General features: G+C 38.6%; 2 protein-coding genes across 5 annotated transcripts in view; both read right to left on the reverse strand.

The window, feature by feature from the left end:
- Positions 1-7554: 7554 nt before the first annotated feature.
- Positions 7555-55159, reverse strand: st3gal3a (ST3 beta-galactoside alpha-2,3-sialyltransferase 3a). 3 transcript variants are annotated; one of them, XM_059560980.1, is made up of 12 exons: positions 54953-55159; positions 53592-53740; positions 50404-50451; positions 44833-44875; positions 43437-43529; positions 35009-35103; positions 26993-27056; positions 26720-26815; positions 26315-26501; positions 19229-19375; positions 10813-10959; positions 7555-8228 (listed from the first exon to the last, which is right to left on the reverse strand). In XM_059560980.1, the coding sequence occupies exons 2-12, from the start codon at positions 53707-53709 to the stop codon at positions 8139-8141; spliced, it is 1128 nt and encodes a 375-aa protein (XP_059416963.1). In that variant the 5' UTR covers positions 53710-53740; positions 54953-55159; the 3' UTR covers positions 7555-8138. The 3 variants fall into 3 exon arrangements, with proteins under 3 accessions (XP_059416963.1, XP_059416964.1, XP_059416965.1); XM_059560982.1 differs by lacking the exon at positions 7555-8228 and adding an exon at positions 10090-10251; XM_059560981.1 differs by lacking the exon at positions 50404-50451.
- Positions 55160-58372: 3213 nt separating this feature from the next.
- LOC132152196 (lysine-specific demethylase 4A-like) overlaps positions 58373-72089 on the reverse strand; it is an 18192-nt gene continuing 4475 nt past the window's right edge. The window contains exons 9-22 of one of the 2 annotated variants that reach the window (XM_059560984.1): positions 71939-72089; positions 71474-71649; positions 70024-71393; positions 68594-68684; positions 67463-67644; positions 67161-67356; positions 66385-66461; positions 66005-66060; positions 64728-64836; positions 64239-64427; positions 61115-61285; positions 60565-60684; positions 60398-60490; positions 58373-59802 (exon numbers count right to left, since the gene is read on the reverse strand). The exon at positions 71939-72089 is cut by the window's right edge and continues 259 nt beyond it. In XM_059560984.1, coding sequence (XP_059416967.1) covers positions 59665-59802; positions 60398-60490; positions 60565-60684; positions 61115-61285; positions 64239-64427; positions 64728-64836; positions 66005-66060; positions 66385-66461; positions 67161-67356; positions 67463-67644; positions 68594-68684; positions 70024-71393; positions 71474-71649; positions 71939-72089 — 3119 coding nt within the window. In that variant the 3' untranslated portion in view covers positions 58373-59664. Of the gene's footprint in view, positions 59803-60397; positions 60491-60564; positions 60685-61114; positions 61286-64238; positions 64428-64727; positions 64837-66004; positions 66061-66384; positions 66462-67160; positions 67357-67462; positions 67645-68593; positions 68685-70023; positions 71394-71473; positions 71653-71938 lie in introns of both variants that reach the window. The other variant, XM_059560983.1, reaches the window with a different exon arrangement.

Raw genomic sequence — 72089 nt, forward strand, 5'->3', positions numbered from 1 at the left:
TATATATATATATATATATTTACATATATATTTTGTCATCCATGCATTTTTATTTGATTCAGTTAAAAAAAATAAAAAATTTCAGGTTTAATTTTAATTAAAGATTTTGTAATTTTTTTATGTACTTTTTTCTTTTCATTTTAAGTTATTTATATAATTTTTATTTCAGTTTTACTTCAGTATATCAAGTTAAACTAAATTAATATGAGAAATTATAATTTTTTAATATTTTACTTTATTTCAGTTGACGTTATTTTAAAGTATTTTTTTTTTATTATTATCTTTTTGATTATAATAACCTTGTACCATGAAACATTGGATTAAAAAAAGCAAGGAAAATACATTACAATATATAAAAATATATATTTTTATTAATAATAATAATAATAATAATATATATATATTATATATATATATATATATATATAATTTTATTTAGATTCATTATTTACAACATATATTCCAAATATATTTTGACTTGAATTGCATATATTTATTTTTTGGCCGTATGTTTGGAACTCGAATGTGTGATGCTCCTGGTGTCATTCACGTCCAGTTATTTCATCTGCTTGATATTGCAAACTGATACTTGTGATTATATTATTTTAATGTATTGCCGTAATCATAAACACTGGTTTGTAGTGCAAATAATTTGACCATTTACTGCACTTTGTTATTCTTCTGGTTATTCATATAATGAGTCAGAAGTCTCACGCATTCACAGAAAATAGCCAACTTTTGTCAAAAGTGATCAGAATTATTAAATCAGCACAGGACTGAGGGTGCATTCAGGACAGTGACCCCAGAACCTGACCTCTGCCCCGAGTCGCTCTGTCCTTCATGTGTGTCCAGGTGTCACTCTGCTGTCTGTGATGAGGAACGAGAAAACAATGGGTCAGAACGGCCTCCTGAGCACTGAGGTCATGGGTGGTCCCTGCAGGCCCACGGCTTCAGGATCAGACTCCTGTGGATCAGGTCAAGCTGTAAATCACTGCTCTAAGACTCTAGCAGAGTGAGCCGCGTTCTGCTTAGTGAAGTAACAGCACAGCTAGACTTGAGGAGTCATTCATGTCCAGGATGAGTTACATTCTCGAAGTTATACTTTATGGTTATTTTTTGTTTTATTTGGTTATTGTTATGGAGTTATGGGTTTATTCCAGTGTCATTTTAGTATCATTGCGATACTATTATAGTCTTATTAAATTTGAAATTATTTATTTTTACACATGCCTATTTATTTTATTTTATTTTATTTTAGTAAATTACATGAAACTACTTGAAAATACGAACGAACCAACCAGCTATCTATTTATTTATTTATTTTTAATGTTTTTAATTTTATTAGCCATAACAACTCATAATTTGGTCAACGTACACTCCCATTCAAAAGTCTGGGGTTAGAAAGACATATATAGTTATAATAACAATACATTTTCGTTGAGCAGCAAATCAGAATATTACACTGATTTCTGAAGATCATGTGACACTGAAGACTGGAGGAATGATGCTGAAAATTCAGCTGTGCATCACAGAAATAAATTACATTTTACATTATACGCATACAGAAAACACTTGTTTTAAATTGCAATAATATTTCTCAAAATGTACTGTTTTTTACTCTATTTTTTGATGCAGCCTTGGTGAGCAGAAGACACGTCTTTAAACACATAAAAAAAAGTTTTGAACAGTAGTGTCAAAAAAATCTGAGTATCAGTCTTAGCAAATGCCACCGATGAGACGAGATAAACCAGCAGTAGAAAGTGAACTAGTGAAGGAATGGCCGTTCAGGCTGGAAACCAGCACACGCTGACCTCTTTACGACAAACTATAAACTAAGAGGTTATAGTAAACAGCACTGGAGTTTATATTTAGTGCCTCCAGCCAGAGAATGCAGCAGCACATAGAGAGGATGCTTAACTCTGAGGTACACACACACACACACACACACACACACACACACACACACACGCTTCCCAGAAGGGTCTCAAACTCAAAACCTTCATCTTCCACATCAGACCCGTCCTTCCCCCGAGGTACAGGTACATGGTGTAGCTTTACAGATGACATTCAGACAGAATTAAACACCATTAAGATGCACCAATCACAAGGAGTCTGCTTCAGGATGAGAGTGACATGAGAATCGAGACGATGACCTTTACAAAACAGAGACAGATGAATACTCCAGGACGTGAGGATTTCAAGCTTTTTGATGCTCTTTACACCGAATAAGAATTTGGTGTAGGATTTCCTTTGAAACAATTTTCACTCAGAAATTTCTACTAAATGTCATAAATACAAAGAAAGAGCTAGATGAAAGACTGAAACAAAAATGTGACAGGAGAACTGAAAGAATATTTAAATAAGACTAAGGGGAAAAACTACAAATAAATAAAAATAATAATGTAGCAAAACTGGGACAGAAGATTTATGTAGAGAATAAATTTATTTTATATAATAGTATATATATAAATCTATAATATTTAATAAAAAGAAAAATACATTTAAACATTTTTTGTTTTTTTATAGTCTGTTATTAATAGTGATTATAGGAAAAAGTACATACAGCTTAATAAACCAAATATTTTCCAGATAATGTTCTAATGATTTTCTTTATTAGATTATAAAAGGCAATAATTAAATTCAAGGGGGGAGAGGGGAAATAGTATTATTCTCACATGTTTTTAAATACACTGTAAAAATTCTGATGCATTTATTACTCAAAACAACTTAAATATATTTGAAATAACTTAAATATCCCAAATGAACTAAACTTACAGTTTTAAGTCTACTTTTTAAAGTTGAAACCATGCATTTTTACTTATTCTAATGTTGTGATAACTAATCGCAGCAGTCATGTTTTTTTTACAGTGATCATACGTGGGGAAAAAAGTGCATGAACTAACATTGTCATATTTTAGTACACTGATAAAATAATTTTGGATGTAAATGAAGTTGTAAATAAAACAGAAAGGTTTACAAGAAAATACTACCAACAGCTCCAAAAAAACCCCCAAACAAAACAAAAAAAAAACCTTTTGTTTTTGCACTCACTTGACGAGTAAAGCTCATTCTTAATCTGATTATTAAATAAATATTATTTTCTGTTTCAACTAGGGTTTTCATTTGCACTTACATGCTGCAGGATCCTTTCTCTTCACTAACTTCACGTGTCTTCATTTGTTGCATTCATCTTTTAATCATCTGGGTTTTGTGTGTGTGTGTGTGTGTGATTTCTATCGGATGTATGAAGTGAGTTCTCCATAAGTTCACACATGTGTACAGAATCACATTAAATATGGATGTTTTTACAACCGCAAAGTGTCTCAAGAATCTAAATCTGCATAGAATATTCCCTAGTCTCTAGAAAGTAAACTGAAACAGTAATATCAAATTACTTAAATGAGTAAAAACAAAAAATGCATTCAATGTGTACAAATCTTTCTTTTGAAAACCCCTGCTCTAGGAAGCACAATCCACATTTAAACTCTTTTTACGGCTTGAACTCTTTCTGAGCGTGAGGGCATTAAACTGCTCCATTTGATGGTGTGGAAACTGCCGTAGGTGTGTTTTCTGTTGGACTTTAAAAGAAAGGGTGTGAGTGGATGACCTGTCAGGAAGAATAAAGCCAAAGCGGAGTGATTCTTCACAGGTGGAGCTCGAAAACACGGCACACACTGGCCTTCAGTCCGACTGTAACCAAACCCTGCTCCACCGAGGGTGAAGCTGTCAGGATGTGACCTCTCCATCACAGTCGTGTCACAGAGGCCCACCTACATGGACAGACGCACCTGTCAGAGCCTGTTCCAGCCCTCCATTCACTTCTCCAGCTCACAACCCTCGTCCCGCAGCGTATCACCAGGTCAAGGATTGTCTTTAAATAGGAGACACCTGCCTGTTGTGTCCATAGCTCAACTGTCTGTGATCTCACACTACTTTCTAAATCTGTGTACTGCACTCCAAGCACATAAACCGTTGGCCGCGTGGTTGAAGGAAAGGCATCCCAGACACACAATTCATCTATAAATGCCTGTTCGCAAGATTTACATTCCAGATTTCACTGTTAACACGGCGATTAAAAGACATCTGCTAACACTTTATAACGTTTGTTAATAACATAAACAAACATTAAAAAAAGAGCAGTGGATTTGTGACAGTTCTTTACTGTTTTCTCAGTGTACATTCAGCCACGAGCATCCAGTCATCTGTCACTGTATCAATGAAAACGTTACAAGCTCGAAAGAATCTCAAGGTTCAGTGTTTGTGGAAAACACTTGGAAGGAGGATATAAAAGAAGGAGTTGAGTTCCTCCGGTTCCTCTATTCCTCTCACAGTTAATAACCTCAAAACTAAAAGGCATGATTCACTATAACCCAACTGAAGATGTTATTAAAAGTCTTCACACACAAGATTTCTTTAACTCAGTAACTTTCACTAACTTTTTCACACAGTTTATACCTATCCAGCAGGAAAATGCCATCGAAAGTGACAGTGATGTACTTTAATTTTAAAAATGGAAATGGCTCTAAAACGAAATGCTGTATTTTTTTTAAATCCCATATACACTTCCATCAGATATTTTTCTAATAAATAAATACAAATAAAATCTGTAAACACATTTATAACATTATAAAACATTTCTTTTTCAAATAAATTCTGTACTTTTTTTAAACTTTGTATTCATCAAAAAAATACAGAAAGAACTGTATGACCGTTTCTACAAAATTGTTTTCAACATTGATAATAATCAGAAATGTTTCCAAATCAGCATATTTTCATGATTTCTGAAGATCACGTGACACTGAAGACTGGAGGAATGATGCTGAAAATACAGCTGCACATCACAGGAATAAATTAAATTAATAAATTGTAATATTTCACAATTTTACTCTATTTTTGATCAAATACATGCAGCCTTGGTGAGCAGAAGAGACTTCTCTGAATAACATTTAAAAACCTTTCCAAAACCAAACTTTTGAATAGTAGTGTAAAAGAATTCATAAATTCATCAACATCCGAAAGTTGATTCAATTTTATGGATAAGAGGTCAAAATATTCAGGTTGAGAACTTGTGCAAAGTAACCGACCAAAAATATTTCACAAAAAACGATGACACAATACATTTGTTACAAAAATAAACACACCCTCTTAAAATTAAAACATAAAAACACACAGAAAACCAAATCCAGAATGCTAATATTGCTTCGAAACATAACAGCTGATTTCTTCAAGTTATCTAGAGTAATCCTCTGTAACTAGTCTGGTAACTAGTAGGTTGCTGGTTCAATCTTTTACCATTATGTCCTTGATCCAGACCTCTCGTGTTTGTGCTGAAAGAGTCTTTGGATTCAGAGCCTCAGTTAAACCAGCAGTTGAACACAGTTCAACACACAGAAGACAAGCCATTACCCACTAGACGCACACATGAAAAACTATAATCATATTCTGATATGTTGCTACATGAATCTGAACAGCCTGGAGCAGAACGTCATGCCACAAAAAAAAAAAAAAAAGAAAAAAAAAAATGGAAAAGAGGTGGATTATGAATCCAGACTGTCTGGATTCCAAACAGAAGGATTTCCAGGAACAGAGCTTGAAGGGACGGACTCTTCAAAAATTCCTAATACTTCTATTTACCTTTTGGCACAAGTCCCTGAAAACCCCAGCGCCGTCGTGAGTCATGAGACAAGCAGCCGGACCGCACACATAAACATCCAACCGTTTGTTTGAGTGAAAAAAAAAAGGCAGGTTGATCAGGTGGAGGTTTAAATACTAAACATGAGCTTTCCATAAAAAGGTGCTGATGTTTTTCAATCATGTAACAGTAAGATAATGAGTAATAGACTGTTACATACAGCAGTTAGATCCAGTTCTTGAATCTGATTGGTCGAAAAGCATAACGAGCGCAGAAAGAGTGGCAAAGCTTGCCATTTCAAAATACTAATCAAGTGCATTAATGCCTCTCCAATTTGTTGGCAGCCTTGGTGCTGGAAGTATTTTTTAGGGTTTTTTTTCCAATAGGGAATTTTTAGAAAAAAGCTTTGTTATGAGCCATGAACCAAACCAACCCAGCATGAGTTGAAACAAGCTTTGATTTGAAGTAAAAAAGCATTTGAAAAACGATATAGCATTGCAAACGGTATATTATATATTCAAACTGATTTTGACTATTTTAAACTAAATTGAGCAAGATAATGACACTAAGTTTGCAACGGACCCAGGTATTGAACTTTATCAGCACTGAACTGACCTGAGCTGAATAACACTATTGTTTTCTGTAGAGCTGCCTTGTAGATAAAATGAGATTTCTAACCAGTTTTACAACATCAACACTCTTATTTTCCTATATTAATGTGAAGCAGCATGTGTATAATAGCATAATAGTTTTATAAATATAAAAATTTTAACATTTTTAGAATTTATTGCAAAATATGCCAGTAATAAAATAAACCAGTAACCATGCTTCCAAACATCCATATGCTGCTTTCAACAGGTATACATTAAATTTGTTTGATTTCTTCACAGAATCATGGGTAATGTATCAATTAACAACCTTGTTGCTCACAACAGGTCCATTAAAATCAATGACCCTATAGAGAAAAGCTGTTGTACCTCAACTAGAAAATTTACTACTTCAAAAATGTGAAATAAAATTTACTTTATTGACATGTCATTATTTTAACTTACTTATTAAAATACTTAATTTATAGGTGGTACAACAATGGCATAGAGAATCTTCTATTTTCACTTGTATTGGTACCAACAAATGTCATTTGCTACTAACACAGTACTTACTGAAGGTCTACTATAACAATTCATATGCATTATTAGGAGCCGTTCACACTGAATGCATTTTTGCATCTAAAACATGAGACACAGTGCTCAGGAATGGTTTAAAAAAAAGCACAGTGCAGAATGCCTCATCAGCTAATTTCCAGTTTCCAAGCCAACTTGCTACTGTAAACAAAAGCTTGCAACGCTTGCCCCGCCTCCAGAGTCTTCTGATTGGTCCACTGTTTTGGAACTGACACTGATGAAAGTGAAAGTGACATGACATTCAGCCAAGTATGGTGACCCATACTCAGAATTTGTGCTCTGCATTTAACCCATCCGAAATGCACACACACAGAGCAGTGAACACACACACACACTGAGAACACACACCCAGAGCAGTGGGCAGCCATTTATGCTGCGGCGCCCAGGGAGCAGTTGGGGGTTCGATGCCTTGCTCAAGGGCACCTAAGTCGTGGTATTGAAGGTGGAGAGAGAACTGTACATGCACTCCCCCCACCCACAATTCCTGCCGGCCCGGGACTCGAACTCACAACCTTTCAATTGGGAGTCCGACTCTCTAACCATTAGGCCACGACTTCCCGCATGAGCAGCACTGCATGTAAAAGTTTAAATTCTTTTAACTTGACAGCATTTTAAAAACTTGGGGCTCATGTACATGTCCATCTAGCATGTTTACATCGAAAAACAATGGAAAAGTAGCGCATTTAAATGCCCCTTACACATCAACTGACAGTTCAAATGAAAAGCCCATTTCAGACTGAATGTAGAAGTCTTGATAATACTTTAATCCGGCTGGTCTCATGATCAGGTTATACACAGAGAGGGATACACATGTGCAAGGTGCAAGAAACAAGTGGATGCTGATTGGTTTAATGGCACACGTCAGAAGAGCAGCAGAAAATCAACAGTGACAATCATGTCTTGTGTGCTGTTGTGCATAGCCTGAGATTGAAGAGAACAGTGATAAAGCATTCAAGCTGACTATGCTTAAAAAGTAAAGCATTTCAACAACGATGATTAAAATACTGTCTAATAAATACTGAATACAATGGAGTAAAAAAGCAGGAGAAAGCAGCACGTTTCCAGTCTCTGTCGGGCGCCGTGGCACACAGGGACGGACTCTTTCTCATCTACGTTGCATCTTAAAAAAAGCATTACAATGTTTGAGGTGAGACTGCCATAGACACCGTCCAGCATATGAGGTGAGGTCACTTCCTCCAGCTGCATCATGCGATTGGCTCAAACAACTGGACCGTCCCTTTGGACGTTTGACGGCTCACGTTAGTGTAAGTCCTTCGGCTGGGAGGTCAGTCACCAGTGATATGCTGCATGACGGGGACGTGACGTCAGATCCCATTGGTAAGGTCCTGAATAACGCCCCCCTTCACCAGCTTTCGGAGAAACTCTTTCTCTTTGGATATGTTGTGTGTCCACGACTGGGTGTGTGTGAGAGAAAAAGAGAAACAGAAAGAGCACAATAGGGTGAACGCTCATCAAAAGTTTGTCATGTGCTAGTTTTAAAAGAGCCATGACGTCTGCATATGTGACTTCGCTTTTGATTTCACAAGTCACAAAAGCAGTTCGGACGGCCCACCTAAAGTAAACATGCACAACAACAGAGATGCTCTTCTGGGTAAAGAGAGAAAATAACAATCACTATGAAATACAGTGCCATCTACTGATTTGCAATTTAAGTTGAATCGCCTTTTGATAAAACATGCATCTTCTAAACAAAAAATGAATAAGTATCTTATTTGATTCTTTCATGCCAGTGCTGTGATGCCACTGAAAATGTAATCTTGTACATGCATTGTTATGCTTTGCAAATATAACCCTCATATTGCTTTCTGTATACTAATGTTTGGACCTAAAGTATCATTATTTTATAAAACCATCATTTAATATTATTTAAGTACAACCATTTTTCCCCAATACTGGTGAGAAATTTTATTTGAATATATCCTTGAATTAAATTTATAAGAACATATAATCAGCTAAATAAAATAAATTCAACTTTCAATTTCTAAATTTCAAACAATTTTCATGCTGTAATGGTTTGTCAATAGGAGTATATATTTTCATGTTTATCAAAAAAAATATCGCTCTAAATCTGTGCGAGATGTGGGAAAAAAGCTACATATATTTTTGTGACACTAATATAACTTATAGATGATTTTACAAAAGTATTTGTGACATCTAATTGTATCCATACATACACGGGTCCAAAATAACCCAAATATATTTTTTAAGGTTATATCTCTTTAAAAATAATTGTACAAAACAACAACAACAAAAACACTATGCATTTTTTGTAGGGTCCCAAAGCATTTGCAAGTTTCATTCCCTTATTATTTAATTCCCTTAATGCCCCGATATACTTTGAGTATAAGTTCATTTTCGTTCTTCGTTTGGGGGCAAAATGAAGTTTGAACAGGCTGAGCGACGGTATACTGTTTCGCGATGTCGCGATGCTCGCACGTATACCCTAAACAAAACACAGATGAAATGATGAAGTGTAGACAATCTAGGTGTGAGACGGGCACCAATTTTCAGAATATTATAGACAAAAGAATAATGTTTAGCAGCAGTTTAGTCAAGTCTAATGTTTGCAATACAAAAGAACCATAATCAGTCCTTTATGGGAAGTGTGAATGTCTCATAGTCTTAAAACTTTAGCATGATGTTTCGAAAAAATATTGGAGTCAGTTTTTACTTTATTTTATTGGTGTTCATTTATTTTATTAAACTGGATAAATTGTTACATCTTTTTATATTTTATGTGGAGTCATGATTTACTTATGATAAAAACGAAGGTTTATTGTTGTATATTTGTTTGTACCTTTAAATTTGCTTATTGAAAGAACAGCAGCAGCAGTATGGTGTACCATTGATTTGAAACATGTATTTGGTGCTTGCTACCTTATATCTTTACTCTTTTCTTTCATTCTTTTCTTGGCTTTGGAAAACTTTTTTGTAACCGCCACGGACCAATGGAAGCTCAAGTGTTTAGGAGCCAAATCGAACTTCCCCAGAAAGTTTGCTTTGGTCAGCAGATTCGAACTACCGAAAGAAACTCAAAATGAACTTACGAATGACACACACACACACACACACACACACACACACACACACAAGGAACTACTGGCCTGACTAGACCATCAGAGATAAATCCTTATTACTGAACCCTTTCGTGGGTTCGAAGGTCATGGATTCAATTCCCAGGGAACACACATACTGGTAAAAAAATAATAATAATAATTTATAGCCTTAATGCACTGCAAGTCGCTTTGGATAAAAGCATCTTGCTAAATGCATAAATGTAAATGACTGCTTCACTTTATTAGTAGTTTGGTAAAGCAGCTGGACAGTAGTTTCCTCAACACTGAAAGAAGAACACACACACAGCTTGGACTCCCAATGCTGCCTCATTACTCTGACCTCTCAGGTTTCTGCATGTTCCTGGAACAGAGAACAGTGTGAGGTCATGTGACCTGTTTATGGACGTGACTCAACGGATGGGATATTCCCAAAGATCATCAACCAGCGAATGGACATCACTGACACATTTACATTCACATTCTACTCTTTTTAAATGCTAATCGAAGACATTTCTTCTGACGGTGATAATATACAGGTCAGAAATTAATCAGGTTTCAGGGCAAAAAAAACAAACAACTAAAAATATGAGGGACAAATCCACTTCAGTGAATTCCTGTTTTTATCTGTTATCAAACACGTCACACTTTAAAAAAATATTTTGTTGGTATCGATGGTTCCATGGAAAACCTTAAACACCCATGGAACATTTCTATTGCACAAGGTTATTTTGACTAGAAAAAAGGTTTTTCAGATTATTAAAATGTTCTTCAACCTATACAAAAAAACATATTTTAAGAACTGTTCACTGAAAGGTGAACCAATAATGGTTCTTCAATGGTATCTCTGTTGAAACCTGCTTTTAATTCTAAGATTTGGAGTTAGAGAGAGATCCTTCAGAGCGTGTCCGTGTGGTGCGGTTACCTCTTTGATTGCAGACATCTTCAGCTTCTCGTAGTAGTGCAGAGGTGCATGAGGTGTGTTCATGTCATATCCGAATCCGGCCACCGCCACTTCATCACAGTTATGAAGAGCCATCGTGATCGCAACAGTCCCCAATGTAGGAATATTCTGGAAAAACAAAACCCTTTTAGTACTGCACGCCAGTTTAGAGACAGCCTATTAAACACCCAACAGTCATTCTTGAGTATGTACTGTAGGTAAAGATACCTTCATGAACCCTCAATTTTAAGAAAACGTTAAATTAATTAAGAAAAATATTGTTTCTGGTCATTACTGAAAATTGACTTTTAAGAAAATGTTTTATGGAAAACATAAAAAAAAAGTGAAAAGTGTGAAATTGAAAAATTAACATTTATTTGTGAAAAATTATATAAATTTATTATTTAAAAAATAAACAAAAATGTGCTTTACATAAAATGTATACTTTTACTATATACACAAACATTAACATTTACATAAACACATAAACTGCATTGAAAATTGATAAACTATTTTGAATTCATCAAAATGAATCTGAATCAAAATTTCGACGTCTAAGTCATTTAAAAGAACATTTACAGTAATAACCAGAAATTATATACTTATAACAGTGACACAAAAAAAATACAAATCTGTAAATGATCTGTGATTCACTTACAAATCTAGTTCAGACATATTCGTAAATAAACCATTCAGACCAATTTTATACACCCAATTTTCAACGATTCACTAAAAAGAGTCGTCTCAAAAGAATCATACATTCATTTACAAATCTGTCAAATTATGCAGTTAGTATTTACAACTTTATTGTTTGAGCAAAAGTAATTTAACAAAGTATTCAAGTGCTACAAATGTTGTAACATGAAAAACAACAAACATCTGTAGTACTCATATTCTGTTATTAGTAATAAACTCGGTTACTAAACGTAACCTCGGTTCTCTCTAGAAGAGCGAACGAGTACTGCGTCTTAGCTAAGACGCTACGGGACAACTCTCTTTTCACGAAATACTGAAGCAAAAAATTATCCTTAATTTTGTATTTTTGTAAAGCGCATTTGCAGCAGTACACAGCCATAGGCGAGACGGCTCGTTCGCTCATTGGCTTGTTCTGCGGCAACTGCACAGCCTATCGAGCGCAGGCTGATGCAACATCAGACCAATAAGGGCACTTTGCGCCGAAACGGGTGTGGCCCAACCTATAAAAGGAGCTCGAAAAGGCTGACTCACCTGATTTATTTCATCGCCGAAGCGAACCAGAGTGAATCGTACGCACGGCAGAGAACGCAGTACTCGTTCGCCCTTCTAGAGAGAACCGAGGTTACGTTTAGTAACCGAGTACGTTCTCTTACGAGAGCTCTCTCGTACTGCGTCTTAGCTAAGACGCTACGGGAACCCAATGTAAAACGCCGTGCGCGCAGGGATCACACACCAATAAACCTGAAGCAACGCCCAGGATTTACAGTGCACAGTCATCTGAGGGACTCACAGAGAGTCCAGGACAGGAAGGGGGGAAGCCCTCCGTCCCATATCTAGCAGCATCCGTAGATGCGGCAATATGACATCACACAGCCGAGGCAAGGCCTGACCAATGTGGCAATGCGGGTCTTACGCAATACTGCCCATATAACAGTCGGCAGCGCATAACGCTCACGAACTCAGAGTTCCCCTCAGGGCCCTGATTCGCCTATACCGACAGCAGCCTTGCTTGCAAGGCGGGAACCTCCAGGTTATAGAACCTGATAAATGTAGACTGGCTCACGAGAGCGCGTGCAGATTACCCACATGCTTTACTGAAGCGAGAGCCAACAAGAATACTGTCTTGAACGACAGATGCTGAAGGCTAACTGATTGGATAGGCTCAAAAGGGGGACCCTTCATGGCCTCCAAAACCGCCGCGAGGTCCCACATAGGGACTGACGGAGGTCTGGGAGAATTCAGCCTCCTAGCTCCTCTAAGGAACCGGATGACCAAATCATTCCTTCCTATTGACTGACCGAGCGCTGTTTCAGAAAACGCTGCGATGGCCGCCACATAAACTTTGAGCATGGATGGGGCTCTGCCCTTATCCAACAACTCCTGTAGGAAGGAGAGAACCTCCGTCACCTCACAACTAAGGGGTGAACATCCTCGAGCTGTGCACCAGCTGGAGAACACTGACCACTTCGAGGCATACAGACGTCATGTCAACGGAGCTCTAGCCTGAGTGATGGTATTTAGCACTCCCACTGCGAGATCAGCGGGTAACCGTTGAGCGCCAACACATGGAGGGACCACAACTCCGGTTGAGGGTGCCAAATCGAACCCCTGGCCTGCGAGAGGAGGTCCCTCCTCAAAGCTACTGGCCACGGGGCGACATCTGCTATCTGCATCAAATCTGGGAACCATGGTTGGTTCTTCCAAAGAGGTGCTACAAGCAGTATTGAACATCTCGTTTCTCTCACCCGTTCTATCACCTGCGGAAGGAGGGAGACGGGAGGGAAAGCATAAAGCGGGCAGCACGGCCATTTCTGTGACAGCGCGCTTCCGTTCTTGGAAAAGAACGCGGGGCAGTGAGCGTTTTCGTGGGATGCGAAGAGGTCCACCTCCGCCCTGCCAAATCTCTCCCACAACAGCCGGACTGTTTGCGGGTGTAGAGACCATTCGCCCGTAGGAACATTGCCTCTGGACAGCCTGTCTGGACCCAGATTCTGTAGCCCAGGCACATGCACTGCCCTCAGCGAACGCACGTTGCGCTGAGCCCAAACCAGGAGGCGTTCCGCCAGCCTGTACAGGTTTCGGGACCCGGGACCGCCCTGGCGATTTATGTAGGACACCACAGACATGTTGTCCGAACGGACCAAGACGTGGTGGTCCTTGATTTGGGGACAAATGCGCATCAGCGCGTTCTCCACTGCCAGCATTTCCAGACAGTTGATATGATGGAGCTTTTCCCGTTCTGACCACAGGCTAAAGGACGGTCTGCCCTCGAACAGCGCTCCCCATCCCGAAGTGGAGGCATCCGTCGACACCATCTTCACATTCAGGGAAGTCCCCAGGCTTACACCTGATCGGTACCAGCCGTTTGCTGTCCAGGGTGTCAGGGCTGTGACACAGCTCTGATTGACCTTGAGACGCAGCCGGCCAGACACCCACGCTCTGCGCGACACCCGCGCCTTCAACCAGAGCTGCAGGGGGCGCATGCGGAGCAGGCCCAGCTGCAGAGCCGGAGATGCTGAGGCCATGAGGCCAAACATCTTCTGACAGTGCTTGAGCGACACGGTCGCGCCGCAGCGGAAAGAACTCGCTGCGCGCTGAATGCCCAACGCGCGCTGTGGTGACAGCCGCGCCGTCATGTAACACGAGTTCAGAACTATCCCCAAAAACAGAATCGTCTGACTGGGGTTCAGCGAACTCTTCGCCCAATTGACACTGAGACCGAGCTTCTCGAGGTGATCGAGTAAAACGGCCCTGTGCTCCGCTCGTGATCGAGCCAGAACCAGCCAGTCTTCCAAATAATTCAGCACTCGCATGCCTCTGAGTCTGAGAGGAGCGAGCGCTGCATCCATGCACCTCGTAAACGTACGAGGAGCCACGGACAAGCCGAACGGCAGGACTGTAAACTGGTATGCCTGGCCCTCGAAGGCGAATCTCAAATATCGCCTGTGATTTGACGCTATCTGTATTTGAAAATACGCGTCCTTCAGATCTATTGACATGAACCAGTCCCCTCTGCGAACCTGCGTGAGGAGCTTCCTGGTCGTAAGCATTTTGAAACTGCGTTTCATCAATGCCTTGTTCAGCTGTCTTAGATCCAGTATGGGCCTGAGACCCCCGTCTCTCTTGGGCACCAGAAAGTATCTGCTGTAAAGCCCCCCTTCGCTTTGAGCTCGAGACACAGGCTCTACAGCCCCTTTGCTCAACAGTTTTGCTATCTCGGCCCGAAGTATGTGTGCTACTTCTGCTTTGACCGTAGTTTCAACGCGCGCTAAAAAGCACGGAGGGCGTCGACAAAACTGTAGCGAGTAGCCTCTCTTTATAATGCCTAGCACCCAATCCGAAACCCCTGGAAGCGCTGACCATGCATCTGCATGAATGGCTAAGGGATGGATGCGATGCGCGCTCTGTTGACTGGGCAACGGCGGCGCTCGAGTGTGCTGCGCATCTGAGGCGGGGAGCGCGCTGATCACAGCGGGCAGATCGCTCCTCCTCGACCCCGTCCCGGCGCTTAACCAACTGGGGGAGGGCTGAGCGGGTCCCGTGGGACTCGTGATGTCTGCGAGTAACCGTGGGCTGCATGTGTGCACATTTACCACTTTCAACTCGCTGTCTGCCTGTGCAGAGCATACGTGCACGGGCCTCGTTTTTACAGAAGCCTCGCGCCGTATGTGACATAGTGTATGTGGGCACTCGTTGACAAATGATCCGAAGAGGCCAGCAGGAGTCAGTGGCGCGTCGAGGAACGCAGCACGCTCAGACTCCTTGATGTCAGAAAGAGTCAGCCACAAATGCCTCTCAGCCACCGTAGCGGAAGCCATAACCCGTCCCATGGCCTGTGCAGCGGACTTAGCAGCGCGGAGGGAGAGATCCGAAGCACTCCTCAGATCCGCGAGACAGATTGCTTCAGGTCCCATCTCATCCAGCTTGCGGAGGAGATCGCCCTGGAAAATCTGCAGCGTGGCCATGGTGTGCAGCGCAGACTCAGCCTGCCCAGCAGCAGAGAAGATCTGTGCGAGCAGCGATGACGTCATGCGGCAGGCTTTGGATGGCAACGCCGCCTTAGTCCGCCGTCCAGCAGAGGGCGGGCAAAGGTGCGCTGCTATAGCCTGTTCCACCGGCGGAAGTGACAGGTAGCCTCTGTTTTTAGCACCGTCCAGTGTGGAGAATGCTGGCGAAACAGATGAACGGACTCTCGCCGAAAATGGAGCGTTCCAAGCTTTCGCCACTTCTTCGTGAAGCTCAGGAAGAAAGGGGGCGTGCTTTGAGCTTGGAGAAAAACGCTCATCCGGGAGAAAGCTACCATCCAGCCGGGAACGAGAAGGGGGCGCTGGTGCAGACCACTCGAGGCCGAGGCTCGCCGCGGCCAGCGCGAGCACTCGCATCAGCTCCTTATCGATATCCGCCCGTCTGCTGGGCCACTGAGCAGAGGGCGCGAGATCCATGGAGCTCGCCCAACCCTCACTGCCCGAAGCAAGCAGAGAGCAGGTTTCCTCTTCCTCCGACGCGGGCCTGAGATCCACTTCCTCAGATGATGCGTCGGCAGACAGCGGACGCTGACCATCGGGAAGCGATGCAGGGGAGGCTGGCGAAGCGGAGGGAACCGGCGAGCTCGGCAGAGCTGGAGGCGGTTCTGGTAGACGCTGTGAGCGGCGCTTCTTACGGCGCTGCGGATGATGCAGGCTTCAAGAAGAATGCCCGGCGAGTCCTCAGAGTCACCATAGGCATTAGCTCGCAATGGGGGCAGCCGCCGTCAGCGAGCGCGATTGCTGCATGGTCCTCACCCAGGCAGGAGACGCAGATGACGTGACAATCTCCTTCGCTGAGTGGGGCTCTGCACGAGCCGCACGAGGGCATCTTTAAAAAGATGCAGCTCTTTTTGTGAGTGTGCGTCGCAGGGCGAACACACACAGGATATAAGATATAACGATACAAAGGATACAGGCGCCGGACAGCGCAGCAGGAACGGCAGTGGAAGGCGGCGAGGCCAGCAGCTTCAGAATGGCTCGTCCCGCTGATATGCTTCTCAGACGGCGCTTGCTTCCTTCGTGACCCAGCGATGCGTGAGCTTCACTGAAGAGATGAATAATCAGGTGAGTCAGCCTTTTCGAGCTCCTTTTATAGGTTGGGCCACACCCGTTTCGGCAGGAAGTGGCAAGAAGGGCGCAAAGTGCCCTTATTGGTCTGATGTTGCATCAGCCTGCGCTCGATAGGCTGTGCAGTTGCCGCAGAACAAGCCAATGAGCGAACGAGCCGTCTCGCCTATGGCTGTGTACTGCTGCAAATGCGCTTTACAATAATTCAAAATTAAGGATAATTTTTTGCTTCAGTATTTCGTGAAAAGAGACTTTTCCCGTAGTGTCTTAGCTAAGACGCAGTACGAGAGAGCTCTCGTAAGAGAACAATCAAGCTTTAATTCATCACTATATGGTTTAATTCATACTACAGATGAAATTTGTGGAGCAAACACTGACCAGCCAGGGATGGACTGGACACTCAGGGTAGTTGAGTGCACTGCTCACACACTTCAGGACAAGATAATACACCTTGTGACTGACTTTATCAGAGACACAGACAGAGCGGGACGTTGTGTGTGTGTGTGTGTGTATCTATCAGCAGAGAGGGATCATCCAGTCACAGGCTGGAGAGATGAGTCTCAATGTGAAAGTCTTATCACCACAGAGAGACACTCTGGACTAATCCAGCTCCAGACACTCGGCTGCATGCTGATAACAGGAAACACATCGGATCGCATCTCCATGACAGCAGAGCACAAACAGACTCTGGATCAGGTTAAGATGTGATGGTCCAACACTTCATTTCAACATCAGCTCAAGGGGTGCAACAATAAGGATGACCTGCTGACCCTGGCCAGTGCAAGAGAGTTTTGGGTCATTTCAGTACATTTTGATCATCTACATGGATTATTTATTTATTGTTTGTTTGTTTGTCAAATTTTAGGGAAAATAATCTAAAAGTATCTATCTCAGATGAGGTTTTGATGGAATTGTAAGAGTGACTTGTTGTGCAACAGTACAAAACAGGTTAAAAAAAGCACAAAAGCAGTCTCAAGTCTCTGGCATATATTTGTAGCAATAGCAATAGGTTCAAAATTATCGATTTTTCTTTTACGCCAAAAATCATTCGGATATTAAGTAAAGATCATGTTCCATGAAGATAATTTTGTAAATTTCCAACTGTAAATATATTAAAACTTAATTTTTGATTAATAATATGCATTGCTAGGAACTTCATTTGGAAAACTTTAAAGGGGATTTTGCAACCTCGGATTCCAGATTTTCATATCGTTGTATCTCGGCCAAATATTGTCCTCATAACAAACTATACATCAATGGAAAGATGATTTATTCAGCTTTCAGATGATCTAATTCTCAATTTTGACAAATTTACCCTAATGATTGGTTTTGTGGTCCAGTGTCACACATTAAAATTTATATATTATATATATATATACATTTTCATAAAATTCATTTTTTCTTTTCCATAAAATTCAGAAATATTTGATCAAATACATAATATTTTTATATACACCAATATTTGAACAAATAAATTAATAAATGTAAAAACATAAATTTTTAAATGTAAATATTAAATTATTAAATGTAAAATTATCAATCATAATCACTGCACCCTGACTCACGAATCCCAAAACAACTATTGCTTTAACAAAGTTAACAAGAATACACCTATGACTGCTTAGAGTAGTCTTAACACAAATTAAAGGGACAATAAGTAACTTTTTAGGTATTTTATTATCTAAAATCAATATTTTTATTCATAAATATGCCCTCAATGGTGTACAAATACCTATGCCAATGTTTAAAATAATCCTCGTAAATGAAGAATTTATTATCTTTATATACATGGGACGGGTAGGTCGACGGAGGCTTCCATGTAGTTCCGCCATCTTGCAAAACTATAATAGCAGAGAGGGACAAAAAGTACTAAGCCAACGCATTTCCACAACGCGTTTTCGGTCAGAGCCAGAAACGCAGGTGCAGAGCAGTGAGAGGCGCTTGAAACTGCACCGGCAAGTTTAAAAGTCTGGATTGCATTCTTATTATGGACCATACATATGCCGCGCCACAGGAGAAGAAAACATCGTCGCCAAAACGAAGTGCAATTAGAAGACATCCTGTCAAAGCTTTTTGGTACATATCGCCTACCGTAGATGCAACGCGCATTTTCAAAAAGCGAGGCGCTGGAGAGCAAAAGTAGTTTGAATGCAAAATACAATTTCACCACTAGATGGGAGTAATTCCTACTTACAGTCCCTTTAAATTATAAAATAAAACATGTAAATTATAAAAAATAGTATATATTTGTGTGTGTATTTAATTGATAAATTATTCAACATTTGTATACATTTTTATTCATTTTTTGTACATTTTTAAGTTTTTCATAAAATATTTTTTTAAAAGCCAATTTGCAGTGATACCAGAAAATATACAGTTACAGTGAATGAGACTTGTAAATGAATCACAGATCATTCACAGATTCATAAATTAAACATAGACTGGGATTATTTGAACACAAAAAGTTAGACGGATTACCTCTTGTCTAACTAGTTCCTAAGACATAGGCTGCGTTTCTTTTTCCAAAGAGGAGAAAAGTTTTCGATTCTGACTATGACAGTATGTTTCGGATTGAGCGCTTTAATATTTTTTCAGTGTTTCCTCCTCACCCCTTTTCCCATGACACCTTTGTTGTGTGGAAGGCCGATGAATCTGAAGGCCGCTTCCTGGATGAAATACGGGTTCAGGATGCGCATGTCTTCTGGCTCTCTGGGAACGACACGTGCCACGGACTTCCAGAATCCGTCATTACTCCGCTAAAAGACATCAAGAGCAGAACACAGAAGACAGTTGAATTAATACAAGAAGCAGGTGAAACGAATAAACCTGCGTGACTTCACTGACGGTCTTTACCAGCTTTTCTTTTCAAACATTCCTGCTCTGTGAATACGCTATTATAAGCGCAGAAAGTGAAGCTAACACAGAACAGTCACCCGCGGCCGCTGAATAACGCTCTCAGCTGAGTAAATAAGCCGCTCACTTTGAATAAAAGAATATAAAGGGTGAAGCATTGGAGCCAAGAGCGTGTCTGAACACAGAGCACAGTGGATGCCCACTTCACCTGCAGCCGAAACGAAGGGCCTTACGAACACACCTGGGACAGTGAGACTGTTAGAAGTCGTAACTCCGCTTGACATTCTGGAGCATCCTAAGTCACAGTACTACATATAAACACGCCGTGTAATTACATCCTGCCCGTGTTTTCTTTCCAAGGGAGGGACAGGCTTTACAGAGCGTCGCACAACTACACAAAAACAACAACCAGGGAGCCTTACTTTCTGGTGTAACACAAAGCATGTGCGTCACGGTATAATATGCTCACAGCTATCAGTCGCTATAAACGGTTTTCCAAGAGTGCACTTATTATGCCATTTTAAATACTGGCTTTCATGGAGTGTGTAATGTAGCTGTTGGTGAATGTAAACGATCTGCAAAGCTGTAGAGCTGAAAATGCACAAAAATAAAGATATTGTCTTCCAAAATAAAGAATCGACTCTAAATAGCTGAAAAGAGTCGTCAGTATCCCACTAGCCTATGTTCTACGTTGGCTGTCCATGAACAACTTGACCCATCCTCAAACACTGTAGCTTGTACGTTTGGTTAACATCATGTCGAGAAAGATGCTGCGAAAGTAAATTAATTTTATATTCATTTCTGAAAGATGAGGCTGCAAAGAATCAGTGGTTAAAATTCGATCCCAACCTTTTTTGTGAAAAAATCTTACTGACCACAAACTTTTGTCATGTATTAATTTTTAAAGTAATTTTCTAAAAGTCATCAGTATACTTCAGGCCTGGCTGGCATTACTCAGGATGCAGGAAGCAGGTGCAGGTAAAATCCTGACATATTCTGAGCGAGCGCTGAAGCAGAGGTGAATCGATCTGTTGTTCGGAGCTGGACTCGTATAAACACACAGGTGGAAAATGTGACGTGCTCGGTCAGAGAGACATGGACATAATACCCTGCACCATGAAGAGCAGAGGGGACTTTTAAAAGCCCCATGAAAAACAAGAAGGCAGGAAGACCGTGTATCAATCATCCACCTCCTACATCGCAGAGTTTCTCTGATCACAGAGCTGCTTGAAACAGACCTGCAGAAGAGCTGACTAATGATTACAGACTCTCAACTCTGGCTGATATATGTCTGCTGATGCAGCTGTAGTGCGTCCAAATGGCTCATTGTGCTGTTTTACAGAGAGGGTCACTCAACACTGCCGTAGCAACAAGCGGAAAACTAATCTGACCATGACCACACTGCTGAATGTACAGCGCTACAGCAAAACAAGCTGTACTTTGGCTGAAATGTGAAATAGCAGCCTAAAATTTAACTTATGAGAAAAACCAAAGAATATATATATATTAAAAACATTATACTTAAAAAAATATTAGTTAAATATAAGAGCATCAATGATTGCCCTTTTTCCAGCCAATTTAGTTCTGGATATGATATGTTCATTCTTTTAAAAGTTCTAAAAGACACTTACAAAGGAACCAGACCAAACATAAAGTTCTGCATTGGTTTATAAAGAAATAAACCAGCACACTGTTAAAGTAAGTTATCCCAGTAAATGCTAAATAATACATGTATAATAAAATTCATAATTATTCCCAATTCATATAGTCATTTACTATAGGTGTAGAAATAAATCGTAAAAAAAATGGGGGGTTAAATATATAGGCTGTCATTATAACTTACTAACTAAATAAATGCAAAACATAACTAATTAATGAATTAATTAACAATGCATTATTTTCATTGAAATAATTGATCGTTGTTTCTTTTTTTTTGTCTTTTCATTGTCGTTAATGAAATCAAAAAACCTTGATCAACAAGCTTTTTCATCACTGACAATATCAACATGGTGTAAATATACACAATATCAAACGTGGGTGAAGCTCATGCTGGAGCTTTGCTCTGAAAGATTATACAGTACGCTGGTTTTCTTTAAAGTGTCAAAACTCAATTTCTCAATGGAGAAAAGAAGTTGCATTTGGCTTCCAGAAACGTTTTTTCATTATTAAAACTTTTGATTGATCTACTCATGAACACCCTAAAAAGACTCATGACTTAAATCAACGTAATAAATCAGTCACTGACTGAACTTTCTGTCATATCCGACTATCTGATGGTCAGTTATCCACACACTCACATACTTTCTCAGATGGGAAATCCCCAAACCCCTTTGTTTTCTAACTCCAAACTTCCCTTCCTTTGGTTTAAAGGGTTCTGTCACATTTTTGTGTGATGATGTTAGGGGGTAACCTGTGGGCGTGGAGTGGGCCCTGTGTTTCCCTGCACCACGGCTCATACACAACAATGGTCGCTCTGACACTCTGGAGGTGCGAGTCGCAGACGTTATCACAGAGTCCATCAGTTTCCGGTGGGCTGACACACACTGTGGCATTCATAAACCAGTGTGGTTTTCTGCAGCCGTCTATGGCCGCTGACCCTGACACTGACCCCCAGCTCTCTGTCTCCTCATGTCTGAGTCACCAGACCCTGAGGACACTTCACACTCATACACACCATTGTATTGCAGTGTGTAAGCCGAACGTGTCATACAAAGCATCTAATGATTCATAGACTTGAGCTCTGATCCGAACCCTACCTAGACCTCATGTTTGCCATCACAGGAACCGTCCATATGAGAATGCTGACAGAATACAGGAGTTCACCAGGGTTTGGAAAAAAGAGTTTTCAACTTGAGTATGATAAATCAAGCATTAAGAGCCACATCATATCTTGTTGAGTTGAACTAAATCCGAATGACCACAAATCTTCTTAAATGTTCTCAAATTGGTGTAACATCACATCATCTTAGTCGAACAGAATCGTATCTGTTTTTAAACGTCTTGTGAAATGTTCTTCTCAAGTCAAATCTTTAATGTTTTCTTCTTAAATGTTCCCAAATGATCTCAAACCTTCTCGAATGTTCTAAAATTTTAGTCACATCAAATTAAATCTTTTCAAATTCAGTCAGGTTCATTCCCAAGTCACATTGGATCTTCTTAATCTGACAGTATATTAACAGTAGATAAAAATTTATTACCTTTTTTCCTCAGATCTTCTTGAATGATCTCAAATTTGAGTCACATCAAATCATCTTAGTCATATCTTATATTTTCAAATTCAATCACGTTCTTAATCTTCTTGTGAAATGTTATTCCTCTTCTCTTGGCCTCAAATTTGTGTCACATTAAATAATCTTAGTCAAATTGAACCATCTTGTGAAATGTCCTTAAAAAGTTCCTTCTCTATTCTTCTAAAGTCTCAAATTTACCTTCTCAAATCATTTCTTCTTCTTTGTTCTCAAATGATCTCAAAGTATCTTGAATGACCTAAAATTTGTCTCGCATCAAAAAATGAAATCTCATCTTTTCCACTACACTCATTTTTTTAATCTTGTGAAATGTTCTTGCAATGTTTATCTTTCTTCTCGAGTCACATCGAACCTTCTTAAATATTCTCCATATTTTTAACGCTCTCAAAATGATCTCAAACCTTCCTGAATGTTCTCAAATTTTGTGATGCATCAAATCATCTAAGCCAAATGAAATATTATCTTCTCAAATGCAATCTTCTCTTGTAAAATGTTCTTTCAATGTTCCTTCTCTTCTGCAATTAGTCATCCAAAGCAGCTCGACGTGACTCACTGCACTAACAGTAGGAACAACAGCAGCTAGTTTATTGACCCCTTGTCCACCTGCTCATGTTTGCCTTTCTGTATGGCTGTGTTTGAAGCCGATTTCAAAGAGGAGACAAAAGCAAAAAAGACAGCGACGACCCGTCCACAGCTAGAACAGCTGACGCAACCCAAACCTCCTAAAGGCCTAACATCTCACATATGGTGGCATTAGTCTAAACAGATGATTTAGCTGTGTGGATGCATCATTAACGACAAGATATCTTGGCCGCTCTTTTGCTTTCTGAAGACATAGCTGCCATTTAATTTTAAATCAACAGAGATTCAAGTAATGAGAGCATTTCTGCGTCAAAGAACCACAAGCTAAGACTATGGCCAATAAACACACACAAAGGAAAAACATCTACTTCATCTCTGACCTCTCAATTATCCTCATCAGTATTCCTGTCTGAATGTTTTGAACGGAAGACAGTCTGCACACTTCAAAACCTTCACCGAAGCTACACGTTTCGCTTAATTTCATGTGTAAATTAGAGCCGTGATTGTAGCATGTCTCACGTGGACGGGTCAGTGACGGATAGTGCTCTCAAAATGGAAGAGACGTTTTTAATGAAAACAATTATCTGGAGGACTTATTTCCTTTGTCTTTGCCGCAAAGTTTTTTGTCTGTTTATCATTACGCAAAATTACAAATAAATTTGACTCAAATTGGATCATTTATTGTTCAGTTTGTTCAGTAAATCACTGTTTTTCAGTAAACGGTAACGGATCTATTTAAAGCGCACGCTATGGCATGAAACCTTCCAGAAAAAGCTGTATTTTAAGAGAATGAAACGTAAATCCTTTTTAAGACTTTTAAAAGCATCTAAAATATACTAATCATGTTTTCCTTTAAAATTAAATAGTAAAAAACTGAACATGGTTACTTTCCATCAAAATATCATAGTTACAGGAGTTTATTCATTCACAATGTCTTTCTTTACAATGCCATCAGAAGCAGCAATTACATAGTAAAAATAGCAATGCTTTTTTAATGTAGTAGTTCATGGTTATACTGCTCAAAAGTTTGGCATCAACGAGACTTTTATTCAGCAAGGATGCACTGAAATGATCAAAAATGACTGTAAAGACATTTATAATTTTACCAAAGATTTATATGTCTAATAAATTCCATTCTTTGGAATTTTAAATTCATCGAAGAATCCAGAAAATAAAAAACCATATCCAGCCGTTTTCAACAATGATAATAAAGAAATGTTTCTTGAGGACCAAATCAGCACATTAGACATTTTAATACTTTAGGATCCTTTTTTTCATTGATTTAAATTTAGAAAATGTTACTTTTTCCCCCATAAAAAACACTTGTGTCCCAGTTTCAAGAAACTAATTTCTCTCTCGTCTTCTCCAAACAAACAGTTCTCTCTTAGCCCTAATGGCCTTCTAATGGAGAAGAATAAAGAAGGCAGAAGGCATGCTATCTGTGTTTTTAGAAAGATAAAGACTGAGTCAAGCTGCTGCGCATGCGAAAGTGTGCTGTATAGAGTATCAAATCCAAGCCACTAACCTTCAGGACACAACCTGTGTGTGGCTTTCATCTGGTTTGCTTTGCATAAATCTCTACAGCCGTTTCTCTAATAGTATTTAATTGGAGAAGAATTTGTTGAATGTGTAACACTCAATTTTGAATCAGGAAGTCAAAATCTGATTCAAAACCAAAAGACTACACTATATGTTTTCTGGCCTGCAAAATACATTTTTTTATTTTTTTATTATTATTATGATACAGAGTCACTGAAAAATATCCAGTGCTAAAAGCGTGACAACAGAAATATTCCCAGCAGCTCCTCAAGACCAGTTACACACCGGTGACTTTTATTACAGTGCTGTGAGCTGGGGATCCAAATAATGCAGAAACGTCCTTGAGCTGAGTGAACCAGAGTTGGCTTTCATCATGAGAGAAGCTCCTCTAACAGAAGAGAGGCCAGATGTGTGCGCCATTTTCATTAGCATTCTGGAGATAACACAGAGAACGAGCTGCTTGACTAAACCCAAACCCGGGAGATAAGATGCCCATTCTCCAGTCCAGGACACACAATTAAGCACATCACTGAGTTCCTGTCAGTCACCTGTGGAAACACCACACTGTCTGACTCACAAAGACATCGGCCTCGCACACAGCTGCATATCAAAGACACGTCAAACACAAAGCCCACATCCGTCTCTACTTTACTCACAATGCAAAAGCAGTTTCATAGTTACCTGTGGTGAAAAACTTTTTTCATAAACTGAACTTTAAAAGTGGTCAGCTTTTGACTCAGATCTTTTATTCAGCAATGTCTCGAAAATGTCACACTCATTGACGTTGCACATGTGTTTTTATTCCTTGAAAACCTTCTTAATGCAAATTCTGCAGATATGCCACCAGATAATAATATGTAGCTTTCTAATACAGATCAAAACCGCAAAAATGACTTTATAATCTTGAAAGCATCAGTAGAAATGTGTTGAAACCTGCAAAAATCAGTAATGCTTTGCTTTGCATCCAATAGTTTTCCGGGAAATGTGTTTGATATTTATGGTTACATTATAGCTGTATGTGGTAACAAATAAATTCTATGAACAAATAAATAAATAAAAGTAAAGAACATCTTTCTAAAAAAAAAAAAAAATGTTTTTGGTGTGACCAGTGAAAATCTTGTTGGAGCAAGTAAAAACAAATTGGCCATCAAAAAAAAAAAAAAAACTAAATAAAATAAAATCCAGATTTTTTGACCCCAATCATTCATATGCAATATTAGTGTTCTGAGCACACACTATGCTGCCCCCTACTGGTTCATGTGTACATCACACAATTCTGTTTTTAAATAAAAACATGATTTCACAGGAAAATAGCATTAAACATTTTAAAATGAAACTTATAATACTGCATTCCTATTGCTGGATGCAAACTACATCAAATTAGCCCCAAAACTTTAAAAAAAATGTATTAAAAAAAGAGCACAGTTGAGATTGTTTATTAAGCAAGAGTTGTCAGATTTTTGGATGTCTTACCAGTTTTTCTTTGAACACCATGAGACGCAGCCATTTGAAGTCCATGAGTTTAAAGGCAGATAAGACGAAAAGCGAGCTCTTCTCGTAGCGCTCCGGTCTCTGGGTGGCTCCTTCAGGGTACGTGATACGCATGGTGGTCTTCGAGCCCACGTCCTTCTCGAACCCGGCGACTGGAGCCTCGTTCAGTCTAAACCAGGGGACAAAACAACATGAACTCCAAACTGCCTTCATTTACTTAATACTCCTGTAATAATGTAAAAGATCCACTGTGAACATTATTAACTGTCAATGTTTGTATTCATAATCATTCATCAAATGTGAAACAACAGCAGATTTGTCTACTTTTATCATCAAACAATAAGCAGAAATCAATAGAATTGAAAAAATACTTTTATAATAACTTACCGTACGACAACATCATACTGATCGATTTGGGAGCCCAGAGACTTGTTGAACAGAATGCCTCCATTGCCAATAATGATACACTTCTTACAAATTAATCTACAGGAGAAAAAAAAAAAAAACATGCTTAAAGAAAATGATCGGCTGTACAGCACTGAAGTTTGAGAGAATTAAATTCAATAGTTTTAATATATGAGATATGGTTCATCATGTAATAAACAAACGATATGTTCTTGTAAGAGCAAAGGAGTGAGTGTTTATGTGGACATTAGTTACCTGTCCAGTTCTGAACCTAGTGAATATTTCTTTGTAGCTTGTAAAATATGATCGATGATCCTTTCTGTGGACGGAGAAAACAATTATTTACTTATTTAGAGAAAAAAACTACATAAAAACACACCGGAGACTCAGTGGTAGGGCTGTCACTTTTGTGAATTTTTTTTTAAGACAAGTGTTCATTGAATCGATTGTAAAATCGATTTTCCATGTCTAAAAAAAAGACGTTTCCTTTTTCAACGTCAAATAACGGACGAACGTAAAGAGAGCGCTGGAAACGCACAAGTCAGCAATATTTCTTATTTATTGGCAAGAAGTTTCGTGCAGAATAACAAACAGCAACAGGAGTGCAACATTCTCGAAAAAATATATATGCAGAGGGGACGGCTGCCATAACAAAAGAAAAACATCACTGCAGGCTTCAACCCGGCTGCATTTATGATTTAGGCAATTCAAAAATTTCCAAGATTATTTTAAATAATGATTCAATCCATTTCAAACAACTGTTCAAAAAGAAAACGCGCTCCGACCGCACTGATGTCCCAGGGACACTCAGGTACAGCTGCACAAGGTGGGGGTATTACTGCCAATTTTCCACCACAAAATCCAGTCGCTTGCAGCTTGCAATGGTCCTTTTCATAACTCAGAATCTCCTGTAACTAGATGCGCGAATGAGGCGAATTCGCGTCTACCGTGCCGCAAGACCTCCAGATGCGCGTAAACGCGTCTTTACATTGACTTAACATTGAAATCATTCACGCCAGACGCTCTATTCGCGTTTGGTGTGAACGCAGGGAGGTCGCTTTCGACGTCACTGGGTCTTCTAGGTGCGTAAAAATTGCTGGTATTTTCTGTCTAGCTTTCGCAACGCATACTGCACTTTTGGAATTCTTTATTTTCTTTTTCTGCTTGTATGTGAGTTTTGTTACATCTATATTTTTTAATTGTTTAATTATTTTAAAATTAATAGTGTACATATTTGGTTAAAATCGATTCCCTATTTTCATTTTCGAAACTTTTTTTGGTGGGTCCGATCGATTGTGCAATCGATTTTCGAACTAAAAGTGACAGCCCTACTCAGTGGTCTAAAAAACAAACAGCTGTTAGATTTTTTGCTTTTCTAACAGGAATAACTCAATTGTGAGATTGTGAGAAAGTTACTCAGTTGCTGTTTCCGTACCACAGCACATTGAGGCATCTTCGACATTGACTAAAATGACTCATACTGTGATTCGATATTAGTCATTCCGTCCACTTATTTCTCATGACAACCTTTAGCATGCTTATGCATCATGATTTGGCTTTCAATTACACTAACTTATATTTTTTATTTATTATTAATTATTTTTCTAATAATTCAACGGCCCGTCGTCAATTATTCCTTACTTAAACATTTGCTCCCCCTCAGGCCTTCTAACATTCTAAAGAAAAGATCTGGAGAAATGTAGTTTTACAAGATGTTAACTGATGGACTGGAGTGGTGTGGATTACTTGTGATTATTGTGATGTTTTTATCAGCTGTTTGGACTCTCATTCTGACGGCATCCATCCACTGCAGAGCATCCATTGGTGAAACAGTGATGCAATGCTACATTTCTCAAAATATGTTCTGATGAACAAACAAACCCAATAACATTTTGGACGGCATGGGGGTGAGTACATTTTCAGCAAATTAAAATTTTGGGGTGGGGGACACTTCTAAATCAGCCCAGTCAGATGCTGCCAACAGTGCTCTACATCACAGCTTTAGACACATTCAAGAATGAGAAGAAACCCAAAGTTTATCTTAGGCACAATCAAGCCATGCTGTTTTTAGTAAAACAGAAAGCCTTTCCACTGGAGAAAAAAACTCTTTATGCTAAAGATAACAGAACGGGATTTAAATGTCAAGTACGCAACAACAAAACCACAGATCGGAGTCATTCTTGGTCCATTTTATAGTCTGCTTGGAAAAGTAATAGCACACCTTTCCTCAACATGCCACACCATTTAAGGCATCATTCATGTCTGCAGAATAAAAAGTTGAATCCATAGTGTTAGGGCTATGTTCAAGTGCGTTTGAATCTCAACATCACATTAGAGCACATTAGACAGCAGCAATTCCCACACAGACTTGTAATTCATGTGTAAGTGTTTCTGCTGAAAGGCACGACTTGAGAAACATCCGCGGGGCGGATGCTCTTAATGTCCCACAACATCTGCCAAAGCAGCTAAACGGAGTCAGAGGAAAACTCATCACTAAACAAGCACATTTGTGATTTAAACAGGCCGGATGGTAATTACAATTAAAACCTCCAGGGCAGGCATGAACGAAGGTGATTTAAAAGTAGAAAAATGCCACCTTATTGAATAGATGCCACGGGGAAATGGCTTCCATCTTACCTGCATGGGCTCTTGGTGACTTGTTAAGTTGACATTAGTTTAATTTGTAAGTCATGTGTAAACGTTTATCTATAGGAAAATATACTGGCATATACTTTTTTTATTTTTTTGTTTGTTTGGGTTTTTTAAGCTACATTAAATCATTTTCAAAGGATTCATCTATGTAAATTATTATTATTATTATTAATGTTTTAGAACCATGATAGATTATCATTCAAAAATTTGAAGTAAGATAAAAAAAAGAAAGAAATTCACGCTTTTATTCAGTAAGGAAGCATAAAATTGATCAAAAATGACAGTTAAGACAGTTACAAAAGATAGAAAACTCTTATTTTAAACTGTAATAATATTTCATAATATAACAGTTTTTAATCACTTATTTTGATCAAATAAATGCAGCCTTGGTGAGTATAAGACTACTTTCAAAATTATCTTAATTATTCCAAACTTACGACCAGTTGTCTATGCAACGCATGAATGCATGCATGCATAAATCAATAAATAAACAAATAATGAATGAATGTGGAGAATGAATGCTTGAACCCATGTTTTTTTTTCAGTGTTAAACAAAGAAAATGTTTGAATTCTTAAGATGCACGGCTACTTTTGAACAGTCATCAAATTAGAAAGATGCTTTTTGCCTTAATAATGGACCCTTGATGAAGAACAACATAACCGCTTCGAGGATATTTAACTTTAGATGTCTGAATATGTGCAATATTTGAGTGAAAATATTTAAAAACACAAATATTTAACAATCCCTGACATTCCTAAAAACTGCAACTCCTCCAAATCAGTCTCACTGTTACCAAAGCAGTTTTCTGAGTAAAGAAGTCCTTATTGTCAAAATCAAACTTGATTGAAGGCTGTTGACCAAAAATAAATGTTGCATTATATCCAACTAGACTATATATAAAAAATATATTAATACAGAATTCATTAGTTTTTAAATTTTTAAACTGGTTTTAATTAAATCCACATAGTTCCTCTTCAGGAACTCGAGCTACGTCGAGCGCTTTTGGGGAACGCCTTTGGCAAGAACAACTCTGAATATTGTGTGCAATCAGTCCAACGGAAGAGCGTGATGTCACAGGCGGGGTGACGTAGCGACCAGGAAGCTATAAAAGCACGTGCCGTGCAGCTGGCTTCAGCTTCGCGTCTTTCAGCAAGCGGTCTGTGTGTGCATGTTCAAAAGTCTGTCTTGTCTTAAGTCTTATTTAGTGTTGTCTGTCTCAATAAAGCAACATAATGACTAAGAGCAAAGCTAAGACCAGACATATGAAGGGCGAAACCAAATCACGCTATAAATTGTGTGTTCCTCCCTGCCAACGCTACATCACGGCTGGGGATACACATGATTTATGCGTGATTTGACTGGGGTCGAAGCACGCTGAGTCGGCTCTCGAGGGAGCCGACTGTCCACATTGTGAACGATTGCCGATGCGGATGCTTCGATCCCGGAGGGCTCTCTTCTAGGAGGGAGCCTTTGCCAGCGTTCCACGCAGTGCTGGCCCCGCTTCTGCCGAGGCAGAGCGGCTGCTGCACTCGTGGGGTTCGCAGGTGGATCTGGTGGAGGGTATGGAGACGGGCCAGTCCTTATCTCCTTCCTCATCTTCCAGATCCTGCGCCCAAACCCTGGGTTCGGAAGCACGCTTGTCGGTTTCTTCCCCCCAGGGCGAGGGGTCGACACTCCTCCTCTCTTCATCTGATGAAGTGGATGTGGAGACTGTTACTAGGGACTCGCCACCCCTATCGCCCCAGTATGAGGAGCTGTTGGAGGTGGTTACTCTTGCAGTTGATAAATTAAAAATCGAGTGGCCTGCAGAGAAAAAATATGAACCGCAGAAAAGTAAATTAGATGAGCAGTTTCTGCGGCCGAGACAGCCACCTCCAGCCCGGAGCCTTCCCTTTTTTCCCGACCTCCATGAAGAAATAGCGAGGTCGTGGAAACACCCCTATTCGACCCGTCTCTTCGGCCCCGACTCTCAGTATTACGGCAATGTCGCGGGGCTCGATGAGCGGGGGTACAGAGCGATGCCCCGGGTTGAGCAGACACTTGCGAGCTATCTGTCACCCGGTTTGGCATCGTCTCTGAAGGCTCCGGCCTTGCCCACAAAACCGTTAAAGACAACATCTACGTTAATGGGCAAGGGCTATGTGGCAGCAGGTCAGGCGGGGGCGTGCCTTCACACTATGGCCGTCCTCCAAGCATATCAGGCTGACCTGCTGAGAGATGTAGATGAGGGAGAGGGGATCAAGTCCGACGATATTGCAGAGCTTAGACGGACCGCTGATCTCTCCCTCCGCGCCACCAAAGAGACCGCTCGCGCGATTGGGCAGTATATGGCAGCCTTGGTGGCCGCGGAGACGCATTTATGGCTGACCCTGTCTCAGATAAGACAGCGTGACAGGGTCTGCCTCCTGGACGCCCCGCTTCAAGCCTCGGGCCTGTTCGGCGACACAGTCAATACCGTCGTCGACAGGTTCCAGGAGGCACGCAAACAGGCGGCGGCGTTCCAGAGTTTCCTCCCTCGTCGCTCTCGTGGGTTATCTGGGCGGGAGATACCCACGCCACAAGCGAGCTTCTCATACCGCGAGGCTCAAAAGCAGAGCGTCGCCACTCGTGCTCCCCCACGTCGGGACTAGGGCTGTCGCGGTTAAGAAATTTCCCCTGCGGTTATTATGGGTGGCTCAATAGCGCGATATGCATATATTACTGCGTTTTTTTTTTTTTTTTTACATACCTAATTTATCCTGATTTTGCTGCATACAAAGCTCTATCGTTGAGTTATGTAGCATATATTGTTGCTTTTTTTAACTGACAGAGACGTTTTAAAACATTTTTATTTATTGTTAAATGCCAAACAGCAACAAGAACATGCGTTTTCCAATATTTTTTTTTTTAAGAAATGAAGTTCTAACATGTATTACATGTATGTGCGCGCGACTTTGGACAGCAGCGGAAATCTAGACTGATTATCGCGTCACCACTGGCCCACCAGGACAGTGGATTCGCGCTGGAGTCGATGCACTCCTCAAGCAGATAGCGTGTGAGCTTGTTATCTGCTCACGCTCTCTTGGGTATGGGCACTGACGCGGAGGTTGTCCGTGACTTCAGCATGTATGCCTGTTACTTTCACGGCTGTATTTTACAGATTTCGCAAAGGCTTCAGCTACTCCTAACTGTCGGCCGGTCTCAGCTGTTCTTTTTGATGTTGCTGCGCGATCTGATGCTTGAGGGGGCAGCTGCACTGGATGACAGGGGACACTCGAAAACGCTTAACATGGCTTAATGTACTAAGACAGTGATATTAACAGACCAAACTCACTAAAAATCATACTAATAAAGTATACTATCTATAAAAAATCAGATGAGCCCTGAATATGAATGCAACTCGTTTAATAACACGTTAAGCCTTTTCCTCCCATAGAAAACCGTTATAAGAAAACGCTTAATGTGGCTTAATGTACTAAGACAGTGATTTTTAAAAACCAAACTCACTAAACATTATACTAATAAAGTAGTATACAATGTACAAAAAAACAAACAAAAAAAACAGATGATCCCTGAATATGAATGCAAGTCGTTTAATAACACGTTAAGCCTTATGATGGTTTTCTATGAGAGGAAAAGGCTTAACGTGTTATTAAACGCGCTGAATTCATATTCAGGGATCATCTGATTTTTTGTAGATAATATACTTTATTAATATGATGTTTAGTGAGTTTGGTCTGTTAATATCACTGTACTGGTACATTAAACCACATTAAGCGTTTTTCCCGTTAAGCGTTTTAGAATGTCCTGATGACCTCAAATTAGATGTATTGCAGTGTCACAGGAACCTTTTTTGCAGCATATTTTGCATATCGGCTCATCTATATTCGCTGGCTCGTCCTTTTCATTGGGTTGAAAGCCAAAATGTTCGTGACATTAGGTTTTGGGACGAGATCGAGCGCCTCCCATCGTTTCAGCCGGCCTATTCAAAACTAACGAAGCACCATAAAGCTACAACGGCTCACGAGAAAATTACAGTCGTGACCATATTGTATCATTAATATAATTTATTTAACATTGAATGCACAGTGACAAATTGAAAAAAAAAAACAATAAGGCCACAGCCTCATAAAAAAAAAAAAAAAAAAAAAAAAACTGAACACTGCGGTTGCTGCGGTTTCTGCGGTTGCTATCTTTCCTCTGCGGTTTGCTTGTCAATAGCGCGGTATTACAATTTTGCGGTTATCGCGACAGCCCTTGTCGGGACCGTGGGTCTAAGCTTCGCTCTGACTCGGGCACTTCCAAAGCAAAATCAGATCTTCGTGCAATTATCGAAGCTAGGAAGTCCTCGACAAAGAGGTCCTGACGCCACAGGCGCAGTGACCATGAGGGTAGCCCCTACTGAGGTAGAGCGGTGTCCACCTCATTATACGGTGCCCGTCTCACCCCAGTGCCCTCCGGAGGCCAGTCTGCCAACCCTGCCGGTGTTTCAGGGCGCAGCGGTCTCCCGCGAGTGTCACTCCCAGTTATGTCCGCCCGCGAGCGTAGCAGAGCTGGAAAACTCGCCACCCCTTCAGGGGCCTCTTACACCAGGGATCAGTCTCGAGAGACTGATTCCCTTAGTACATTATTTAGCAGCGTAGAAACTACTGCCAAATGTATCTCAATGGGTCCTGCACACAGTAGAAAGAGGCTACTGTATTCAGTTCGGCCGTTCACCGCCGAGGTTCAATGGGGTTACACCGACAGTCGTCGGCCCCCAGCAGGCTCTGGTGATGGAACAAGAAGTGAATACCCTATTAAGGAAGGAGGCCATCGAGGTGGTCCCTCCTCTAGACAGGGAATCCGGGTTTTACAGCCGGTATTTCATAGTTCCAAAGAAGGATGGAGGGTTGCGTCCGATCTTAGACTTTCGTCAATTAAACCTCTCAGTAATACGCGGGGTAAGGCTGCCTCTAAGGCCTTTCTAGCAGGTGTGTCCCTCTTGGACATCTGCAACGCTGTGGTCCACGCCCTCTACATTTGCCAGATTTTACAATCTTGATATGCGAGCCACTCCTGGCTCTTCTGTCCTCTTGCCTTAGCTGTGCTCTTCGGATACACACTAGGCAGGGGTTTGGTAGTCTGGCAGCGTTGGCACATCGTTCCCCAAAAACGCTCGAAGCAGCTCGAGTTCCTGAAGAGGAACGTCCCTAGGTTACGAATGTAACCCTAGTTCCACGAAGGAACGAGACGCTGCGTCGCAGAGCCATACTACCGGCACCCCTGCCGGCGCTTGCTTCCCTACTCGAAGCTGAAGCCAGCTGCGTGGCACGTGCTTTTATAGCTTCCTGGTCGCTACGTCACCCCGCCTGTGACGTCATGCTCTTCCGTTGGACTGATTGCACACAATATTCATAGTTGTTCTTGCCAAAGGCGTTCCCCAAAAGCGCTCGACGCAGCGTCTCGTTCCTTCGAGGAACTAGGGTTACATTCGTAACCTAGGGACGTTTTACTCAATGAAAACTTAACTTACAAAATATATAAATATTTGAGATGAATATATGCTTCAGTTGCATCCCCTCCTCTTGTGATATGGCATGGCGGAAATAAACGTGAAATAAAAACAGACTCAAAGCAGCTCAGAAAGGAAGAAATACCTTGTGTTCTTACTCCAAATGGAGGCAGGTAACCGCTGATCTTTGATAGCCTCTTGAAATTTGGATCGAGGAACATAGGGGCTGGTTTTGAAAACCTAAAACAATATAAGACAGAGAGAGAAACCACAAGTCAAAACTAGCACATTATCACTCCATACTCTGAACGTTTTCAACCACAAATTCTCATCTGAAGTGCTATTTTTGTTTTTTTGGCTGTAGCAGAAAACAGGTCAAAAATTCTATTTGAAAGAATTAACATTCAATAACAATATTTTTGACATGGATTTAAAGCAGCGTGCACTTCTGTGTTTAATTATATTTAATGCAAATGTAAATGATGACATATTTTATACTTATGGAAAAGAAGTAGAAACTGACCTGAGATGAATTTGATCTTCTAAAGTAACAGGCTATTTATGCAATATGACACTAGCCAGAATAATTGTGTCTGTTAGTAATATGATTCGATTCAATAATTACTCAAGGTCTGACGATGTAATAAAAAACACTGGGACAATTGCAAATTCTAGCAATCAAATAAAACTCATTCGACTGAAATGGTTATGCTGCTTGATTACCGAAAATAATCTAGAGTATTTGTTCTAATGACCTATATTCCTTGGCAGAATCGATTTTTATTATTAATATTAATAGCATTATATATACAGATTTCTCAGTCGATAATCAAGACGATATTAGGCTCATTTTCCTATTAATGTATTAGATTATAATAATAATAACTATTATTTTTATTAGGCTTCTTATTAAAATACAACTGCCCAGCTATTTCATTTCAGCATCGCATTTCACACACACACACAGCGCGTGCGAGCGCAGGAGGATTAGAGCCTGTAGTCACTGAAACTGTCCACCTTGACTTTGATAACTCGTTAAATCCATGAAATGAAAGAGATAGAACATGAGGAGTTGGTGTCCCACACATTTAATGGCTGCTACACGACAACATGCTCTTCTCATACATGACAGATTAACTCTTTCTTGGCATTACAAATAAAGTAAAGACAAAATATTAACAAGGCGGCAGAGCGAACTTATCATTCATAGTGCATGGTTCTCACGTAGACCTTCTATTAGACTTATCACTTATAAAACTCACTATGTGGTGATGACGTAGAAGGACTACGTGAGAACCACTATGGATGATAAGTTTGCTCTGCAGCCTTGTTATTATTTTCATGCACACCGCACTATAATGTGATGCATGCAAAATACAGAGTTTTGGCCGTTACTAAGTCACCATCCACAAACAGACGTACATCGTCTGCAGATATAAGGTGTTTCATTGCACTTTAACAAGTAATCTGAACGGCCTATATATGTGCACTATTTTAAACGAGCCCTCACTGAGTTTAATGCCACAGTTATGTTAGAATGCATCTCATTCTTGTTTCTATGGCGGTGCGTCAGACTCGACATGAGGCGCGCGGTCCGGAGCGCTGTATGACTGATGCATCAGTTCAATTCAACTTTACTCCAAATATATGAACTTACCTGTTTTAAATACTTTATATTTAACTTGTTCGTTTATGCCCAATATTAGTGTTAAACTGTTGGACTTTAAATGAAATCTAATATTGATTTTCACCGTTGACTGATTATGCAGAACATTTAGACTGATAACTTCCGCACACAGATGCGGCAAATTGTCACAGGACGCACGATATGACAGTTGTGTCCGACTATATATATGAACGTAGCTATTTAACATTAGTTTATCAGTATGTTTTAAAGTATATTTTTTCGATAATTAGTGATTCCATAGGCTCTCTCACGCACCTGCACGGTTTAGGGGAAGTTTTGGGGAAGTCGTGGCCTAATGGTTAGAGAGTCAGACTGGCAATCGAAAGTAGAGCTGAAACAACGAATCGATTTAATCGATTAAAATCGTTGTCAACTAATTTAGTCATCGATTCGTTGCTAAATAACTTTTATTTGCCGTAAGCGGCTCATTTCGTGCATATTTCAAATCTGCGGTGACCAAAGTGTGGCAGTAATGAGCCACCGGAGGTTTTACTCAGCCAGTACAACAGGAGAAGTAGCGAATAGCCAATAGCTGGCCTTGTTTTATGTCACGTGCTTCCCGAACAGCGTCTCTGCAGCCATAGAAATCATATGATGTCTATGTCTGCAGCATTCAGCGTGATGTGGGAGTACTTTACATTGAGCCTTTAAAAAAGAAGAGTAACCTGTAAACTCTGCTCTACTGCACTGTTTAAGGGGACGTTCACATATCGCGTCTTTTGCGCGCTCAAGTTCGTTATTTCCAACACCGCACCGCATCGAGTTAAAAACATTTAAACTTTTCAGAATGCCGCAACCGCACCGCGGGTCATGTGACAAGAACTAACCAATCAGCTTCATCCTTTCCCGTAACAACGTTAAAAGCTCAGTCAAGATGAAAGGAACAGCTGATCATAGTTGTATATGGATTTCCATTTTGAAATAAACTTAGTAGCAGAGCTACTGCAAGCGATTTATTTGAGCTGCAAATCCATTTATCCTTTGCTGAAATTTCCGCGTCTTCAAGGAGAGAGCACGTCATGGTTGCTTATCAAAGGCAGACGCCTCAGGGGCGCTTCTGTGCGAGCGCTTGGGAAAGGAGGAGAAAGCGGCGCGCCTAGCATTTTCAACGCGTTTTTAGGCGCGATTTGTGAACGGCCCCTAAGACTTTCATTTGTGCAGATTCTCCAGTACAATATTGTTTGCAAATGTTTAGTCGTAAAAGCTGATAACATTGCTTTTTAACTGTTAACATTTAAAGCTTTACAAACATGTTCTGTGATCAGTTTGTCGTTTACCAGTTCAAAATTCAGTCGTGCAGCCTAATTATGACTGAATGAGAGAGGTAAATGTAGATATTTGAAATGCACTTTTTTTTTCTAAGTATTCACTGCTCTTTTTCACACAGCAGGTTTTTTGTGTGTGTCCTATTTTTTTTCTGGACAACCTTCTGATGGATTTTACTTTAAATTGTGAGTTCCATTCAGGTTTCATGCCATTGGCACTTTTTTTGGAGGATTGTTTACAATTTCACAGCAAAAGCTATAAAGCTGTTTCCCAGTAAATAATAAAATACAATGCACTGCAATTTTATTCTGTTTTATCCTTATTCTTCGTGAAAATATATTCTGAAAGATTCCTTAATAAGCTTTGTTCAGGATGTTAAACTACTTTAGGAGCTCTAAGGACTGCCATGGTGAAAACATTATTTTAAATCTCCTTGTAAAATTTGCTAGAGTATGGGTCAGTGTTCTGATTGCAGAAGAGTCCGACAAAGGATTACTAACACAATAAAACAACTCCAGGTATATTTTTGAAGAGGATATGACAGTGCAAAATGGTTAAAATCTCTTAAATCTATGCTGAATGATAAAGACCATTTATTAATAATTTACCTGGGGAAAAAATGGAAAAAACTAAAATATAAGTACATAAACCGATTAATCGATTAATCGTAAAAATAATCGACAGATTAATCGATTATCAAAATAATCGTTAGTTGCAGCCCTAATCGAAAGGTTGTGAGTTCGAGTCTCGGGTCGGCAGGAATTGTAGGTGGGGGGAGTGCATGTACAGTTCTCTCTCCACCTTCAATACCACGACTTAGGTGCCCTTGAGCAAGGCACCGAACCCCCAACTGCCCCCCGAGCGCCGTAGCATAAATAACACTAATTTTGAAACAATTACTGTATCATAACAATGAGAAAAAAAAGTAGTAAGTAAAATGTCTGATGCATTACAGATGCATGCATTACATTCCTCCACATGTACAGTATATACTCTCAGACCCTTGGTGCATACATATAACACTAACAGTAGAACATTAAATACAGATAATAAAATATAAAGTACAACTACACAAATAGGTCATGTAAAAAGAAAGACAGTATACAAGGAATAGAAGACAAACTGCATCATGTGACCAACATATTATAATAGGTCTCAAGCACTTCTATATAAAAATGTCTTTATTGTTCTGTGCTATGTAGCACGCACAGCTAACATGCTCTACAATCATTTACACGGCTAACAAAACACTTTCCCATTCCAGTCACAAATACCACCAGGCAAAGCTGTATTTCACAGAGAAACACCCTGATTTCTGTCAACATCCTCCACCCAGCGTGCACCTGATACAACTATCCACATCACAAACTACCCCGAACATTTCACTGGCTGACAAAACAACACCTGAATACTTCTGTGATGCCGTGCGCAGCTGTCCGAGCCCTGGAGTAATGCACTAATGACACAGGTGGTCCGGTGTACTCGATTCCCACCAACACAACTGAGACTCTGCTCTTCCTCACATCCCACCAGTTTAAGTGAAGGTGACACACTCCCGCGTTTCTCACCGGCTTGATCTTCCAAACACATTTACGTATGGGAACCCTTCATAATTACTAGGATTACAGCATATGCGAGTCCTAAATTGTAATCGGACATTCATTTCATAATAATGCCAATTTTTAAAAAGCCATATTTTCACAGAACGTATGTTGACATGAACCTTTACAGGAAGTTTCAGGAGGTGTTTCAATCAATTTAGACGTAAGTTTAACCCTCTCGCTATTAAAACAAAACATAAAAAGGGTTTCTTAGAGATTGTTGCCAATAACATTTTCAGAAGTTATTAAAGGACTACAATAGTGCTCAGATCTCAATATTAACGTTCTCATCGAATTCTTTCAAGACCAAATGATCTGAGGAGTTATCCACATTCATTTCATTTTTGACTGTAGGTCAAAGACGTCATATCCCATATCAAATTAAATTAACAAAAGTAATTCTATATACAGATAACATGGTAAAGGTTCTATTGTAATGTTGCAAATAACATTTGTGAAACTCAAATGTCAAGATATGGGTGAAATAATGTTCAGAGTGACAGATATATTTATGTAAAAATTAAAGAATAAGTTATCATATTACATTGTATTATATTTTAAATGATTAAAAACTTCTTTCTTAAAAATAGATAAAACCTAGAAGTTTGAAAGACATAGTGGCAAATATTTAAAATGACGATTCATCTTTTGGGGCTGCACTGTAATCTTTTAATACATTCTTGAAATGTCATCTACTGATGCTTGCTCTAAATATGACTGACAAGATTTATTGTTATGTGAACTATTATTACACTGAATTACATTTTAATGGGTGTCTACTGTAAATGACAGTAGTAAAAATGTAATCTGTAATCTATGACAGTCAAAAAAATGAAATTCAACATGAAAAACAAAAATGAAAGCTGTATTAAACTTTCATTTTTAATGCTTGAATCCCCGTTTGTCTTTGAACCATGTTAACAGACTCATTTCATTCTCTTTTTTTATCTCTTCATAGGACACAGATGTCAAAGTTCAATACTTTGATTTAAATAGAACTGATAAGTCTTTTGAGCTCATCATACACTATGATACGATGCATTTATGTCTCAAACATAACTGGTATGTGATGCTGTAAGCTTCACATGTATGCACTTGATTATTACTAGTTGGCTGAATATTTGCTTTTATTTCCAAGTGGTCAGGTCTCCGGATCATGTTTAACAAAGCGTGTCAGATGCTAATTACAAGGCTAACTAGATGTCGTAGGTTTAGTGTCTCAACAAATATCGAAGATGTCATGGTCTATTTAATATTCCCATCTGACTCCACTTAACCCAGAAAGGTTCAGCATCAAGACCAACTTGAGTCATGGGATCTGGCCCTGAGCCCCATTTTTACACAACATAAAAGAACATAAAAGATAACTGTTGGTAACCAAACTGTTTTGGTCACTATTGGCGTCCATTCTATGTAAAAATTATTATAAAATTATAATAATGATGTTTCTCAAATTATCTTCTTTCATGTTTAACAGAAGAAAGAAAGTCATTCAGGATTGAAACGAAATGAGGGGGATTAAATGATGACAAAATTATCTTTTTTGGGGTGAACTATTCCTTTAACAAATGAAAAGCAACTTAATTGTGGTAACATTTTTTAGCAAATTATTAAAATAATTGTTAATATTTTAAACAAATAAAAACAAACATAAAAGAAAAACCATCCTTTTCTTTATCTATAAAAATTTTCCATTAAAATGTTTATGTTGCACAATGACCAGAAATAATATATAGTTAGTTTTTTTATTAATTGCATTATTTATTATTAATAATATTTTTTTATGAGAATTACAAGGAAAAAACTACTAAGTAAAATGTCCAGACAGAAATACAGAAAATTTGCTTAGTTTAAAGCTGCAGTCAGTAACTTTTGACGCTCTAGCGGTTAATAAACAGAACTGCTTGCGTGTTGCGGAAGAACATTGTAGCCGGAACTACTTCTCTCTGTTTATGTCTATGAAGAATCACAAAGGTACCGGGTTACTCCGCCGCGGTACCCCCGAAGCAATCTAAAATAGTCCGAATATAAACACTTATTATAGATGTACCCTAGTGATTCAGGACAGGCTAAAAACACGGTTTGGAAAATGGATTCATGGTGTACTCACTTATTATATATATTTTGTAAATCTTGAACACAAAAAAAGTTACGGACCGCAGCTCTGATTGGTTGTTTCTTACCGGGAGCAGATGAATTTCTGCAAATGGCAATAGGACCACTGGGAGGAGCCAGAGGAGCTTGATTTTTTCACAGATTATCTGTCTCATATTCTACTGTCAGGACATAATGACAGGTTTCACAAATACATTTTTACAAAAGTTACCTACTTCAGCTTTAATTGGCATGAAAATAGTCACAAATGAAAACACCTATAAAAAATCTAAACTATTAACTGTGTATTTCAAATTCAAATATATTCAAATTATATATAAATGCAGTCCATTTACCTGAAACAAGAACCAGAAAGACAAAAATCAACCAAAAGTTCAACACACAATCAAATTTATGTATGCAGCCCACATAAGAATGATAATAATAAAGTGTGGTTTTAAAAGGATTCTGAAGATATAAGAATGAATAAGATCCATAACTGTGGTTTATATTAATCTCTAAGGTTCAGGCAGTACGGGTGTGTCATATCGTACCATCCGCGATAATACCGTTATCCACGATAAATTTTTACATGATAAAGTGTCATATCGCGATATCAATGATATAACGAGCAATGACATATGGCTTATTTACATTCCCTAGTGTGCACAACAACAACACCACAAATAAATGTGTTCGACTTGAAGCAGCGCTGCCCAGACTGATCAGTGTATGACATCAAAGTATTGCGAGAGCGATTCTAGAGCATATTCAAGCACACACTTTTACCTCAAAAATAGGCGAGGCGCCTGTCTTTAGCGAAGCAATTTGAAGAGCCGTTTTTGAGACATGCTATGGCGCGAAACTGTAACTGCACAGTGCTGTGAGATCTAGTGAGAATCATTCAAACTCTGCACAGAAATCTCTGTTATAAACAGCGCTGACATACGTCAGGAAACCAGAAGCGTAATGCTAACTGTAACCATGGTGTTGTGGTTTGCTATCGCAAATATTCTTAAAATATCTTGATATAATTTTGAGGCTACATCGTCCACTATAATAAAAAGAAAAGTCATATCCAAAGAACAAGGCCAAGTCTTATGTAGCCAACAAAACTGTGATAATTATTCTCTTCCTTTCTACTGTATGTTCTCACGCCTTCTAAAAACACACAAACAAGCAAAAACAGCCCTAACCTGTAAAGCTGGCTATTACCGGTAAAATTTTATTGCTAGTTACCATTATAAGATTTTTTTCTGTGTTTTTATATGATGATTATATCTGGTCGAGCTCATGTATCTGCAACAGTAACCAGCTTGCCAGTAACTGTCCAGCAATGCTTGTACAGAACAGATCAAGAAATCTTGTAATTTCTCGGAAAGGTCAAGAAGAGTAAACTCTTTGTACTTTCATATTCCTGGTTTTTAAAGTGAAGTGACATTCAGCCAATTATGGTGACCCATACTCAGAATTCGTGCTCTGCATTTAACACATCCAAAGTGCACACACACACACGTTTGTTTTTGTGAAAAGTGGGGACATCCCATAGGCGTAATGGTTTTTATACTGTACAAACTGTATATTCTATGGCCCTTCACCAACCCTACCCCTAACCCTAACCCTCACAGGAAACTTTGTGCATTTTTACTTTCTCAAAAAAACAAATTCTGTATGATTAATAAATGTTTTGAAAAATGGGGACATGTTTTATGTCCTCTTAAGTCAACCTCTCCTTGTAATACCTGTGTCATACCCATGTCATTATACAGAGTTGTAGTGTTGTCAAAAGACCCGGTACTTGGGTACCAAGTCGGTACTAAAAATTTTTAAATGTGACGGTAATGAGGTGCATGTCTGCATGCAGATTTACAAATATAATATTGTGAACTTCCAGTATTTCACAACGTATGATGAGATCAGCTTACTTTGGATAGATTGAAGTCATCTTGGCTTCTGTGTAACCCGGTTTACACTCGCCTTTACTGAGATTACCATATTTATACTGCAGCTCCAGAGGCCTGTGAAGCAAAGACAGCAGAAGATCCTATTCAGTAGGTGTCCTAACAGAGTAATCACATTAACTACTGCATGTTAGAGGTTCACAAACACAGTGTCACAATACTTTGTGTCTTCATTTTCAACACTTCCAACACATATTTACTGCTTTATCAAATCTAACATCTAATCTAAATCTAACTTTAAATGTAAAAAGTAGTTAATACTTTTTTTCAGCAAGGATGCATTAAACAGGAAAAAAAAAAGTCACAGGAAAGGTTTTTTTTTTTTTTTTACATTGGTACAAAAGTTTTCTATTGTGGTTCAGTGATAAAGCATTGTGTTAGCAGCGCAAAAGGTTGTGGGTAAAATTACCAGGGAACGTAGATACTGGTAAAATAATGTGTTGCCTGAATGCACTTTGGATAAAAGCGTTTGCTAAATGCATAAATGTAATGTAAATTATCCTAATGCATTTAGTGAAATATTAAACATGCACAACAGATTTTTTTCCAACTATGCCTGCATATTAAATGAACACTTAATTCCAAAAGAGATCTGTCGAGAAAATTAAAATGCTCCAGACCATACTGACCATACTAATTTGGCATAAATTTTGACGATTATGGAAGATAATTCATTCTCAAGCAGATTAACATGCATAAAACAGAGTTCTGTATCTTATGAAATGCTTAGTTGTCTGGAGAGAGGTGTGTCCATCTCACGGTGCCCAGAGGATGTACAACACTAAAGATTGCTCAATGAGATGACAACTTGTGTGAGGAGTAGTTTATTTTATATAAGCGCTGAATAAACCTACTAATTCACAGGCCGGTAAATGGAAACTTTCTAGTAAGTTTACATCAATACTGTGAGTGCTGGACATATAAAGATGACCTGTTGACAGTGAAATTTATACAGATGGCCGTTGATGGTAATACGAGAGTTTGAGCCATGTTTTACTTCGGGTAAACGGACCACCCATTAGACACAATCAGGACTGTTAAATCAGACATGGCTGGGTGAGAGCCAAGAGATCATTCATTAGAAATGCAGTAGGGCGCCATTTATTATCCTTCCAAAGTAAAGCTCAAATAAACAACAAGCCGAGTTATAAAGAGAGACATATTGCTGGACAGTACAGGCCAAAGTGCACTCAACACTTACATGCACACACTCAAATTCTGTTACTAAACCTAGTGAGCAGTCTTGCCCTATATAGAAGAGTGCATGTTCAAATGCTGCCCGAGTAGGCAACTCACTAGGTTTTGGAAAAGAACCTCATGCTGACATCGAAATCTACATGCTCAACAATGTGTTACTTACAGTTTTCTGTCAAACTTGGTAAGGAATCCCTGCTTGTCGTACTCTAGAGAAAGAAGAAATACAAGAAATCAACAGTTTATGTCCCTGAAAGAGAAAGAAGAGAGAGATGCACTATGTAATCGTCACTGTGCCAACAGGAAGGGATGGAAATATTTTGTCAGAAAAGGATATGTGTTGTTAAGCACAGGTTATAAAGAGATTATTATTGTAGTTACACAGAAAGAAATGTGAGAGGCTGTTTACTGTCTATAGACCAGCATGGGCTGTACATGTGACTGTCAGTTGCACAAAAACAATAAATGAAATAACTGAATACGGCACTTAAGTAAAATGGAATTCAAAAGTACCAATTACTCTGAATAAGAAAATGCTGAAACATACTCTACGCCAAAAAAAAAAATACAAATACTGCAGAACACAATCTATTAAACAATGCAAGTTTGCATAGCATTTTTGCTTTAGTGAAGCTATCATTTCACACACCTAGTTACCAGTGGATTATCAACAGCATGATAAACTCCCCATAACACAAGTGCACTTGTAATGCATAGGTCAAGCATTTGCATTCTTGCATTAAGTATGCTTCTGGCCAGACATTTCCCAAATATTTGATGAAACTATCTACATTTGTAATATTGACATCAAATTTTTGATTGGTGTAAGAATACAAAAAAAAAAGAGCATGAAAATTTTGAGGGATATGAAAATTGTTAATTATACAGCTTATTATCATCACACAACATTATTTGACTAAAAATGATATGGATGATGTAAAAATATACACATATCCTTATATGAATGTGTAAGCTGATAAAATGAATAAAGATTAAATACGATGTTTATGAAATCATAAAAAGAGTATTGGCTGCCATCATGTAAGATAAGCACAAGGATATTATTGTTTATGCAACATTAGACTGAACCGTTCACTGAACCAAGTAATAAAGTTTCACCCATGAGGACCTACAGTATTATACAACAGAAATCATGTGGACAGGTCAAAACAGAAAGATTTTGTTAGTTTTGTTTTCTGACTAAAAGAAAAAAATAAACATAAAAATAATGAACCCTTAAAAAATAGATTTACAGATCAAAAAAAGACAATTTTTGATCCAATAACCATAAAGAAAGAAAGAAATAACAAATGATTAAGAGAAAAAAGAACAAAAGAAAGTAGCAAAGAATGATGAAATGAAATGAAAAAAAAAAATAACAAAGGAAAAGTACAAAATTAAAAACAAATAAGGATAAAGAAAGAAAATGAACAAATGAAAGAAACAAAGAATGAGCAAACAAATGAAAGAAAGAGCTAAAAAAACAAGCAAACTAATGTGAGAAACAAAGAAAGAACCAACAGACGAGAACAGACAGAAGAAGAAAAAAAGAAAACAAAAATGTAAGAATTGACAAAAGAACGAAAGAAACAAAGCAAGAATTAACAAACGAAAGACAGAACTAAAAAAACAAACGAATGACAGAACTAAAGAACTAACAAACAGAAAAAGAAGAAATAGGAAAGTAAGAAAACAAATATTGACAAATTAATTCACTTACAGAATACAAATTTCCTGATAATTTACCCCCCCCCCCATCTCATCCAATGCTGCGTTTCCACCGCAGGAACTTTACCCAGGAACTAGGGACTTTGGCCTGGTACTCGGTGTGTTTCCACCGCAGGAACCAGGAACTAAATAAAGTTCCGGGTAAAAAAATGCCCCTCAGAAAGTCCCTGCTGGCGAGGTGGTACTTTTTCAAAATTCCGGAACTTTCGGGGGCGGGACTTGGCCGCTAAACATCCTGATTGGTTGAGTTCACGCAGCATTGGTTGAGTTCAACCACCATTTATTCGGATCAACATTTTCAAAATATTACTGTTATTGTGTCATGAAATGTAATTTTAAAAGTATTTCAGGCGAGAATGTAGTTGTTTAAAACTCAAATCTGTGGTTTATTTATAAAGACAGCGCCTATTTAAAAATGTATTTCGCCGATCTCAGAGACGGTCAGCTCGACGCGACCAGCGGGAGCTCAGTGATCATCTATCCGCCGAGAAGCAACCTCACCTCGGCTAGACCTTCTGATGTGTGCTGCTGGCTCGGATGTCTCTTTAGTGGTTAAACATAAAATATAATTCGTTTTGGGTAAATCTAACAGGTTATCTTTGGTCTGTATTCAATTTATCTTTATGTTAAAATGAAAATAAAAAAGGCAAATCTATATAATATTTCGTTTCATTGTAATGGCTGTATATATACTCATATCCCTGAACTAAGTACATTTCTGCAGCTGTTATTATGCTTAAATGAAAACGAAAGGAGGCAGTGGTATTTGATATTCTATTTCGTTTTATTGTAAATATACAGAGAGGAAAATAGCAGTAGCCATGGTCAGCTGACTTAAGTTATCAAGTACGCTGCTGTTTACAGATTTACTGGATTTGCGTCATCGCGGACATCACACTCCCGAGACGAATGCACAAAGTCAGCACTACCGAGAATGCATGTCCAAAATCAGCGTACTTTGTATTGAGAAACGCGCGCAGACCTACGTCACCAGTCTATTTGCCTAATCTTTCCGGTACTTTAGACCGCGGTGGAAACGCAGAAAGCAACAGGTCTGGGGGGAAAAAAGTTCCTGGTACAAATGTTCCGGGTAATTTCAGTGGAAACGCGGCACAAGATGTTCATGTCTGTCTTTCTTCAATCGCAGAGAAATGAAAGTTTTTGATAAAAACGTTCCAGGATTTTTCTCCATATAATGGACTTCAATGAAGACCGGCGGGTTGAAGGTCAAACTGCAGTTTCAGTGCAGATTCAAAGGGCCGAGGAATAAGGCTCTTATCTAGCAAAACCACCAGTCATTTTCTAAAAAATATATATATATATATATACTAGGGCTGGGATAAATGATTATTTTTTTAACGATTAATCTAGCGATTATTTTTTCCGCTGCATCGATTAATCTAACGATTAATTTTTCAGACCGATTTGATTTCAATTATCTCCCCATTAATTGAGTACTAACAATTTATACATGTTGATTTACATATCTAAATGAAAAAAACATCAATTCCTTAACATTGCAATATATGTTTATTGCTCTTAAAATTACAAAATAAAAGACTGACTAAGAATGCATTACTTTGCCCTTGTATAGAGATAGTATTCAATAAAAACTTGAAACCTTGAAAACACATAGCTTACTGAAACAAGCTTACTGAACACATAGGGCCTAGCTTACTGAAAAAAGAAGTTCTTTCAGATGAAAATAACAACAACTTGATGTCTTAGCATTCAATAAAAAAGGTCACCCAAAATACTTGTTTAGAGCAATTGAAAGAATACAGTATGTAAATGTAAACTTGAGGGCTTTAAGCTAATACAGAGAGTGCTTTAAAAAAAAAAATTTAACAGTGGGAGCCAGCAGCCTCTCATGTAGAAAAAAAAATATCCTAATGCTCCACGGGAAACTTTGGCGTTCCGCCCTTTTTCTATCGTGTCTAATGATTTTGGTTAATATGCACGAGGGAGGGAAGGAGGGAGGGAGAGGGAGAGAGAGAGAGAGAGAGAGCGCAAGACAGCGCTCGTGTAGTTTGAAGACTCTGAGTGCGCGAGCGCGCGTGAAACTTTGGTGTTTCGCCCTTTTTCTATCGTGTTTTATGATTTTGATTAATATGCACAAGGGAGAAAGAGAGCAAGAAGCGCTCCTGTTGTTTGAAGACTGTGAGTGCGCGCGCACAGCCGGGGCTCTCTCTCGTACGCGCCCTGTCATGCGCAGCACAGTCATTCTATTCTACATCACTGACCGATCAAATAAGGCTTTGACAGCCGCCAAAAAAAAGATCAATGCAGAAAAACTCCTGGATTGGTTATATAACGTTGGACAGAATGTTGATCCGGCCATCGTGTATATTCAGCGCACATAAGGTAAACGTTTTGCAAACGTTTTTTAGAGAAATAAAAACAGGTCGACGAATCGATGCGCATATTTTGCGTCGACGTCATCGATGACCTCGACGCGTTGTCCCAGCCCTAATACATACTTTTTAACCATTTTGCATTAGCTCTGTGATGCGCATCTGCAAATTCATGCATGGGCAACACAAGGGCGTTTGACTTCCTTTGCACGTTTGCTTTGTAAACACTGGGTCGGTACAGGAAATGAGCAATGGGTTCTCTAGATAAGAGCCTTATTCCTCGGCTGGGATCGTGTAGAGCTCTTTAAAGCTGCACTGAAATTGTAATTTGACCTTCGACCAGCTGGTCTTCATTGAAGTCCATTATATGGAGAAAAATCCTGGAACGCTTTCATCAAAAACCTTCATTTCTCTGCGACTGAAGAAAGACAGACATGAACATCTTGGATGAGATGAGGGGAAATTATCAGAAACTAATGAGTGAACCAAAGAAAGAACTAACAACTGAACAGACAGACAGAGAGAGAGAGAGAGAGAGAGTGAGAGAGAGCTGTGTTAGTGCTGCATTTTGGTGGCAGTAGCTGTAGCCGGTGTTAGTCGCTGCAGAAATCTCTGCGCAGCGCTTCTGTCAGCTACCTGCCACCTGTTTCACTGCATCACTCAAGAACAATTCTGGGTCAAATTCAGCTTAAGCTCTACTGACAACATCTGTGACACGCTGACAACACTTAAACAACAGAATAGCCGCATGTTTTAAACATTTACTCGTGTATTACAGTAAAAAAAACATTCTATTTTTATAAACACCAATAGAGCATTTGCAGGTCACAGACATCGTTGATAGACTTTCAGTTGCTTCTTGCTGGAAAAATACATGTTACTAATTTAATCATTTAAAAGTCAGTATCACTATCAGTAATTTATCCATATTTCAACATTATTAGTAGTAGCAGTATCATTACTGTTGATTTTATTATGGGGAGGACTGTACGGATATACTGTATACTCATTAATAGATTAATGTTTAGTACAGCATATAAATCATTCCAGGTTTATGACTTTTTAATAGTGGTAAGAATATTTTTTCACCAGTGCTTGATTTGGCAAAAGAAATCTGCAAAGCATAAACATATAAATCCTTATTAACTTCATGATCATGTCGGACAGAAGCAGTCAGATGTCTTTGTACTGAGTTTGCAGGGGAAAATTCTGCTTAAGTACTACAAACACAACCGAGAAGCTTCATAATGTTGGGAGACCAGATCTGCAATTTAGTTGTTTAATTATTTTATATTTTATTTAAACTTCATGTATTTAAAAAAATGCTGAACTAGGCTGCTTGAGAAAACAATAATTAGATCAATGGTTTTATATAGTTATAGACCTTTAAAAGGTTTGGGGTCGACAAGATTGTTTTTGTAAATGAATGTTTACTTTTATTCAGCAAGGATGCATTAAATTGATCAAGAACGACAGTATAGACATTTATAATGTAAATCAATTTCTTTCTATTAAACAAAGAATCCTGAGATGTTTCATGGTTTCCACAAAAATATGAAGCACAGCCGTCCTCAACATTGGTCTCCCTTACAATGCAATTATATAGATGAATCTCTCAACATTATTGTAGAATACAGTTTACGGTTAACCTCTACCTGAAGCTACTTTCCGTCCCGCGGAGAGTAACCTATCCAAATCAGCCTCTGAAACACAAGAGTGTGAGTTCATTATACAGCAGGCATGTCATCACCTCAGTTTGAGTGTGATCAGATGCCTTTAGTGTCTAACAGCAGCACCCGGACTACAGTGATGCCAGCAAAACAAGGCCGTGACTTCACTCAGCATCTGAAATACTGCTTAGCAGGTCAGACAACAGTGCATAACAAAACATTGCATGTATGAAACAGGACAACAAGCACAAGACACAACACGTCTGGCGTCTGCAGTTCCTGAAAAACTATGAGAAATGTTGCAATGCATACAAATTTACTAACCAGCTATAAACCTGTTTAGCTACTGCAATGTGAAGTCTGGACACTCTTGACTGAAACTTAAATGATCTTGAAAAACGTCTGCCTAAATACTTGAAAATAGTTTTCTAGACAGATAAATAGTGCTTAAAGGAACAGTTCACAAAAAATGAAAATTTGCTGAACATTTGCTTACCCTCAAGTCATAAGTTGTAGATGAGGTAGTTTATTCATCAGAACCAATTTGGAGAAACGTATGAAATCACTTCCTCATCAACGGATGCTCTGCAGTGAATGGGTGCCGTCTAAATGAGAGTCCAAACAGCTGATAAAAACATCACAATAATCCAACACCACTACAGTCCATCAGTTAATGTCTGTTGAAGTGAAAAGCTGAATGATGGATTTGCTTCTTACAAACATACAGCTTTTCAATTCACAAGATGTTAACTAATGGACTGGAGAGGTGTGAATTATTGTGATGTTTTTATCAGCTGATTGGACTCTCATTCTGACGGCACCCATTCACAGCAGAGCATCCATTGGTGAGACACTGATGAAATCTACATCTTGTACTGCCTGAGGTTGAGCAACTGTTCAGGGTGATGTTTTGGGTGAACTATTGGGTGAAAAAAAGAAAAAGAAAGACAAGATTATATAGCACCTTTTAAAAAAGTGTTTACAAAGTGCTTTACAGAAGAGAAATACATGTGTGCATTAACAGAAAAGAACAAGATACATACAAAATTGAAATAAAATAATAAAACAAAATACAATAACTAGTGTATTTTACTCAATAGAGTAAGGCCTCAATATACCTGTTCTTTACAAATGTATTTTACTCAGTGGGGTGCGACCTCAATAAACCTCTCTATTACCAGTGTATTTAACACAACAGAGTAAAGTCTCAGTAGACCTGTCTTTACCAGTGTATTTTACTCAGTGGGGTGCGACCTCAATAAACCTGTCCATTTCCAGTGTATTTAACAGGGACATTTCACTAGAAGACCTGTTTTATTTGTTGGACTCCATCTAATCTGATAAAACCGTTTGACAATTGTACCAAACATCCATAATAAAACAGCAGGGCCAAATTCAATTCTGATTTACAGTCAAGTGTTTCTGCCAGGTGAACATTCATAGAAAAGCACACCATATCTGTTTAAGGAATGTGCAAAATGCAGCAGCGTTAGCAAAGTCTGTGTGTGACTGTGTGCACAGAAGAGCTAATTTTCCGTTCTTGCACATGCACGATTATGAATTACCCTGGTTACACAGTAAGCAATATGATAGCATTTTGTGGTTCAGTTTTAGCCTGGTGAAAGAGAAAAGGCCCTAAAGCTTTGGTCTGTTGTATGTGAAAACTGCAGCAAAATTACTAACAGATGCTGATTAGTCTTAGTTAAAGAGATTATTCCCAGTTCCAATGTATGTGAAAACACAGAGGCTTATGTAATTTGTAATTACTTTGTTAACTCCATAAATGATTACATGAAATATAAAATCAAAGGTCTTTTATGGTAGATGATAACATCTAGCTACATTTACTGGTCTGATCAGTCAAAAGCATTTAATGAATCAATCAACCAGGTCACATCAACTACTGTCTCCTATTACAAATTGTTTAGTATTAGATAATGAACAACAGGTTCATATTTCCATTGTTTCATTATCACAAACATGAACGATGTCTGTTCTTTAAATCACAAATCAATTGATAATATGTGACAATATACACTACCATTCAAAAGTTTGAGATCAGTAGATTTTTTTTTTTTTTAAAGAAATAGATACTTTTATTAAGCAAGTATCCATTAATTTGATTAAAAGTGACTATAATGTTACAAAACATTTCTATTTCAAATAAATGTTTTTCTTTTGAACTTTCTATACAGCAAATAATCCTTAAAAAATGCACCTGTTTCCACAAAAAAAATGAAGCAGCAAAATAATAATAAGAAATATTTCACGAGCAGCATATTACAACGATTTACAGGAGTACTGATAATTCACCTTTAACATCACGTGAATAAATTACACTTTAAAATATATTCAGATAGAAAACACTTATTTTAAATAGAAATAATATATCACAACTGTATTTTTTTTACTGTATTTTTTAGCAAATAAATGCAGTCTTGGTGAGCAAAAGCGTTAAATAAATATTTCTGACAGTAGTTTCTTTGTTGCTAAGTCAGTAGAAACAGGATTCTTTCAGCTGTGTACTCATCACATTGGTTTTAAGGTGGAGATAATATCAGATACCACAGCTTCTAATTTTATCTTGTGACATATGATTGTGGTGATGCAGTGTTATGCATGTGAAACTACAGTGACCTGTAGTGTGAAATAAACCAACAGAGAAATACAAAATATGTGAAGGGGACAAAAATAGATCTTTTCGCGTTCTGAGTAACTCCCAAAAACTTCCAACACAGCAAAGATCAGTCTGTGTATTAAAGCTGACCATTTTAAGCCTGCTGGCTACTTTATTGTCTTAGTCAGTGATGGGCTCTTAGCTCCCTCCTCTGGCCATCATGGCAAACCAAACCTTTATTTTCCAGGGTCTTTTTTTAGTTTAAGAACATGGCTTCCCACTGACCTGATGCCAAACAGGAAGACTAGACAGAATCACAGACAACGAGAAAATAATTTCAGGCATTACGTAATGTATCAGGGGAAAACTAGATCTAGAGCTGTGACATTTCACCGCTCAGAGAAATTAAACATTACCATTATGAAAAGAGAAACAAAAGCATAGCTCACGAAAAATAAATTAACGGAAAACAGCGACCAGCACGATATTACAAGTTCTCCTTTTTACATGTTCCAAGTGAGAAAAACATATGTCATATGACGACACGTATACTCACGAGATTTCTGGACTGGGCTCCGTAAGTGAAGTCTGCCGGACGAATAGTAGAAGAATATCAGCACCATGATGGGACAAATTAAAAACATGAAGCTGTGTTTGGACTTCATCCTGATCATCTCACACAAGGCTTCATCTGGTCTGAGTCACCTGAAAACACAAGCATGCAACACACTGATCAATCACGGCATGCTTTCACAAGTCAATGCATAACTTATTATCATTATGCTACTATTTAAATGGCTTAAAGCAAACAGTAAAATGTTAGGTGAAATGCACTATGAGTTCAACACGGCGGGTGACGTTTTTATCTCTTATGTGAACTGTTGTGTATTATATTCAGGCTTGCAGGTGAAATGAAGCATGCTCACTTACAGGTAACCATAGTTTCTACCAATGCACCTCAGTTACTATAGTTCCAAATTGCTCTGAACTCTTTCAAATGATTTTGTTGAATATACTGGAAGCTGCTTAAAAGGTGGTAACATGCAACTCTTTATAATTTTAAGTTTTAAGTTATTTCTGCATTGTGTGGTCTGTATAACCAGTCATATTAATAAAACAAAACCAGTTAATTCAGATTTTCTGGTAATCTGAAAATTTAAAAATAGGCTTCATGTTGCAAGACTTAGCGGTTTACACCACTGAAACAAGCTTCTGCATTATTTTTATTAACAAACTATGACATTTTGGTGTGAACCCAGGTATCGTGGATTCGTGGTACATTTTTGTAAGCGTGAACATTTGTATTATGTATTGTGTGTGAAAAAATAAAAAATCTAATGTAACCCCCTTTTTAGCCGTTAACATTTTTAACCAACTGCAATTTAATTACAGACGTTTTTCTCAGTAACTGTAACTGAGTACATTTACATTTATTCTTTAATTAATTTACATAATTCTGTTACATTTAACTAACGTTAGTTACTCCCAAACACTGCTTATAAAGGACATATTAATTCTGCATTACAATTCTGGATCTTAAACATAAATGGGCTACTATCAGTGAATCTGTGTTTACACCTAAAGAGTTATATATATATATATATATATATATAACTACTAGTAAACGTTGTTATCAGTTCAAGCACCCGATCGATCCTCGTATCTAATGGAAACCGCAAACCGCTCGGCTATCAGTGGCTTGTATGCACGTTAACGTTATCCTACATAACGGTCGCTAGCATACGGTTAGCGGTTTAGCTAAACCTCAAAACCTCCGAACACAAATTCCCTTCAGCCTACAAACTCGCATGGAATAACAGTTACGTGAATTACACTAACACACACGTTTAAGAACAAGAAACGGCCACAAAATGACACAAAACAGCGTGTGTCTGAACAGGCTAATAACTGTCCTACCTCACAGAAACCGAAAGGTAATGAAAACATGTCCTTAAACATGCGGCTGTCTCACGCGTCGGTCGTCCCGGCTCTTCTGGAGGAACGGGAAAAACATTTCTTTGATCTCTCGTCTCCGCCTTTCAGCTCGGTTCCCCGGGAATGCGAAGTGAAGACAGAGAAAACAGAGTTCATGACTTAAAGGTCGAGGGAGGAGACGGAGACGGAGGTGGAGGAGGAGGAGGGACCTTTCTGGGGGGCCTGAGCGAGCGCCATATGAACAGCTATTGATTAGAACACACCATGCACACAGCTCCAAAACACATGCTTCTTCACTACATGCCTACATTTAGGCATTTAGCAGACGCTTTTATACAAAGCGACTTACAAATGCGGAAAATAGAAGCAATCAGAAGGGGAACAATATGTTAGTGCTGTGACAAGTCTCGGTTAGGCAATACATGTAACAAGTTTTATAATAAATAAATAAATAAATAAGGAAAAAAAGCACAGGGAACTCTCGTGTTACAGGGTATTTATAAAAATAAAATAAAACCAGCCAGAATAGAAAATGCTAGTGTTAGAGGTCAATTTTTAAAAAATAATAAATAAAAATAAAAACAACAAGATAGAATTTGAAAAGAATAGAGGATGCTAGTGTTAAAGGGTCACGTGTTTTTCTATGTCTTAGAATTAGAATAGAGAGTGCAAGTGTTTTTGTTTTTTTTTCTCTTAGAAAATTAGAATGGAGAGTGTTTTAGAGAGTGTTTTACTTTTACTATTATAAAACCATGGTTCATTTTCATAAGGTTTATGCATATTAGTCTACTGTATTGATTATATAGAACAGGAACAATATATGTCAATAACAACAAGTACCAAAATACAGTGGCACTGTGATGGTACCTTGGAAACCTATACCATAGTAAAATTGAGGAACTTGAAGTGTAGGCCTACCATAACAATCAGGCACTATCCCATCGATATGTCACAGTGCTTCTTTATTGCACCAAGAATGACTCAGTTTTATTGGGCTGTTACTCATAATAATGTCTGTGAATGTCAATTATTTATCATTCTTGTTTTTAATTTGTTTTGAGGTGACCATAGAGAATCAATGTCTTGACTTTACTGATTTCAGTGTGTAAAAATAAAACAAAATCAAAATCCATTTACTCGCATATCTCTAGCATTCTTTGTAGGTCTTATTAAAAATACACCCAGAGATATTACTTACTAAGTTAATAGAAATGGGGCTATCTTTAATGATGTCCCAGGTTAATCTCAGTTGAAGTGAATATGAGATTATTTAGACATCGCTGCCCTATAACTGTTGAGCACAGTTTATCCAAAGACGGCATAGATAGAGTCTTATCTGCAGGATAATGGAAATACACTTCACAATAACACAGTGCTCTGTCTGTTCTCACATCTATGAGCACAGGAAGCAACATTAAACTGAACAATTTTGTTTGCATCATTCTTATTTTAAAGTCCATTTAAAAATCTTTTAAATGAACAAACTGAATGAACATACAATCAAGTAAAATGGAATACAACCGAATCAAACTCAAACTGAATTAAATCGTTTTTTCTAATCTAATCTTAAATGCAAAACTAAGATGTTTCTGTTGCTGTGCTTCATGAGCTTCAGTGATAAGGAAATGTGCTGTCTTTATTTATTATGACACCACAAAAATTAAAGAGGCCTTGACTACAATGACTGTTATGTGTGTGCCTCTCAGATAAATGCATGTTTGATATTAAAAAGTGTGTTACATAGAGATTTCCTGTTGACATATGTGAAAGTTGTTTTGTGCTTGTAGGCTGCAGTAATGTGAAAATCTCACAAAACGTTTCACACATTTTGATCTCTGAGCAGTTGAGTATTAATTTAGGTCACTAGAAGTTAATTCTTTGAGCTTGATCTCTATGACCTTCTTCATTAATGAGAGATCCCTTACATTTCTGTTTCCTGTTACAGACGGACTGGCAAACTTATGCCCTTCTGCATCACATCGGAACTTTTTGTCTATAGACCTTTTGTTAATAACTGGTATGAAAAGGATTTAAATAAGGGCGCCACTTCACAAAGTAATAACAATACTTATCTTAAGACAGTACTGTCAGCCTTCCCTTTGCAATCCTTCCTGTTCCCCAAGAGTTGTGGTTTTATAATCATGATAATTACACATCTACTGATCTTGCACCATGATGCAGTATCGGCATGCATTTAACTTACTATATTACAAGTTGGTTATAGGGTACTAATATATGTATAACAGAACTAATAGAAGCAGTGGAATTTGTGAGTGACAGGTCAAAGCTTGGGCTATTTAAAAATATAAAAAGACAATCGCCAATATGCAATGTAAGTGTATTTTTCAATAACTTTTAACAATATATATAAAAAAAAGAAAATACATTTTGATTCTTCGTGTTTATTCTTGGAGAATTTGTAACTGATGCTTCACAAGGTTTCTCCAATGAAGCACTGAAAGTTTCTCAGTAAGGAGGTCTCTTCATCTGTTTAGAGGAGATTTCGAGTGGGATCGATTCTCTCTCACATCCCGACGCCTCTTTGATGAGGATTCTCTTTCTTGATCATCAGGGAATTAAGGTGTTTCTAATGTAATCTAACTGCAATTACTGTATAACTGTCTTTAATCTAACGATAAACATTAACTATAATAATACCACTACTGGACAGATTTCTAAAAGGTCAACTACTGCGATAAAATGTCAGAAAATGCAGTCATTTCTTCAATTTATCAGCGAGTGTGCTAGAGAAACTCTGAAATGAATGAGCCAAAGGTGTGTTAAAAAAAATATATATAGATATATATATAAAAAACAATCAATTAAACCATCTCAGATTAACTGAAAGGTTGTCCCTTGCATTTTAATCAATAAGTACAGCAGGATTTTGTTTATTTTTACTGATACATTATCTTTTTAACATTATCTTTTTATTTTTTTATTTTGTTCAGAATTGCATGCAAAGTATTTTTTCCCACTTGTTCAGAAGTTTTGAATATTGGTTTTAATAAAAAAAGAAAAATAGTATAGTGCGTGTTTACACTTTCGGTCCAGACCAAAAATAAAAAAATGATACATATTATAAGCAATCTTGAATTATTACAGAATATGGTTTTATATATAAGTATATATAAAGAAAATTTAGAATATACTGTATATATATAATAAAGGGAACACTTGTGTGTTACATTGTGTTGTTAAGTGTTCCCTTTATTTTTTTTGAGCAGTATATATATATATATATATTCCATGGTGCTGACTGTGGTATGCTGGTGGTAACCACAACATTTACAGAGAAATAAAATGCAATACATTATTAAATCAGTAAATCTAGTTTCTGTTGTTTAACGCATAAAATGTTCAATGTGAATGAAAAAAAGACACCCCAGTGTAAGAAACATGTCAGCTCACATCTTTTACTGATGCACATTAATGATTTTTACAAAATACATGTATGGAAGTCCTAGAGCCTCTGCATTCAGAAGTGCAGTGAGAACAAGGCTCATGTTTGAAAGCAACACGAAAGGCAGAAGAAACGTGCCGAGAGCTCAAGATTTCTTAAATTAACTACATACAACTCTATCTCACAGTATATGAACATTAAACATGTATTATAAAACAAAGCAATAAAATAGACTTCTTCATAGAAAAAAATCTTTTATATTTTTCTTTTTTTATAGTGAAGATTAGCCCTATCTTTCGAACAACTGAAGGACTGCAGCAACCTTACTTTCTGCAAATCCTGTCAGCTAGACCGTCCAAACAACATCCTCCTCAGCTTTCATGAATGCATTTCGTTCTCTAGAGCTTGGCTACTGCAAGGACAAAGATGACAGTTCATAAAAGTACAGCTGAGAAGTGCAAAAATAGCTTATTAAAACCGTAGGGGCTTCTGATAAAATGTCGACAGCAGTAAGAAGCTACATTAATAGAAACGTCTGAATGAAAGTGTATTGAACCAGAGTACAAGGCAGGCCTCGAACAGCTGTGAAAGTGAGATCCTTGGCATTTCAGTATCTACGCAGTCCTCTTTACAAAACCAGAACACACCTATCTGTGTCAGACTTTCGACAGCACTGGAAACTTCGACAGCACTGGAACTCATATTGCAAAATCGACTTTTGTAAAGCACCAGTAATAAATAGGCTTGTAAAAAACACTGAGTTCATTATGTTCCAAATAATGTACAATATTCAGGATCTCAACTGCACAATTTATGACAGTGTAGATCTTAAAAAAGGAGATCTGCATGCATAAAATGGCAATGGCACCTCCGTTCTGTCAAATACGGGTAGAAACAGCACCCTCAATTAAGTCAAATAAATTAATGCAATTTGATAAAAGTAGATTTTATGAAATGGAGATTACAAATATGCTGTATCAAACGAATGTAATTTGGAGTGACTCCATGTTCATGCTGATGTGTTTCTAGAGTGTTTGTGGCACAGTTTTACAGCGCTGAGGTTAAAAGGGTGTCACATCCAATGACAAAGCTGCATTCTCTGAGAAAGACACTGTGAAGCACCCTGCCTCGACTCCAGACCCATATATCAGAATAGATGGTCGACTGAGGAGCGATCAAACCCATCCAGGTGACCGACCCCTGTGAACTGAACGCTACTGACATTGGCAGGGTGTGCTGGAGACGCTGGATGAGTGCTGGTGGTTTCGGGTGAAGGCTGGGTCATCGCTGGCTACTCCATGATGGCTCGGTAGATGACGGGTTCGATATAGTCGCCTCTGTACCTGGAGTTGATCACTCTCTGTCTCTTGCTCTCCTGAACCTTCTTCTCTCCAAACATGCCGTCAAAACGCATGTCTGATGCCTTCGACTGAATCACACACATGCAAAAATCAACAGAGTGCATTAGTTCTCACCCACTTTCTCCAGAAGTATTTTTTTCCATTCATTTTTCCTACAGGGACTTAAAAAAAAAGTAATTATTAAAATGCCCCTATTACGTCATGTGGACCAGCTGGTTCCACTGAATCACAACCTGTAAGTATGATTATTAATAGATGTTCCAAGTGAAATAATCAAATTTAAAATAATCAATTAATTTAAAATCGTTGATCATCTCTATAGAAACGATAGTTTTCTTGCAAAATATGCATTTAAACTGTATGTGTATGAAGTATTTTATTTGGTCAGCTAGCAATAATGTGGACTGATGGCCTCAACAAAAGCATATATCATCAAGAACAACCTTGTAGCTCACAGTAGGAGTGTCTTTAATAGTTTCCAAGTTATCTTTAAAAATAATTTCCCCAAGGAGAAAATGAATGAATTTTTACTTCCAGAAAGAAGTTATTGATTATTAATTGCATCTGACAAACTTAACAGATATGGAGTACTGTTGTCACATTATTATTTTTTTCTTAAATCTTTGTATTTTTACTTGCAATATGCCTAGCATCTGAGCTCACCAGACGAGATTTGACTCTCTTTGGCAGCTCCTCGTCTAGGGTGTAGACGTCATCTCTCTTAGCAGTCAGCTGTGATCCGTCCTCAAACTCCACCTGAAGAAAAGCAGTGGTTTACGAAAAGGCTAAATGCAGACTGAACCGCTGGAACTCTTCTCTTAGACATTTACCTGGTACATCTGAATGACACGAGATGCCACGAATTTGGCTCCATAGACAAGGCCGTCTGTCCATCTGACCTGAACCACTTCCCCCTGCAGCGGCGGACCCAGCTGAGCACAGTCTCGGTTCTACACCAAACCACACAAATATTAAATATACAGTATTTAGGAGCCAATAATAACTAGACAGTCATGCACTACTGTTCAAAAGTTTTGGATCGGTAAGCTTTTGTAAAAAGAAATGAATACATTTATTCATCAAGAGTGCATTAAATTGATCAAAAGTGCCAGTAATGACATTTATAATGTAACAAAAGATTTCGGTTTCAAATAAATGCTGTTCTTTTGAACTTTCTATTCATCAAAGAATCCTGAAAATAAAAAAAGTGTGCCAGTTTCTACAAAAATATGAAGTTTCATTACTTTCCCAAAATTCTCCGATGCTTCTAGGTTTTCATGCCATTGATAATTAGATAATTTACTTAAAACTAAACTGTAGTTAAATGCACCTTTTCTATGTTAAACTGCTGTAGAGGATAGATTGAATCTCATGTCCTACCACAATGTCCTCTGGGAAAAGGTTATCACTGAAGGAGCCATCGTCAAAGTTGACCTCATAAAATGTCGCTTTTGTCAGCTGTATGACTTCACACTGGTAGTAGCGTCCATTTTTGTGTTTGCAGATGACCTTCTGACCCACGCCGAGCTCTCTCATGGCTGCTTTATTACGCTACAGTGGAGAAAGAGAGAGCACTGGTCACAGCAGCAACACATATGATGGTAGATGTTTTTTACGATGGGGCTGCATGATAAATGGTAGTCAAATTATTTTTCTCAAAAAATATAGTCACGATTATCATTATTACATTTACTGTATTACACTTTATGCAAATGGACACTGTTCTAAAATGCCATTCATACGCTGTTCTATTCGAACACTTAAAAATGCATGAAAAGGAAACAGGAAAGGGAAACAGGAAGAGACTACTGGGCCAACTTGTACAGCCATCTGCAGCAGCCACATCTAATTTTACTGAAGTGCACGTTACATTGCACAATCTTAGTGTTTCGGAGTCTCAAAACTGGTGTTAAGACCATTTCTTGAAGGTTTTGTCTCCGTCTCGGTCTTGTCTTTGTCTAAATGGTCTTGGATTTTATTTCAAGACCACAAGTGAGGAGATATCACTAAATTGCTGTTACATCGTCTGATTTATTTGTTAACATCTTTAATATGTTGAAGTAAAACTTCCTGCTTTAAATGCAATCAATAACTTATTTCTAATTGTATTTCTTTCTATACTGCTGAGCTCGGTCAGAATTCAATGAGGAATTGTGTCAAAAAATTCAAAATATGATTGCAAAAAAGTATGACATCATTTTTATATTATAACATACAATTAAGCAATATCACAAAAGCAAGAGAGCTGTTTTCATGAATATGTGCATGATTGCAAAATGAGATATTGATTTTATACAAACGTTAAACAAGAAGCATTAAGTGAATTATATTTTAGATGCAATTTTATTTTATTGTTTGCTATTTCGGCAACAAAAATAGTTCCAAAGTCCAGCAATTAACTGTTGCGTTTCCGAGCAACACACAGCAGTGATTCATTACTGAATGAATCCGCTGCTTTGAATGAATCGATTGAATAAATGATTCTGTGAATCACGCATTAAGTGATTTGCCACCAACTAGTGTTGTCACTAGTGTTGAAAATTACAGTATTCGGTACCAATACCAGTGAATATCCACGGTTCTCTGTAACAAAGCAAAACACAAAAACATGCTAATGAAAGTTTTTGCATATTTAATTTTAAAGGGTTTTGAATTTTAAAGCCAATAATAACAACTGTTAGCTAAAGAAAAGAAAAAAATCCCAGAACTGATTTTCTGACTGATATGAGACAAAAAAACAACAATATTAACTATTTGAATGCATGCATGCAAATTTTAGATTCACAATTCATTTAAAAGCCTCTGGTGTGTAGATGATTAATAATATTAATTAATGATAATTGATTAATGATAATTGATTAAATATCATCATGTTCTCCTGTTTTTTTTTACCCTAAGAAAAGTTATAGGAGCATTAAATAGTTAATAAAGAAATGTTATTCTAATGCTCATTATATAATGCTCATTGTATCACACTTATACTACCGATTAACTACTCTAATAACAGTGTTCATTTAAATGCTGCTCAGGCATTACAGACAAGATGAAATGAAAATGACATCCATCATTTTCAGAAGACCGTTGGCTCCTTCAGAAATACAGGGATATAAAAACACCTGCACCGGGTTTCGACTGACTCGTGCAGTGCTAATGTTTATTCAACAAAGTCAAAGCCTTTTGGAAAAATCTATTTGTGGTGGTCAGTTTTGATTACCGTATTTTTCGGACTATAAGTCGCATCAGTCCAAAAATACGTCATGATGAGGAAAAAAAAATATATATATAAGTCGCACTGGACTATAAGTCGCATTTATTTAGAACCAAGAACAAAGAGAAAACATTACCGTCTCCAGCCGCGAGAGGGCGCTCTATGTCTTCAGTGTAGACTACAGGAGAACTGAGCAGCATAGAGCGCCCTCTCGCGGCTGGAGACGGTAATGTTTTCTCTTGGTTCATTTCTCTCGGTTCATGTCAAATTAATTTTGATAAATAAGTCGCACCTGACTATAGGTCACAGGACCAGCCAAACTATGAAAAAATGTGGGACTTATAGTCTGGAAAATACGGTATTGTAGTGGGTCACCACAAATAAATCAATGTATGGGAAACACAATGAAACTTACCTGCTTGAAGTCTTTCATTTGATCTGGGTGTCTGTCTTTAAAGAGTTTTGTTAGTTTGGTCTGTTTCCTCGTTTTAATTTCGCCACGTTTTAGGGCTTTTATAAAGAGAGTGAATCTGTGCACCTTTCGGATAGCACATCAAGAACTGTCTGATCTTGAACTGTCTGATCACATCAAGAAGAACTGATCAAGAGTCTTTATGGGGTGGTGTTAGCGCAGTGGATAAGACGCATGCCTGTGGTGTGGGAGACCCGGGTTCGAATCCACTGTGAACCGCCAGTGTGTCCCTGAGCAAGACACTTAACCCCTAGTTGCTCCAGAGGCGTGCGACCTCTGACATATATAGCAATTGTAAGTCGCTTTGGATAAAAGCGTCAGCTAAATGAATAAATGTAAATGTAAATGTAACTGGGTTGATCGTGTACTCTGTACCACCTGTACTTAAAAAACCTGGTATCGTAACGTTTAAATTTTTTTTGTACAGACCGAAGTATCGGGTCTTTTGACAACAGCACCGCCACACTGGCAGTTGTAGTAAGATTTGTAGTAAGACATATTTCTATATTCAAAATTCTGTTTTTAAAACTTTAGACTCTTAACAATATTAATGCAATTGTAATTGCTCCAATTCAGACGCAGCTTCTATACCACCTCTGCAGCGCAAAGATGAATTCTGTTGTTCGTGGTTTCGTTTGATTGGTAATAAAATGGTAGTGTCTTTATTTTATTCTTATTGTATTAATTGATTAAATATTAGATCTTTTTCAGGCAATAAATGTCGATCATTTAGATGAATTTGTCTTGGTCCTAACCTCTAAAAGTCTTGGTCTCAACTTGTTGTTTTTTAGGGGGTTTTGACTAACTATTTTAAAGTACAATACCTCTGATTGTACCGGCCCTTTGTGGCGGCAACAGGTGACATAGACGATGAAGGGCCAATCGTCTGGGTGCATGATGACGCCGGCGGCCTGTGCGCAGGTCGGGTGATATGAGGTGGGACATCGACCGTGAGAACACTGCACACAACACCCCAACGTTTTCTTCATCCGCCGTTTGCAGTAGTAGCATTTCTGTAAGCACATTCAAGAGAGATCAGTTCACAGGAAGTTAATTCAGAGGAAGTGGGACCGGAGGAAAGGGCCCCAAGTGTAGAGATAAATAACACCAAGTCTGCTTACACCAAAGCACTTTCAGTAAAATTCAACATCCTGAAGTTAGAATTTGCAGCAAACCGTGTCGTTCTCTTGCACCAACGATGTCTGATATAATTTAAGACAGATCCAGCTGTTGATTAATGGAGATTTGGGGTGGAGCAACATCTCAGAGAAGTGAAATGTCTGCACAGTTTGCACCCTGCCACAGAAACTCACCAGCTTGAATCTCTGTAAGGGAATGCCGCTGAGATCCACGGGTGATCGTTCAGCGATGTTCACAAAGCGAGCCTCCTGCACTGCCACCGCACACAGGACATGAACCCATCTGCACATGGAGACACATGTTAGGAACCTGGGATGATGATTTGTTGAATATGCACAACATTAACCGATCCTGGAAAAAATGACACAATATATTTATATATATATATATATATAATTTATTTTATTTTACTATGGGACACTATTTTCATGAAAATAAAATACATTTCCTTTCTGAATTACTGTAATTTGTTGTTGTACCTTTGAGTCTTTTAGTAATTCTCATAGGGGCTTTTGCACTGGAGGAACATTTCATAGTTCCTAGAATTACTGACAGAATTATCTGCTTTTTGACGTGTTCGCAAAGCAGGAACCGAGAATGATTTTAGTTACAGAAACGCCTTTGAGGGGAGCTAAAATAGCGCTTACTTGAGAGCAGGATGTAACTCAAAACAACAGGAACTACCAGTTACGTAAATGTAAGGTGACTGGCAGAATGCATTCTGTATAAATCATCTCCACCTGCCATTTACATACATTTACTCTACAAACATGGAAAACAGCGATAGATGGACCAACGCCAAAGCCCAGGCACTTCTTCATCCTCCACTTGTTGACCTTGCTAAATACAGCACTTTTTTTCGTTGCAAAAGCAACCAAGAAAATGGCCCCTAGGGGGAAATGTAGTTCTCAGGGGACCACCGTGGTTCCTTTAACTACCCAGTGTGAAAGCCCCTAATTATTCCCTGTAATCTTCTACTGTGATTACTAAAATACAGGCTGTTTGTACTACAGTAATAAAAATTACAACCCCATTTCGTTTCTTGTACCACTGCGTACATACAATGTCAATAAAGATTCAATTAAATTCTAAATGTTTTATAATGAATAATACATTACAGTATAAATTATATAATTATAAATATAAGCTAAACAGTAATTAATAATTATGTCAAAATGGAAGAAAAAAAAAGATTATAGGAATCATTTCCTTTAAATACCCAAATGAAATTCCTTTAAATTAAATTTCCCATTTCTCTATTTTGATTGTGAGATGAATATGATCTCAAACCAGAATTGTGTAATAAGTGATATTATTGTTCATCTGAAGCACACAAAATCCACATAAGCACACTACTAACAATTCAAGATCTGGGTAACTTCTTGTTCAGGGGTCAGCGTGGTTCATGGATTTTCAGTTCTGTCTTCTAGTGGACTTTCATTTTACTTACTTGCCATTATTGGCTCTGTGCAATGCTCCACCTCTCAACGAACAAAGACAGCAACTCTGCCAAGAATCACAGATTCAAGCATCGTCAGTTTACAATTCATCCCACTACGTCATTTAATGGAGAGATGAAAAACTAGCATATAATTATATGTTTAATGCAGGTACACAGTAGCCCGAAAATTATTTGGACACTTACGCCAGACTTAAAACAGAAACAAGAAACATTCATAAATATTAAAGAAAAATACACTGATCAAGCAAAACATTTAAAAAATAGAATGGTGCATAGAAGGTGCATAAAATTTCTGGGTGAACTATTTTTTTTTTTTTAAGTGTCCAAATATTATTTGGGCCACTATATGTGAAGCTGTTTAGGTGTACCTCGGCGAGAGCGTTGGCTTTACAGCGAGCACATTTCCAGTCTTTGGAGACTCTAACTGGAGCCACACCGTAACAACCTAGAACAAACAGCACAAGTGACACAGACTCGTGATTATTCAAACACACCTTTTTCTGGCACTGTATGTTGGAAACTATGAAGAGATTCTTTATCTGTCCTTTTCATCAAGGGTGCATCTTGGGATGCTCTTCAAACAGTAGTGAAGGAGTTCACAATTAATGCTAGACACTTGTTCCCTAACTGCATATTTTCTTATTAGGTAAACCCTCAATTAAGGAATCAAAATAGAAAGATATTATATTCTAGTCAATGTTATAACCAGACAAACTACAAAACCGTTTGAGGTCAGTAAGATTTGAAATGTTTTTGAAAGTCTCACCATGGCTGCATTTATTTGATCAAAAATTGTATTGAAAATTGTAAAATATTATTATAATTTAAAATAACAGTTTTCTATTTTAATATATTTTAAAATGTAATTTATTTCCGTGATGCAAAGCTGAATTTCCAGCATCATTACTCCAGTCTTCAGTGTGAAACGATAAATCTTGTGTAACATTCTAAAAGTCTTTATTGTCACTTTTTTGGCATACATGCTGAATAAAAGTATTATTTTCTTAAAAAAAAAGATAAAAAAAAAAGAAACAAACTTAATGACTCCAAACTGACTCCCTTTTTGATCAGGCACCACAAACAGCTACTCGATGAGGAAACAAACTAGTACTGTGATAGTCAGGGTTGTCAGCTCAGTACTCACTAGTGTGCACACAGACACTGCACAGGGAGCAGCTGACGAGCAGACTGGTGCCGTCCTCCTCCAGGTAAGGTGTGGACGGCTGGACGTCTGCGCTGTCCTCGGTGGTGGTGGTGAAACATCTCTCTGGAATCAGAGGCTTGGTCCTCATCTGACCGCTGGGGAGCACCACGGTCGGCTCGCTCTCGCCCCCTTCAGACTGAACGCATACACATAAACAGGAAACCACAGGAAGTGTCAGACATTTGATATACTCCAGTGACAGGAAACTGATAAACACAGATGCTTGAAACAGGCCGGCTTACCCGCTGATGTGCCTGGAAGAGCGCACACACAGCGCAGTATGGAGGCCGCAGACCCATCTCTCTGTTGTATTCTCTCTCTCTTTCTGGATTATACGGTCTGTTCTGCCACAGCTGGGCCAAAGGTCGTGCCCAAGCCTCCCCGTCCAGCCCGTCCTCCTCGGACACAGCCTGATCCTGCAGCTCTGCACATGCACACACAATCCAACACATTATTCTTCATGCTAAAGATGCTTTTGCAATGTGATTTACGGTATATTTATATAGTTATAATACTTTGTATTCCAGTTTAATTTGCAGTGGTGACTAAGTAAAGCATTCATATGGTCACTTCCCGAAGAGTCCAGGGCAGGACAGTCATTTTGCACAATGTGCAAACATTTGTCATTCTGTTCGGTGGTGCTAGTGTACAGGAATTACACACTTCTGACGCATTTCAGACTACAATGAATATTTTATAGGTGCACTGGTTTTTAAGCTGTACAAAATCTATTTTTTATCGCCCTACCCCAACCCTACACCTAAACCTACTCCTCACAAGAAACTTTTTGCAATTTTTGATTTTCACAAAAAACTACATTCTGTATGATTAAAAGCTTTTTTTCCTCATAGTGACCAAAAATGTCCCCATAAGGTCAAAGATTTTGGATACAGCCATCTTTGTAGGGATATTATGACCCCATAACACAGTGTATGCCTGAACCACACATGACACACGCACGCACACACACACACACACACACACACACACATTTCGTGGCAGTTATATACCAGGAGTTTGTGAAGTACTGGGATTTTAGTAAACATACGTAAGCAGTACATTGATCCTGAAAAGTGGTCCGTTACACTAATGACAGATCAAACATCAGTGTTAACTTAGCATTATTTATATACTTTTAATATATATTTTAAATTATCACAATGTTTTATATAATTTCATTATTTCTTTTAATTCTAGTTTGATTTTTCTGTGCTTTCGTAATTTTTATTCCTTTTTTTAATATTTATATTTAGCTTTATTGTATTTATCTACTTAGCTTTTATTCTTGTTTCAGTTTTTTTCAATTACTGAAAATGATTTGTTGCCATATTTTAGTTCTTGTTTACAGTAACAACACTGCCACACAATCTCACCTTCGTCACTGATGCTGTCCTTCATCAGAGGATGGTGCCTGGGGAGTCTGGGAAGTCTGTGCTGAGCTTCAACTGGATGTTCATCTTCTTTCTGCAGGACAACACAAACTCACATTCATTACACACAGCCACACACTCAAGATCCTACAGGGTTTCCCAAACAAGAGCTCGCAAACCCCCTAATAATTTATGATGGAACTGCAGTGGCTTTGTGATGATGTGACAGAAATACCCAATTAAATCTGGAAAAAAATCAAATGTGTCAAATAATCATGGATGAATTCAGAACATTGTTTGTTCTGCAAATCTGCATCTCCTTCACTATCTACTCCCAATTACAGAGCTAAATGCATGAAAATGCATTTACCGTCACTGTTGTTGTTGAGTATTTAAATGGAGTTATTGTCATTCTTTTCATCACTTTCCAATCCATGTAAACTAGCTTATTATATCATTATGTGGCCTGGAGTGATAAGCATCATGCTACTCCTACTCCTGGAAAGCAGGAGGCACACAAACTATTAAGAGAGATGTTCATGCTCTTCATTAATTGGAGGTAGGAGTTATTCATCAGATGATGAAGTGCGCTGTAAGCGGGCATCTATCCAAACATGTGATGCAGTTGAGAGCAATTTCATCCTTTTAAATAGCTGGGACTGTGCAGTGGAGTGATGCTGTATATTACCAGCATAGTTTACTAGCATGAGGGAGTCTACTGCATTCTCCACAATCTACAGCACAGGCATTCAAGAAGGAGAAATACATCTAGCGTTAATTTTGTGGACGTGTTTACATTGCTAACTGATTTGATCTATAAACTGGTTCCTTATGGTTCCATTGTCAATGGGTTTTTTTGGTTAAATGCCTGAAATAATGTCTGTGGTGATCTCAAGCTCAAGATTTTTTCATGTTTTATTTTACAACATACAATACAAGAATAACACCTCACTAATGTTTTTTTTAAGTCTTTACTTGTCTTAAAAATATGGTTGCTAACAAGAGGCTAAATGGGACTACAGAGGCATTGAACGTCATTGTGCCAAACGAGTAAACTCATCTACTCACTAGTCGCTTTTACAGACTAATCAGTGCTCCTGCAATTTTATATAATTTTTTAAAAATAAAGACTTAAAGAGCTTAGTAATGGTAACTGAAGTTGAGTGATTGTGGTGTAGTTTGTTTATATCTTAATTTAGGATTTTTAGGCAGTGAAATTTATCAAAGTTGTGTCCATGTGTGAAGATTGTCATGATGAACAAAATATGTAAGAATCAAACTGCTTACTTTCCAAAAACCAGTGGAAACACCCTATTAGCATTTCGTCAAGCAAACTAGGGTGATGCAAAGTTAGAGGTTGGTCTACAAAATAATGCCACCTCAGTGGAGCTCTATTAATTTAGTGAATAGTGAGTCAGACGGCACGTACACACCTTGCAGTCCTCTTGAGACTCGCTATCAGAGTCGCTGTCTTCGTCTCTCTCATGCTGAATGCGTGGCTCGAAATTGCTGTAATCTCCTTTAGCGTAACTGTGGACATGCAGGACCTCCGCGGGGCTCAGTGTTCTCTGGAAGATGTGCTGGACTGCAGGTGGACACACCTGGCTGCCGGTCACTGACGCAGAGCTACACGGCGACTCACCGAGATTAAGTTTGATGGTGCTGCTGCTGGGTTCAGTGATGACATCATACATGTGGGCGGAGCTAATACTAGGTTCGTGTTCAGCACTGACGGTAATGTCGGTGGGTTCTGGTTGGACATCACAGCAGTGGGCGGAGCTAATGCTGGGTTCGTGATCAGGGCTGATGTTGTCGTCGCTGTGTTCTGGTTGGACATCACAGCAGTGGGCGGAGCTAATGCTGGGTTCATGATCAGCGCTGATATGGTCGTCGCTGGGTTCTGGTTGGACATCACAGCTGTGGGTGGAGCTAATGCTAGGTTCGTGTTCAGCAATGGCGGTAATGTCGGTGGGTTCAGGTTGAACATCAAAGCTGTGGGCGGAGCTAATGCTGGTTTCGTGATCAGCGCTGATGTTGTCATCGCTGGGATCTGGTTGGACATGACAGCTGTGGGTGGAGCTAATGCTTGGTTCGTGATCAGCGCTGACCCTGATGTCACTGGGTTCTGTGTTGACATCACAGCTGTGGGTGGAGTTAACATTGGGTTTGTGTTTAGGGCTTAGGGTCATGTTGCTGAGTTTTGGTTGGGCATCACAGGTGTGGGTGGAGTTAATGCCGGGTTCGTGTTTATGGCTGAACGTGATGTCGCTGGGCTCTGGTTGGCCATCATAGGTGTGGGAGGAGTTACTGCCTGGCTCACTTGGACTAGGGATGATGGTATTTATCGTGCTGTCGCTAGGTTCTGCAGACACATCACAGGTCTGGGCGGAGTTAATGCCATGTAGAGAGGAGATACTGCTGACTACGGATATGAGAGGCGTGATGTCAGTGGAACACGAATGGGATGTGACTTCACTCTGCTGGGCATCAGTGAGGTCACCGTTTTGATTGATGTCAACAGTCTTGCTTTGGACATTACAGCTTTGAGTGACATGCTCGGACTGAGAGGTGACATCACTGTTTGGAGCCTCATCATCAGCGATGCTGTTTGTGGATTCTGAGGATGAGGTGACGTCGCAGGGTTCAGAGGGAGTGACGATGTGTCTTTGCTGCATTGTGATGTCACTGCTGGAGGTGGGGTCTGATGGCGAGAGCTCCACCTCTATGCAGGGAGGGGCTTGATTCTCTTGCTGTTGTGGCGGGGGCATTTCTGTCTCCATCGTCTTCTCAGCTTGCACATCACCTGCAGAAATACACATTGGTTGTTTTAGCATTTTTATTACCGCATCACCCGTGTATAATTTGCTGTACACGAGGCTCTACCTGGTTCAGTGGAGATGGATTGTTCATTCTTGTCGTCTGTCTCAGTCTGGCTGAGTTTGGCTTTCTTCTTCTCAACTTCCCCCTCTTCTTCTAACTTCACTTGATTGTCGTCTTCTTTTGCTCCATCGTCAGGGCTGGGTCTGAGCCGCTTCTGCCCCACATTCTGCTTTGGACTACTACTGTATGAAGAGAAGGGAAATCAGAAGACTAAAAACAAAAAACAAAACTTTTTTTTTTATATTTCTATTGTGTTATATATAAACAATGAGGCACTTGAGGTCACATTGTACTGTATATAACTCTGCTGCATGCCATCCCTAACAACACCCCTCATGTGTCACAATCCACACAATACAGCACAACATGAATGGTTCTGTACAAATACATTCACATAGCCACTAAAAATACCCCATCAGTATCGGAGATGGAGGTCGTAAAACAGCCACGTATTTTCTTTTGACAGACCTGTTGATCTGCTCTGAAGTGCCGCTCGGTTCTTCATCACGAACAGGCTTCTTCTCCTCTACCTCCAGACCTCCTTTCTCTGCTTCTGCTTTCTCCTTTGCACCATCGGTTTCCCTTTTCGAAATATCAGATTTGTCCTCCTCTCCACCAT

The sequence above is a fragment of the Carassius carassius genome, chromosome 10 (assembly GCF_963082965.1).
Source record: "Carassius carassius chromosome 10, fCarCar2.1, whole genome shotgun sequence".
Taxonomy (NCBI): Eukaryota; Metazoa; Chordata; class Actinopteri; order Cypriniformes; family Cyprinidae; genus Carassius; species Carassius carassius.

What these genes read in the sequence shown, in the direction of transcription:
- st3gal3a (XM_059560980.1), bottom strand. Translation starts at nt 53,709, where the DNA reads ATGATCAGGATGAAGTCCAAACACAGCTTCATGTTTTTAATTTGTCCC. An exon ending in GGGACGGAAAGTAGCTTCAG is followed by an intron (nt 44,876 to 50,403) that starts GTAGAGGTTAAC and finishes TTCTTTCTCTAG; the next exon opens with AGTACGACAAGCAGGGATTC. An exon ending in ACCAAGTTTGACAGAAAACT is followed by an intron (nt 43,530 to 44,832) that starts GTAAGTAACACA and finishes TTTGCTTCACAG; the next exon opens with GCCTCTGGAGCTGCAGTATA.